Source organism: Phyllobates terribilis, unplaced genomic scaffold, assembly GCF_046119375.1.
Source record: "Phyllobates terribilis strain yellow unplaced genomic scaffold, ASM4611937v1 Scaffold_85__1_contigs__length_6476398, whole genome shotgun sequence".
Taxonomy (NCBI): Eukaryota; Metazoa; Chordata; class Amphibia; order Anura; family Dendrobatidae; genus Phyllobates; species Phyllobates terribilis.
The window spans coordinates 883,637-955,725 of NW_027362845.1; the positions used below are offsets into that span (position 1 = coordinate 883,637).

Genomic DNA, 72,089 nt, shown 5'->3' on the forward strand with positions numbered 1-72,089 from the left:
GGACATGCGGAAATGAAGCGGTCTTCACTTGCATTTCCGCATTCGGGTTGACAAGCACTTTCCAAGCGATTAGCATCACTTGGAAAGTGCTTGTCAACTTGGTCACACTATATAAATCCATGCAAACGGCATGGATTTATATACTGTGACCCCCAAAGAATGTAAAAAAAATAAAAAATTATCTATACTTACCTTCCGATGGCCCCCGCAGTCTTGATACCCTCCGTCCCGGCTGCCGGCAGCGGTAAACTGAAGGACCTGCCGACGTCAGCGTCGTGTGACCCGTCACATGACTCGGACGTCAGCGTAGGTCCTTCATTCAACCGCGAAGTGCCGGGAAGCAAGGAGGAGCGCAGCGCGGGCCGCCAGAAGGTAAGTATATATATATTTTTTATTTTATTCTTTTTTTTTTTTAATGGTACCTGGGTCTGGATGAGAGTCCTCTCATCCACAACCGGGTACCATCCGCACATTATAACGCGCCAATTACGCAAGTACAGATGCAGTCTTGCGGAATTGGCGCGTTCTAATGCAAGTCAATGGCGGCGCAAAAAGAAGCGCTTCCGCAAAATAATTGGTAGTGCTGCGATTTTTTTACACAATGATAATCCCCAGCGGTAATTTCCGCAGCATGTGCACAGCACATGCGGATTATCATAGGGGAACATTGCAGCCCTTCTACCCATGCGTTTTTAAGGCATTTTTAATGCGTTTCCGCAGCTGCAGAAACGCATTAAAAACGCATCGTGGGCACACAGCCTAACAGGTACATGTTTGTTATTTAACACTTACGGTTTTCGGTTTGCTCGGGTGATGATGAGCTGATGGACCACCCGGATCCTCTGGCATCACCGGCTAGGCAAAGACACAACACTTCATAGTACATGACAGCCCTATACTTTCCAAGTTGTATGGACCGTATTTTATGTGAAAGCATTACCGTAAGACAAAGCTACACCCATATCATGGAGTGATGCTGGCGAGCCTGTAAATGACTCTTGCTGGGGCTCTGGGTCAGCAGGTGACTCCTGCTGGGGCTCCGGGTCTGCAGGTGCTGGAGAACAAATAACATTACATACCTGAGGTACTGAACTGTAATTGTAATTGTAACCAATGTGCTGCCATATACTGTGCTAACCTATTTTAAAACCACTCACCGCGATGGGGCAGGGTCTGTGACCGGATGCTTCTTTCGGATCTGGGTAGTGGAGCTCTGAACCCCAAATCTTCGGGGTAAGCCCCGACTTATGGAGCACTGGATGTCCTGGATGCTCATGGCACTCATAGTCCCTGGCATCCAGCTCTGCTATGAGGTAGCGGACCTCTGCATCCCCCCATGGAGTTGCCCGTCTCCTGGCCGCCATGTTACCGCCTCTCCTGACAAGCTAGGCCGCAACAACATCATAAAACCCGCCCACGACGAATCAACGCCGTAAACCACGCCCATGACGCATTAACGTCGCCCATAGTCGGGGGCACGCCCTATTAGAGGACGCTACTGCGTGCGCAAAGGAAGCGGCCTGAATTCAAAGTATGTACGTCACACTGGAGACGCTGCTGCGTTCGAAAAATGACGCATTATTAATACAGCGTCTCTGGTCACACAGGAAGACTGGTGTGTTGGTGGTTTTATGTATGGATAAAGATCTATATTTTTAGATAGGTAAGCATACTTGTATGTCTGTGACTATGTATGTGTATATGTAGGTATCTGTATATATGTGTGTATATTTTTATGTATCTGAATATGTATGTGTAGCATGGGGATCGCCCCAGGAAGCATTTCTGACCCCCAGGTCACAGATGTCAACAACGTGGTCAGAGGTATTAAGCCACATTTACGGGCTCACAATAAAACGTTCAAAAATGAAACTGAAACTGCTTTCCTGTGAAATATGTTAAGGAACTTCCTTTCTAGGGTAAAGACTTGTGTATAAGGTAAAATAACTAACCCCAAAAAATACTCCTCCACACCTTGGGCTATGTTCACAAGTAGCATTTTTTATGTGTTTTTGCACTTTTATATTGCTTTCAACCGTGACAAATGCATTCACCGGGAAATGTCATTTTAACATTTTACAACCTTAGCTGGCCATGTGCTGTGACACATGCATACAGTGCTGAAAAGACAATTTTAAATATATATATTTGCGGCTGAACAGTGATCAACACACTCAAACAGTTTTTTATTTTTAGATACAAATGGCCCAAAAGTGGATAATAAAGAGGTTTGAACCGTGGAACTGCAAAACCACACTTCTGTTTCTCGGGCCTACACCAGATTATTTTCAACAGATATATTTGTGTCTGAAAAATCAGAGACACACTTTTTTTTGGGGGGGGGGGGGGCACCAAAAGGTTCATAAGACGGGTATTTGTACAGTGTGAAGGAGGAGAAAAAAAAGAGGATTTAGATGAAAAAAAAAAAAGGATTTGTCCTGGCCCCCGAGACCTGGAGCTAAGTCCAGCAATTTCAGAAACACAGGACTGTAATGCAGGGTTTGCTGGTATAACCACTGCGTCTCCTATACAGCCGGCCTGCCTGATATCTGGGATGCATATTAGTCCTGAGAAGGACTGTTTGTTTGATCTGGCAGCCTTTACAGACCCTACACTAACCATTTTGCAGTTTATATCTCTCCCTAAATCAGCAGCGCTGTCCCTACACGTCTGATCCGGAGTGACTGTGTCCAAGATGGCGGTGCACGGTATTAAATACTCGAGGTGACGCTGTGCGGCCAGGCATTCACTGCAATGCCCACAACCAACATGGCTGCGGCATTACAGTGACTGGCTGGCAATCCCTACATGTTCATTGGCTCTGTAAAGAGAACCAAACATGCAGGGCGGAGACCCGAGCTCCTGCCCGAGTAACCCGGAAATGCTCGGTGCTCGCCGAACATCACGAGTAGCGTGATGCTCGGGCAAGTACCGAGCAGTGTCGAGCATGTTTGCGCAACACTAGAGTACACGTATGTATCTGCGGGCCCTTACTACTGAAAGAATGAGAAACAAAGCTTTTGCAAAGTAAAACACATAGTTTATTAGACAAATCAGTACAAATATGAAAGTAGTGTATAAATGTCAGTAGTAGCCCACTATAAGTTCTGATGCTGCCAAGTAACAGCACCAGGACCGTTAAAATATTGGCAGTAGTTGTCTCGGCACGTCTTTGCATCGTGGGTGTTTCTGCCGGGTCCCAATGGTTGAAGGCCTGCAATTGCGGGATCGTTTGCACGCCATTGACCGAGCTGTACTTCCCCATTTGTTAGGCCCACAGAGTCCATGAAGCCAGGTGGACAGTACGCCAAGGCATCGCGCCGGTGAAGGAAGTTGTGAAGCGTGCAACAAGCCAAAACAACTGAGTCTATTGATTCAAGCTTCATGTTTATAGGCATGTGGAAAACTCTGAAGCGATTGGCCATGATACCGAAGGCATTTTCTACAACCCGACGTGCCCTTGACAAGCGGTAATTGAAAATTCTTCTTTCCTCTGTCAGACTTTTTTGTGGGAACGGTTTGATAAGATTGGGATGAAGCGGGAAGGCCTCATCACCGACAAAAACAAAATTAAGGTTGCCTCTAGTGTCAGAGTTGGGAGGCAAGTGAAGGTCACGGTTGTTCAAACGCTCTCCAAAGAGTGTGTGCTCTAAAACACCACCATCGGAAACCCTTCCGTTCATGCCAACATCTACATTTATAAATTCGTAATTGGTGTTCACAAGGATGATGATGAAATAGCCCTTATAATTAAAGAAATATGATCCGCTGTTTGGTGGTTGAGTGATCCGGACATGTTTCCCGTCCAAAGCCCCACCACAGTTAGGAAACTGCCAAAGCTGCTCAAAATCGGAGGCAATCTTTTTCCATTCCTCCTCCGTGTTGGGAAACTGCATGTAGCTACGTAGACTGTGGAAAATGGCATTACATGTCTCCGGAATTAGAATGCTGAGCAGGGACCTTGAAATGGCTGAAGAAAAATGCAAGTCTTGCAGTGAGCGTCCGGTGGCCAGGAATCGCAGCGTGACTGCCAATCTTTCATCTACTGGGATGGCAGCACGCATCGCTGTATCCTTCCGTTGAATCAGTGGAGTAATTCTTTCCAGTAAATGTATGAAGGATTCTTCTGACATCCGCAGATCGTTGCGGAAATCATGAGGATTCTTCTCCTGAAGCTCTCTTACAAGTTGCATGTGGGACAAATCGGACCTCTTCTGCAGCCACTCTCTGGTCCACATGTGACGCTTTCGTTTGGAACGCCTCTCAAGCATCCGTGCCTCATCTAGACACTTTGCTTCCTCAACCAGCAATGCAGCAAACACAACAGCATGCTGCGCATTGTTCATGATGCTGCAAACTGAAAAATATAAAATGAAAACATGAGAAAAGGTTTTAAAAAAATAAAGCAATAAATGCATTCCATTCCATTAGCGCGCATGCCAGAAAACATGCTGTACGGGTGTGCGAACACGAGACCCCCTAAAATGGCTGCCCATGCAAAAGCATATGTACACAGATAGAAGCCAAGCCCTCCCTCCCTTCCTCCAGAGCAATGATAGCTGATAATTAGTAGGTGTCCTATAAATTAAGGAGGCAATGGGAATGCATTTGAGACCCCAAACGATACGTACCGTGCACAGAGATAGGTCAAAAGAACCGTTGAAGAATCGAAGAAGAGTCGCAGTCTAGAAAACTGTACTATGATCTGTAACAAGCACGCGGTCACGAACAATGGACGGAAGCGCTACTATGTCGCCTCATAAGGCTAGGCCGCCACCCAATCAGAACGCAGTAGCGACCACCAATCGGAGCTGAGGGGTGCGGAAAAGGCAACGCAAATGCATGCCTATGTGTCTCAATTCTGAGTCGCTTACTGGGTCGTTGGTAAGGTGTCAAACGCTCCGATGCATGCTACCCAGCGGGATTTCAACGATACAAAAAAGGTCCAGACATTTCCGACACGACCAGCGATTTCACAGCAGGGGCCTGGTCGCTGCTACGTGTCACACTTAACGAGATCGCTACTGAGATCGTTGTTGCGTCACAGAACTTGTGACTCAGCAGCGATCTCGCTAGCAATCTCGTTTAGTGTGACGGTGCCTTTAGTCATAAACTTTATCAGTGACCCGAGACATCTCTTCCCTGAGTGCCTCATTTTCATCTACCAAGGCATTGATCATTCTGGCATATTCTTCCATCTTGTTTTCAATGTGGGAAGTGCGATCCCCAATGGAAGTAATCTCCCCTTTCATCTCCTGCAACATTGCCTGCATATACTCCCTCATGGAGGAGCGAATTGCAGCCAGAAAATCTTGCATATCTGCCCTTGTCATTGGAGCTGTGGGCTTATTATCCCTGCTGCTGTGTCTCAGTCTCTGCTTCCCTTCCCCCCGAGCTTCTAGAGGAGTGTGAATAGGCTGAAGGGGAAGCCGGCGCCATCTTACTCACTGTTCTTGTTGTTTGTCCCCTCTGGAAGAAAGCCTCCAATCTCGCCGGGGATCCTCTTTTCTGGGACCTTGTCATCATGGGCCCTGGGTGTTCCGCCGCCACCGGGTGTTAGGTAAGAGGCTGTAGGACAATGCTGTGTGCTGCTTTGTGCTGGTTTAATCCTGGCTGGCTGGAGCTATGCAATTAAGCTGCTGCCACCTTGTCTTGCAGGCCACACCCACTTGACAAACAATTCTATAAGTATTTACAGTTTCGGCATTAATTTAATGCACAATCAAGATGGACTCCCTTTTGGGTAGAAAATAATACTTTTGTTAAGTTGGTATTAGAGAAGGGAAATCCTAAGGGTCGTATTTCTGATATTCACTGAGTCCTTCTTGATAATTATTTAAAAATATTTCCTTCTCCAGCTAGACAAAAATGGATGGAGATATAGGTCCAATTTCTGAGGATCAATGGGGAGAGGTATTAGAACTGGTACCCCAATTATCTTTACATGAGGCTCAGAGATTTCCCCAGATCATATTAATACATAGGAAATATAAGATGCCTAGATTTCTATGTAACATAGGATACCGGACTGAATGTCCAAGATGTAACATGGATGCTGCGGGCCTATTACATCCGCTATGGGAATGCCGGAAGTTAGGTAACTACTGGAAAGGAGTTCTGTCTATTATAAAGAGGGTATATAAAATAGATATTCAACCAGACCCAAAAAATGCCTATTAGGTATATTAGAGGATGATATGGAATTTGACCCAATTTCAATAGGGATTTCACATATTTTATTTCAAGCTAGGAAACATATTGCATCCAAATGGATTAACCCCTCACCTCCAGAAATTAGTGAACTCAAAAATAGGATAAATAATATTATCAGATTAGAAAAAGGGTATGTAAAAAACAAAACTCAATGAATAAATTTGAGAAAATATGGGGCTTATGGTTGGATAAACCTGGAATGCCATCAAGGGGGTTATTGTAGGAAAGACAATGACTTATGGGGGGTAATAGGGTTATTGGCGAGGTCTAATGTTTCATTGTAATGTGTATTGGAATTCCTTAACATGTGGTATGGGTAATATAGCACACCTATATGTGTATAGGATTATAATGTTTATTACAATATTATGGTTATATAAGATTTCAAGAATGTGAAATGTTAATTGTAAGATATATTAACTGCAAGTTATCAGACGGTAATGGGGAAGCTGAAAGGATATATAGGAGAGATGCATATGTTATCCCTATGGTATGTTATTTTATTTTACTATTGTATGAACTGTTTTTTTGTTTTGTAAAAACAAAAAAAAACACTAATGAAAAAAATTTCAAATGTATTGGATTAAAAAGAAAAAGTTTAGGAAAAAGGCTCCTCCCCTGTGTGGATTCTCTGGTGATTAACCAAAGCTGATTTCTGGTTAAAACATTTCCCACATTCTAAACATGAAAAAGGCTTCTCCCCTGTGTGAGTTCTCTGGTGATTAACCAAAGTTGATTTATGATTAAAACATTTCCCACATTCTAAACATGAAAAAGGCTTCTCCCCTGTGTGAGTTCTCTGATGTGTAACAAGAGATGATTTACCTGTAAAACTCTTTCTACATTCTGAACATGAAAAAGGCTTCTCCCCTGTGTGAGTTCTTTGGTGATTAACAAGATTTGATTTCTGGTTAAAACATTTCCCACATTCTGAACAGGAAAAGGGCTTCTCCCCTGTGTGAATTATCTGGTGCTTAACCAAAGCTGATTTAAGGTTAAAACATTTCCCACATTCTGAACATGAAAAAGGCTTCTCCCCTGTGTGAGTTCTCTGATGCCTAGTCAAAACTGATTTTTGGTTAAAACATTTCCCACATTGTGAACATGAAAAAGGCTTCTCGCCTGTGTGAGTTCTCTGGTGACGAAGAAGATCTGATTTCTGGTTACAACATTTCCCACATAATGAACATGAAAAAGGTTTCTCCCCTGTGTGGTTTCTCTGGTGATTAACAAAAACTGATTTCTGGTTAAAATATTTTCCACTTTTGGAATAAAAAAATCTATTCTCCATTGTGTGTATTTTTTGATGTTTAAGAATAGACTTTTTGATGGTAAAACTGTTTCCATTTTCTGAATGTGAAAATGGCTTCTTTTCTTTAGGAGCAGTTTGTTTTTTAATGCTTATTTTGTGACTTTGATTTTCCTGAGTAGTCGGTAATGAATCAGAAGACAGGACCTGTTTCAAATGATCAGATGACAGATCTTTGCTGTGAAGGGATGATGGTATGTCTGGAGTAATGGTATTCACTTCAATTGTATCCTGTGGAATCTCAAGATCATTTGATTTAAAAATCTCCTGTCCATCTGATCTCCTGGTACAGTCATCTGCCAGGAAAAAAAACAATTATTAATTTTGAATAAAATATCCTTGAAATTTATATTTTTTAACATTTCTACTTAAAATGTCTAAACAAACATCCCTGGGCTACATGCTAATCCAGGAAAATGAAGGGATATATGCTCAAGTTTAAAAATCAATTTTATTAGACACAAATCGAAACAATAGAGGATTTTAAATATTCCTCTATTTTTTAGATTTGTGTCTAATAAAATTGATTTTTAAACTTGAGTATATATCCCTTCATTTCCCTGGATTAGCATGTCCCCCTGGGATGTGTGTGTTTAGATTGATTTAGAAGTGGTATGCAATCTTAATATATTTTTCAGTGGGATTCTTGTGTTAATTGTACTTAAAATCTCTGTAGAAATGGGAAGTTATTGACAGAATGACAGTTCACAGTCTAATAGAAAACTTCATAGGATGAACCAGTAGAGCGTGGTGTCCAACTGTTTGTTCATTCTGCCTCAAAAAAAAGGAATAAGAAGCCATCAAAAAATGTTATGTAGGCAAAAATTATACCAATGAAAACTTCTACTCATCTCACAAAAAACAAGGCCCCACTCAAGTCAAACAGAAGTTTCCACATTATTAGATTCTCAAAGGCTCTTTAGAATCAACATGGCTTCCATAAACCAATCCAGCAAAATCCGCTCTTTCGAAGTCAAATCCCCCCCTCGCTTCTGCACCTAAACAACATTTGGCATCCATGTTTTTGGCAATACTATAGTGAGAAGATCCGACTTAATTTACAGTGTGTGTCTCCTGGAGCACAATCTGGGCACTATGTGTTTGGTAAAAAAATAGCCAATGTGCAATTTTTAATCTCCAACATCCACTGCGTGCTAATTTTCAGAAAGTGCCTATGGAGTCAAAATAATCAAAACTCCTATAGATTAATTCACTGAGGGTGATAATTTCCAAAATGGAGTCACTTTATGGGGATTTCTACTGCTCTGGTTTTCTGACATTTTGTTATATTAGGGCTTCTGCAAATGGTGTGTCCCATCTCCTCTGGGATCTGCTCCTGCGATGTCTGCTTCTGTCACCAGGAGCCGCCTTATTCATCCTGTAGGTGGCACTGGTGATGGAGGAGACGTCAGAACCAGAAGCTCTGGGCGACGCTCTGTCCAGCCACTAAGATTAGGGTGCCTGTGACCTCTAGTACCATTCTGTCTGGCAGTATGGGTCTGTGTGCTGTCCAGCTGGAGTAATCTGCTCCCTACTTCAACCAATTGGAAAGCTCCACACCCTACTAAAGCTGGAAGCATATTGCTGGAAGCTGCCAGATACAGCCTTGTTCTCCTCTGGTTCAGTCCTCTGTGCTCGGCTCCCGGCTTGTGTATTTGTTTTCTGCTGTGATCCCGGCCCGTTTACCGACTACTCTTGTGTCTTTTGATTTTGTATTTTCTCTGCCCTCCTGGTTCTGACCCGGCTACCTGACTATTCTTCCTGCAATCTCACTCCACAGAACAGCAGGTAACACCGTGGCCCAAGCCTAGGGGTCTCTGTGTAAGTCCAGATCCATGTAGTGGGGTTAAATAAGTGATGAGCAAGACAATCCCTGGGATCTAGAAAACAGAGTAGATAGCGCCAAGCCTGTTCGTGGTAGCCATCTTTTGAGCTTCCAGGTGATCATGAATAGTGCCCCCAATACATTGTGTCTGCAAACTATTCCAGCAAGATCTGCATTCAAATAGTTAAATGTCGCTCCTTCCCTTCTTAACCTGCCATGTGCCCAGACAGTAGGATACAACCGTATATAGGGTATTGTCGGATTCAAGAGAAGTTGGAAAATAATTTGTAAGGTACATTTGTTTCCCATTATCATTTGTGAAGAATTCCAAAGTTATCACCAAATAAAGTGACACGTTAGATTAGAAAAATGGGACCTGATTAACAACACAAAACTGGCTGCGGGAAGGGCTTAAATCAGAATATTTTGGGCACCAACTACTGTAGTCAAAAACTGACTATAGACAATAACACATCTACTGAAATGATCAAACTCAGCAGTCTTCATCAGTAATAAATGAGTAACTAGTGGTGAAACCTCTCTGGGGTAATTGGAGTATGGGGCTCGGTGGCTCTTGGCAATCTAAACTATCATGAGGGACAATATTTTCTGTCAGATGAGTGCCAAGAAGAAATATTAGACGTTCAAATGGAACTTTTTATAATAGTGCAGAGATGAGGGGTCTTAAATTTAGATCTCAGACATTTTGAAAAAGCAATGGAGATCTTTTTTCAAAGACTACCAGGGTGTTAGAGTCTCACATAAGTGAGACAGGCCGATCCCACCACAACCTGTAAAAAAAAAATATTTTTTTTTATTCTATGTTAGATCCCCAACAACAACATATGTTTGGGGAGAGACCTCCAACACTAAACTGGAGTTTAGAGAAAGTATTAGCGCCCCCATTTCAGGAGAGATTGTGCAGTAATCTGAATTCCTTAGGATTGAAAACATAATGGAATTTATGACGTGGAGTGAATCCATGAAACCAAGGCTGGAGCCAACACATCTCCTGCAGGCGTGAATAAATGTATATTACAGCCATCAGCCCCGCACAGCTTAGAGATATATCATGGCACAGGAGTAATGTTTTCTGTGTAGTTTATCACAATCCTGTTTGAAGTTAGATTTAAAATAAAGTTGAGATAAAAGGAAACTCTGTTGTTATTGCATCATTACCCTCCGCTTTCTCTTACAGGTCCATCATAATATTTTTCTTCAAGTGATTTTCTCACTTGTCAGCACTTTCTACGTACGCTGTCATTTGGCTTTATAGTTTACAGATCTGGGCAGGTAACGGTCAGCGTCTCCTAATCCCAGGGGGTGGGTGGATCCTCCAGGTTGTAAGTTCTACAGAAAAGGGCTTTCACAATTCACAAAGTCATTTGAACATTTTCAGATGGTGGCGAATGTTATGCTCTAGCGGCAAAATGCTGATCACACGATTGTGATACGGCCGGACTACACCACCGATAAAGCAGCCACAGCCGGTGACTGAGAAGAATCTGTGACTTCTCTGCATTTAGTGGTCACTACTCACCTGGGTAGTCATATGTAGGAATCTCCTCTTTACACCGCTCATCACCCCTCACATATGTCTCTGTAGTATTAATATGGGTCAGATCTTCACCCTGAAACAAATATTGTAAAAGTCACAGACAGATGGAGAAGTCACATCTATGATCAGCTCTAATCTTGCCATCTCCACCGTTCTCATTACACAAGTATAAAACACATAATACTGGTGGATAAAACAAGACTGAACACAAGACCTTCACAGCCGTCTACACATCATAGGGGAGATCTCATGACACCTTCCCTCCATCTACCTGATGATCCTGAGGAACATTGGGATCTTCTTGTTTACAGTCATGTGGAAGAAGAGGACGGGGACATCTCTCTGGTGTTGTCCTCTTACTGGATAGATCTGGAGGAAACACATACAAGGACTGAATTCATTCTTTACATACAGATAATTATAGGCCGTGTGTATTTAGTCCTGTCTATTACCTGATGATGTGTGGGGCTGGGGAACCTCCATCATGACGTCCTTGTACAGATCTTTGTGTCCTTCTAAATACTCCCACTCCTCCATGGAGAAATAGACAGCGACATCCTGACACCTTATAGGAACCTGACACATACAATGATACCGTCATCCCCAAATCCCTTAATAGTGTACTGTATAATGTCCCAGCATTCCCAGCAGTGTCACCTCTCCAGTCAGCAGCTCAAACATCTTGTAGGTGAGTTCTAGGATCTTCTGGTTATTGATGTCCTCATGTATGAAGGGGTGAGGTGGAGGCCCCGTGATTGGGCTCAGGGGTCTTCTCCATTCCTCAGACATAGGGTCCTGACAGCGCTCACTAGAGGTCTTCTTCACTACTGTGTAATCCTGATAATGGAGAAACACCTTAATAAATCTCAGTACAGACATTTCCAGAGTCCTCACCTCTCCAGTTCTGTCCACCTGTTATTCCCATAGATAAGAATGATGTAATGTGACGTCATCAGAATCTCTCACCTCTCCAGTAAGCCGGAAGAGGATCTCTAGGGTGAGGTGTAATATCCTCTCCGCCATCTTGTGTCTGTCCATATCCATCCTTGATGGGTAAAATCAGGAAAATTCTCTTCTATAAAAGATCTGAGAGGATCCGAAATTGTAGAGAATGAGAAGATGAGCCTATGTAACATCATAAATACCCTGTGTAATAATACAATTACTGGAGATAATAAGGGGAAACATATGAGATTTATTATTTTACAGTATTTAGTTTTCTTCTTTACATCTAGTAATAAAACATATATATTTTAGGCTACAGACAACAAGCAGTTTCTTCCTTGGAGTCTGTAGCTGAATACGTTTCTCATAGACTCATCTTCCATAACGTTAATTCTCGTCTCATTTACCGACACTGGAATCGGCATTAGCAATACTGCAGGAGATATTCATTACACGACATGAGAAATAACTACTTCATGATGAGGACGACATCTTCATCTTCTACTACGGCTCTACAAACATATTTGGCCAGAGTCCGTCACTGACTACATCACCACCGGTCGTCTATATGAATGTTTCCCATCTTTCCTAGTCTGTAATCTTCTATCTCGTTAGATCTCATGTCTCATTCACACATAGAAGTTTGAGGCATTTAGAAAACCTTTTTTGTTTTCACAAACACCTCGGACAGAAATGATTTGATACTAAAGTCTCCATGTATAGTGTTTTATGGAGTTTATTTCTGGCCTTAGGCTTTCCTATATTGCAAGAAAAACACCAGAAAAAAAACAGATATTAAAATGTTTCAAAAGAAAATTGGTATCAACAATTCTTGTAAAAAGAAAAAATCATGCAAAAAGACATTTTCTTATTTTTTAATACGTTAAACATTTAAGAAAAACAAAAAACCTCTTTTGGGCACCAGAACATAGATGTACACTGCAGGGATGGCACAAGTGCGGCGGAAACACAAACCCTGGCAGTTTAACCACTTGCTGCTGACAAAAACAAACATGGCATCTAAGAAGGTTTGGTAGAGTTTTGCTGAAAGTCTCTTCTCCCCCAAGGTCTTGATAATATGGGGCCGCCTAGTTACAACGATACCATGGTAGTTTAACCACTTGCTACTGTCAAAAGCAAACATGGCATCTAATAAGGTTTGACAGAGTTGGGCTAAATGCCCCTCCTTCCCCAAGTACTCGATTGTTTGGGGCTACTTAGTTACTATAATACTTAAATGCCTAATAATGGTGTCTGGGCCTGCAATGTACAAAAGTCTATTAGGTCGGGCCTTTTACAAGGTCAAACCTGGCCTAAACAAGTTAGATAACAGTGTCTGACAAAATGTTCTCTTGAGAAAAAGTTAGTGTGAGAGAAGTTCCATGGGAAGAGAAAGAAAGAATGTATGTTATGCAAGGAGTGATAATAACATGATTTTAAAGGAAGCAGACAAAATGGAGTTGCTCTAGCATGAGTATGAATATGTCCTTTACACTTTTAACGCTCCCATACACATTAGACTAAAGTTGCATGAAAGCACTGATTTCGGGGGTTTGGTCGACTATATAATGTATTTGGGGGCCTCCCGATAGATGATGCCAGGGCAGAGAAGGATCTGGCATCCTGAATTTTAGAGGCTAATCCGTTTGTTCTTCCTGTAGATAATCTTCCACTAGAGGAGTCTGGAGGTGACTCTCTCATACAGATCACAGGAAAGCTGGAATATTTGTATGTATGTGGGAGTCGGGAGAGATAGCTGTCTGCCAAATGACCGTTCAGCCAACACTTATCTCATGTGTACGGGGCCGTTAGTATTACACTCACAGGCAGTGATAATACACGGCACTACAGTATTACAGTGCATTATCTGAGCAATCAGAGGCTTGTATGTTGTATGATCGCACTAATGGGAGTTGTTTAAAAAAAGTTTTAAAAAAAAGTTTAACATGAAAAAAAATAGATCAGTTTTAGCAACAAGAAAAATCGGTCACTATACAGACTCACTGCACAATATTGGTTGAGTCACGTCCATAACAACTTTACTATACTCTGTTATCCTATAGACATCCTATACACAGTGGAGTAGACTGAAATCACAGATCCCAATATAAAACATAAATATAACCATATATACATAACCCGGACCAGATGGTATGGAGATGAATGAGGGAGGCCAAAGTCCAAAAATAACTTTACTTTACAAGAACTTGATATACATCAGATAGCAGGCACAACACTTCATGGATGCTTCTTCTGTATTATGCAGAGTCAAGAAGCCGTTACACGTGTCGGTACTTAACTTTTGTTACAAGCTACAAGAGTCCAGCAAATCATTATAAGTAGGCCAAACATCCCCTGTGGGGACTATACGGGTAACCTCAGCTCCCAGTTGATTTGGGAGTACCGTTCATAAGGCTGTGTGCCCACGTAGCGTTTTTCAAGCGTTTTTGATGCGGAAATTCCGCAGCGGAAACGCTTGTAAAACGCTTGGTAACCCGCACCCCATGATCCCCAATGGGATTCCGCAAGTTCTATGCACATGCTGCGGATTTTTCCGCAGCGTTTATGCTGCGTTCAAAAATCCGCAGCATGTCATTTAATTTTGCGTTTCCGCAAGCAGAATTGCCTTTGTCCAATGCATAAAAAACGCAAGGCAATTCCGCATGTGGAAAACGCATGATAAACGCGCGAAAAATGCGCGATAAACGAGTGCGGAATTCCGCATGCGTTTTTCCGGGAGAGGACTTGCAGAAATGAAGCAGAAATTTTCTGCTTCATAAATGCAACGTGGGCACATAGCCTCAGAGATATACAGTACAGACCAAAAGTTTGGACACACCTTCTCATTTAAAGATTTTTCTGTATTTTCATGACTATGAAAATTGTACGTTCACACTGAAGGCATCAAAACTATGAATTAACACATGTGGAATTATATACTTAACACAAAAGTGTGAAACAACTAAAAATATGTCTTATATTCTCGGTTCTTCAAAGTAGCCACCTTTTGCTTTGATGACTGCTTTGCACACTCTTGGCATTCTCTTCATGAGCTTCAAGAGGTAGTCAGCGGAAATGGTCTTCCAATAATCTTGAAGGAGTTTCCAGAGATGCTTAGCACTTGTTGGCCCTTTTGCCTTCACTCTGCAGTCCAGCCCACCCCAAACCATCTCAATTGGGTTTAGGTCTGGTGACTGTGGAGGCCAGGTCATCTGGCGTAGCACCCCATCACTCTCCTTCTTGGTTAAATAGCCCTTACACAGCCTGGAGGTGTGTTTGGGGTCATTGTCCTGTTGAAAAATAAATGATGGTCCAACTAAACGCAAATCGAATGGAATAGCATCCCGCTGCAAGATGCTGTGGTAGCCATGCTGGTTCAGTATGCCTTCAATTTTGAATAAATCCCCAACAGTGTCACCAGCAAAGCACCCCCACACCATCACACCTCCTCCTCCATGCTTCACGGTGGAAACCAGGCATGTAGAGTCCATCCGTTCACCTTTTCTGCGTCGCACAAAGACATGGTGGTTGGAACCAAAGATCTCAAATTTGGACTCATCAGACCAAAGCACAGATTTCCACTGGTCTAATGTCCATTCCTTGTGTTCTTTAGCCCAAACAAGTCTCTTCTGCTTGTTGGCTGTCCTTAGCAGTGGTTTCCTAGCAGCTATTTTAGCATGAAGGCCTGCTGCACAAAGTCTCCTCTTAACAGTTGTTGTAGAGATGTGTCTGCTGCTAGAACTCTGTGTGGCATTGACCTGGTTTCTAATCTAAGCTGCTGTTAACCTGCGATTTCTGAGGCTGGTCACTCGGATAAACTTATCCTCAGAAGCAGAGGTGATTCTTGGTCTTCCTTTCCTGGGGCGGCCCTCATGTGAGCCAGTTTCTTTGTAGCACTTGATGTTTTTTGCAACTGCACTTGGGGACACTTTCAAAGTTTTCCAAATTTTTCGGAGTGACTGACCTTCATTTCTTAAAGTAATGATGGCCACTCGTTTTTCTTTACTTAGTTGCTTTTTTCTTGCCATAATACAAATTCTAACAGTCTATTCAGTAGGACTATCAGCTGTGTATCCACCAGACTTCTGCACAACACAACTGATGGTCCCAACCCCATTTATAAGGCAAGAAATCCCACTTACTAAACCTGACAGGGCACACCTGTGAAGTGAAAACCATTTCCGTTGACTACCTCTTGAAGCTCATGAAGAGAATGCCAAGAGTGTGCAAAGCAGTCATCAAAGCAAAAGGTGACTACTTTGAAGAACCTAGAATATAAGACATATTTTCAGTTGTTTCACACCTTTTTGTTAAGGATATAATTCCACATGTGTTAATTCATAGTTTTGATTCCTTCAGTGTGAATGTACAATTTTCATAGTCATGAAAATACAGAAAAATCTTTAAATGAGAAGGTGTGTCCAAACTTTTGGTCTGTACTGCATATACAACACTGCGGCAAGGACAGTGCACGCACACTCAGCTCTGCTACATATGCACATTTATATGTTATATAATAATATATAATAATAATAATTTTTATTTATATAGCGCCAACATATTCCGCAGCAAACTTTTGGTCTGTACTGTATATATATATATATACATACATACATACATACACATATACATACACACATACACACACACACTGTGGCTGGTGGGGGGAGCGGCAGCGTAGCGGGGCACAGGAGGCAGGAGCCACCTACTGTAGATTACACTGTGCTCGCTGCTAAAGAAAATGAATATTCGCTGCTTCCCACACCCATGGATGAGGGGAGCAGTGAATATTCATTCTCCTTAATTGCTCTCACAATGTTGCCGCAGCACGGCTACTGCTGCGGCTCGGCGGTCACGTGTTCTTCGTAGGAGAACTCATGTCCCAGTTTGGCGACACTGTAGCTTCCTCTCCAGAAATTGTTAGCTTAAATTCTGTTAGTCTAAGATAAGGAATCGTCCATATCATTTCCCTTCCGCTGACATCCCCACTATCATCATGGGTCACTTCAACATCCCCATTGACACTTCCCTCTCATCTGCCTCTAAGCTTCTATCTCTCACTTCCTCTTTCGGCCTCGCTCAATGGTCCTCCACAGACACACACAAAGATGTCCACACTCTGGACCTCATCTTCACCCGCCTCTGTTCCCTATCTAACCTCTCTAACTCACCTCTCCTTCTTTCTGACCACAACCTACTTACATTCTCTTCCCTCTCCTCTCGAGGTGCTCAATCCCCACTCCACAAACCTGCACACCCTCAATCTTAAACACCTTGATCTACATTCACTTTCCGAGTCTCTTCTCCCTCTTGCAAACATAAGTTCCTTACACAATGCAGATGCTGCCGCTTTATATAACACCACTATATCTGCATCTCCCAAATCGGCTTCCCCTCTCAGACATAGCAAAGCTCACAAAATTAACAGGCAACCCTGGCACAGCAGCCTGACTAAAGAACTGAGGAGGGCTTCCAGAGTTGCTGCGCAGAGATGGAAAAGATCCCACTCCAAAGAGCACTTAATTGCACTACTTTCAAGTCCACACTCACTGCAGCAAAGCAAACATACTGCTCATCTCTCATAGCTTCCCTGTCTCACAACCCTACAAAGCTATTCAACACTTTCAATTCTCTCCTCCATCCCCCAGCACATTCTTCCTCTCCAATCATCTCAGCTGAAGACTTTGCCTCATTCTTCAAGCAGAAGATTGATAACATTGAGAACATTGATAACTGCTCATATCTACTCAGTCCTCCTCCTCCAAAACCAGCTTCTCTGCCATCACGGAAGATCAGCTTTCCGCTCTACTCTCAAGATCACATCTCACCACAATGACTACTCATTCTCCCTAGTCCCGCAAGCTTGCTGCCCCAGGGTAACCTTGGACTCTGATCTCTCCTTCAAACCACATATCCAAACCCTTTCCACTTCCTGCCGACTCCAACTCAAAAATATTTCCCGGATCAGTACATTCCTTACTTAATAATCTGCAAAAACCATAGTCCATGCCCTCATCATCTCCCGCCTCGACTACTGCAACCTCCTGCTCTGTGTGGCCTCTGTTCTAACACTCTCGCACCTCTCCAATTTATACTAAACTCTGCTGCCTGACTAATCCACCTGTTACCTCGCTATTCGCTAGCCTCTCCCCTCTGTCAATCCCTTCACTGGCTCCCCATTACCCAGAGACTGCAGTACAAAGCCCTACCCATGACATACAAAGCCATCCACAACCAGTCTCCTCCATACATCTGTGACCTAGTCTCCCGGTACTTACCTACACACAACCTCCGATCCTCACAAGATCTCCTTCTCTACTCCACTCTATGCTCTTTGTCTCTGTTTTGCTCTCGCCTTGGAATCCGGATTCCCACTGCTATTATATCTTTGTTTTCCTTCAGAACGTACCATCTGATGTCTACCTTTGGGCACACAACACCATATCAATTCAAGTCACCAGGTAGACCAAAAATTGGTATTTCTCACTTAATTTTCCCTATCTGACTCATCACCAGGAAATTGTTCTCCTGTATGCCCATGTAGCTCAGAATGAGGCTCCTACAAAGTATAATGGCTCCCACACAGTATGATGGCCCCCACAGCCCCTCAGAGTATTATGGCCACGTTATATAGATGATGTTTTGTTTATTTGGCAGGGCTCCACGTCGCAACTTGACAAATTCCTCCACCATCTTAATGATAATAAATTCAACATCAAATTAACCTATAAATAGAGTCAGTCTCACATTGACTTCCTCGACCTATCCATTATCAGAACAGAGAGTGGCAGAATAGGTACAGATATTTTCCGTAAAGAGACCTCTACAAATTCTCTACTGCTGCATTTTACGTCATCTCACCCCCCAAAACTTAAAAGTTCTATTCCCATCGGACAATATCTAAGAGTTTGTCGTATCTGCTCGAGCGAAGATTGTTTTGATCTTCAGGCACGAGATCTCTCTAAAAGATTCCTCAACAGAGGCTATAAAACTAACGACATTAATAAGGCATACATGAGAGCAAAAAATTCAAACAGACAGACAGAGTCTTTTGACCGGAAATCCCAACAAGGCAAGAAAATCATTAGTAAATATGATTCCCAGATTTATTAGTACGTTTAATAACAACTGGATTGACATTAAGAACATACTTACCAAACATTGGCCAATATTATTGACCGATAAAGACCTAAAAAGTCAGCTTCCTACCCGTCCAGCTGTGACGTGGCGGAAATCCAACACGCTAGGTGACTTACTTATTAATAGTCACTACATACCACCAAAGAATACCCTTTTGACTGGACAAAAAGGTCCTCCATGGGGTAGCTCTTCATGTGGCAGATGCTCGATATGTAAATTTGTTCCCAAAGCATCACATTTTCTTGACTCTAGCGGAGATAAGTCATTTCGTATCGTCCACCATATTACATGTAATACTGAAGTGGTTGTCTATCACCTTACCTGCCCTTGCGGCTTGATTTATATAGGTATGACTACAAGAGCCCTTAAAACACGGATTCAGGAACATATCTGAGACATTAATAATGCTCTGGTATGCACTGATCCAACATCCCTTAAAACAATACCTAGACATTTCTTGGAAAAACATAAAGGCAAACCTCAAGGCCTAACTGTTCGAGGTATTGATCATATACATATGGGAATCAGGGGAGGTAATGTCAAAAAGAAACTACTTCAGAGAGAGACTCGGTGGATCGTTACATTAGATACTACCTCCCCCAAAGTATTGCATGATATGGTCAGTTTCAAGTCTTTTTTGTAAAATGCTGCGCTGTTTTTAATGGGACATCCTTCTTTCTCTTTTCAATATCCCCCTCGTTCGGTTCATTCTTTAGTCTTTTAGCATTATCTTACTTTTTCTTTTTGACTGTTTATGCTATCCAGATCTGTTTTGTTGCTATTGCATGGAGATATGCTGGCCTGTCTATCCTACGGGATCCATGATCTGGGGAGAATTTACCATGAACAAATATTACAACCTATCCACTCCTTATGAATAAACACAGAACACGTTGAGTCTTAGGGTATGTGCACACGATGCAGAAATGAAGCAGAAAATTTCTGCATCATTTCTGCATCTCCCTGGCAGAAAAAACGCATGCAGATTGTGCATGCGTTTTTCCTGCAGAATACATGCGGATCCACATGCAGATTCACATGCGTTTCCGCATGCAGATTGACAAGCGCTTTCCAGGCGATTTTAGCATCACCTGGAAAGTGCTTGACAATTAGGTCACACTGTATAAATCCATGCAAACAGCATGGATTTATATAGTGTGACCCGAGAGAGTGTATATACTTACCTCCGATGGCCCGCGCTGTCCTGCTCACTCCGTTCTCCCGGCAACTTTGAATTGAAAGACCTGCCGACGTCAGCGTCACGTGACCCGTCACATGACTCTGACGTCAGCGCAGGTCCTACAACTCACTGCAAGTGCCGGGAACAAAGCACGAGCGTTGCGCGGGCCGACAGATGGTAAGTATATATATATTTTTTATTTTATTCTTGTTTTTACAGCTTTTTTAATGGTACCTGGGTGTGGATGAGACTCTCCTCCACACTCGGGTACCATCCGCACATTAGAACGCACCAATTACGCAAGTACAGATGCAGTCTTGCGGAATTGGCGCGTTCTAATGCAAGTCAATGGCGGCGAAAACGCCGCGTTTCCGCAAAATTAAATGACATGCTGCGGATTTTTGAGCGCAGCGTTTACGCTGCGGAAAAATCCGCATCATGGGCACAGCACATGCGGATTTCAATTGGGGAACATTGCTTCCCTTCTACCATGCGTTTTTCATGCGTTTCCGCGGCGTTTACGCAACTGCAAAAACGCCGCGGAAACGCATGAAATACGCATCGTGTGAACTCAGCCTTATGGATGACGTTCCACATCCCGGGATACCTCATTGAACCCTTGGACTTGAAGGAGAATTTACTTTGATGTACTTTAATCTGCCTCCTCTTGATTTATTGCAAGTGTCCTAATGTAAAAATATTAATATTGATTTTGTTTCTGTACACTTGCTTTATTTATTATACAAGACTACTATTCTTCACTTCTTTTTCCCAGTCCATATTTTTCTTTCATTCCCTCCTCATTTCCCCTCCTTCTTCTATCTTTTCCTCCTCTTTCTCAGGTCTCCCCCGCCTCCTCTTTTCTCTCTCCCTCCCCTTCTTTTCTTTCTCTCTCCTCCTTCTCTTTTATTATTGGCCACCTATTCTGTGGCCTTTTTTGTTTTTGTATATGCACTGATGGATGTATTATCTAAGTAATTTTGTTTATTATAGATACCTGTGTATATATAAGGCTGGACGTATTCATGGGTGTTCTTGATGTATGACACTTATAATCTATACAAGTATTATCCATGTAAAATGCATACCTCTACACCTCGTGTAATATATATCCATTTATTTTCCCCCTCTCACTTACTTAATGACTTCTATTCTCTATTATTCATCCCCCTTTTTTCATGTCTCCCTGCTTTTGTATCTGCAGTGCTTCATGGCACAGTGAGGTGGCCACTCCGTGTGTCCATGCAGCGCTGCATCATGCATAATAGCTTGGATCTGTATATAGTCTATCTCTTAGCATACTCCCTTGTATTACTACTCACCGCTCTGACATGAACTTCCGCCCCAGTGACGTTCAAGGCAGGACGCGTCGCCGCAGCAACAGAGAGGATTCCTCTCATCAGCTGTGTACAGCGTGCGTGCCTGGCCGCGTCATCACTGGGGGCGGGGCTTCTATGACGCGAGCGACTCTGATTGGCCAGTTCTCCTATAAAGGATGTCCCCTCACCTCACGACAGCCACGCCTCCTGACGAAGCCACTCCCAGGGCGAAACGCGCGTCGAGGCTGTTCCACATCCCCCTCAGCTCTCCAGGACACGCTGCTTTATCACTTTTCATATGGCACAAGGTAATTGATTTTTCATAGAGCCGCGGCTCCAGACTAGACAGCAATACTATATCAATAACGCTATCGATTCATTAACACTTATGTATCACCGGTGTACATTTTTTATGCTACCTATCTAATGCTATTCGTTTAATGCTCTTACCCATATATTACTGCTATATGATCTGATGTATGCTGCCATATGTCCACATATCAATATTATTATCTTGTATACCATGCTTTATACCTTACTGCTATTACTAGTGTGGACATAGATTGATATGATCCTTCCATTATCCTTTAAATAGCAGCTAGTACGCATACCTGGCTTACCTTCCATGCTGGTTTAGGGATGTTAGTCTCCTGGCAGGATTTTATTCTTTAAAACCTGCCCCTATAGTTTACCTACCATCTCTTCTTCTTCCCTTCTCTTATATTGTGAATTATGATGTAATTTTTACAATTTCTAATAAAATTGATATTTTTGGAATAAAATCCCTCTTTTGTCCTTTTGGGGTCCACTAACACGTGGATTGGGATATAGACTACTAGGGCGATCATTCCCTCCCACATAAATAGCCTATTTTGGGGAAAGGGGTGGTTATCAGTTTTTCTATTATGGCCACAATAGCCTGCTAAACAAAATGAGGACACGCACTCAATATGGAGGCCATTAAAGTCCATCAAAGCACTTAACACAGTTTAATGGCCCCCAGCAGCCGCCCACTCTGTATGAGAGCCCCAACAGCCCTTCACTTAATATGATGCCACCATAATTCCTGATATTAAGAAAAAAAAACACACACACACTACTCAACCAACCCCGTTCCCGGGTGCACTGTCCGGTCTGTGCAGTGTGAGTACTGAGGCTCCATACTACAGGTGTAATGTAGTGACATCATTCTGCCTGCAGTGCACAGAGACTCAGATTCACAGGCGAAGGCTGAATGATGGATCAGTGAGCTTTCGACTTCCTGATTCATTATCCTATTCAATGGTATTACTGTCACAGGAATGTGGATGTAGCTGAAATTTTGATGATTGGGAAGGAGAGGGTGCCCATTGCTGACCCGCACCGAGCCCTCTCAATTCACAGGCATTATAGTGGCCACATGGGCTGCCACTATGGATGATATGCCCCTGCCTATCCAACTATTGTGTGGTAAATATCTTATAGGTTCTGGGTTCATTAGTATCTGCGCCAAGAATGGTGCTGAGTTTTTATTAATTGCCATGGGGTAGTCGGTGAGATGGGTGGTACAAAATTGTGTGTCTAATGGGTAGTACTGTGGGAAACCCTCCGCCCCCAAATTAAAATATATGCACTAAAAACTGGACTAACATATATATACTTAAAACTACAAGCTGAATGGCTTACCCTATCCTGTACCTAAACAAAGCTGTTACAGCCTAAGTGCGGAGTTTGGCACCCTAAGAGACGACAATGGCATCCCCACACACCGGTGGCTGTCCCTCAGAAGCCCTAGATAACCCTGATACATAACCCGAATACATATATATATCTAAAAAAATACACCGATACATTAAATAGGACCACGTATGTCTCAAGGTATATGTAAAGGAAAGGGTATGGTACTCTTCAGAGAATGTTTCAATAATCCGCCTCAACGCGTTTCCCCAACAGGTTCATCAGGAGACTTGATTCAGGGATGTTAATTCATGATGTTCAGCATAGTGTGCCTAATAGCCAGGTGTCCAGACTAGGAGAACCATTCCCTTTCCTAGAAGTGAATTGTCATAGGATATACAGAATGGAGTCTGTCTACAATAATGTACTGCGCTTGAGCTTCTTCTCATGCGCGAGAGGTCCAATAATGTCCATCTCCTACTGTGCATGTCCGGAAGTGACATGCTATAAAGTTTAATGGCGGATAAACTGATTGCTGCCACGCTACTCGTACCCTTCACTGCGCATGACCGTAGTTATGCATTCCACGCCGGAGAGCATCTAGGGTAATTTTTGGCGATTGTGCATGTCCGGACGTGTGTTCCATGCCGGAGCGCATATTGAATCTGGATTGCATTCCTCCCATATAGAAAAGTCCTTTCTCTGAGATCAGCGTCATGGGAGACTAAAAACAAGTATTGCACATCCTCCCATCAGGCAATAGGCATGTAGATCTACTTTATCACTACATAAAATATGGGATGGTGGCCCACAGTATATTCCTAAATGGTCAAATTTGACCCCTATTACATAATTTGATATATACAATGATCACCGCACTTGTTAATTACTAAATAGTATATGTGGGATATAACTGATAAGAAATAATTCTGATATAGGAGCTCAGATATCTTGATGAAGTACAACAATATGTGAACCCGATTCACAGGGAACTGAGTAGAAATGGGTAGAGTATAAAATCCAAAAATGTAATTCAGAATATGGATGTATTCACACAAAACAGGCATAGGAAATTTGCTCATCGAGTCCCTTAGGGGCTTGTGGATCCAATCTGGAAATCCACTCACTTTCCTTTTTGAGGATACATGTATTGTGATCACCTCCTCTCACATTGGGTTTAACCACCTCAATGATGCAAAAGGAGATGTTTCCGGTTTCACCTCGATGTACACTGTTCATGAGTCTCACTAATTGGGGTATCCTGACCATGGCATAAAATTACCCAAATGCCCCCTCCCCCACCCTCCTCCTAGACTGCCTCTTGGTCGTTCATACATAATCTAGGGGACAGGTGCATGTGGCCACATATAAAAGTCCTGAGGTTTTACAGCTGGAATAATCCCTCTGGAAAAAGATTTTACCTGTAGAGGAACTTGAGAAAGATTTACATGGTCTCATCCAATTACATGTACAACTTTCTCCACATCTAAAGAATCCGCAGACTCTTCAATCCAGCTAAGTCCACTTGGGTGCAGGTTTTTATAGAAACTATGCACTAAACGGACCCTAATTGACCGACCCTTTCTGAAAGTTATTGTGGGAGTAGATCCCACAGCACCCTCAGGTCCAGGGTTTTCTCAGGATATTAAAGATATGGTCACTCTGATTCTCGTAAGTTCCTATTACTCGTGTTATCCCATCTTTTTCTTGCTCTCTTGGTTAGGTATGGAGGAGTGTCTGTCTCTCCTGATTTTCTGCAAATAATCGTGTGAAATCCAAAATCTACTGTAGGTACCTTTTTCCATGAATCTGGTGTTCATGTCTATTGCCTGTATGTTAAAATTTGTGACATTAGAGCAGTCTCATCTCAACCGTAAAAATTGGCCCTTGGATATTGCTTTTTTTAAGGAGGATGGGGTGGTGACTATCCCACTACAATAGTTTATTAGTGCTTCTAGGTTTATGGTAGATGAGTGTCCCTAGGGTCCCATCCCCTTCATTCTTGATTAGTACATCCAGGAAAGGCAACTGGTAATATTTAACCCCTTTCTGACGTATGACCTAATAGGCCCAGGTCACCAAGACGTACTATTAGACCAATGACGTACTATTAGGTCATACGGCAATCGCGCCCGCACACAAGCGGTGCGGGGCGATCGCCGACGGGTGTCAGCTGATAGTACCAGGTGTCAGCTGTGACAATGTGCAGGGAGTGGTCCCGCACCGTTTCCGGCACATTAACCCCCTCAATGTTGCGATCAAAGTCGATCGCAGCATTGCGGTGGCAAGGGGAGGTGATCGGGATACTCACCTCCTCTTCCGGCCTCCAGCGCTGTCTGCCGTGGCTTCCCGGATGTTGCCATGACGACCCGATGTCGTCATGACAACATCCGGGTCACCAGACAGCAGGAAGATTCTTTGGTCATGCGCAGTGCATGACAAAAGAATCTTCTCCCTGTGCAGCACTGACAGCCTGTATAACACAGGAATGGTGCTGCATTCCTGTGCTATACAGGCAATCAGAATAAAAAAAGTGAAAGTCCCAGAGTGGGACACAGAATAAAAGTCCACAAAGTGTTAAAAAATTTAAAAAAAAATAAATAAAATTTTTGTAAAAATATTATAAAAACAATAATCCACCAAAATAAAAATATAATGTACCCATTAATAAATATTATGGAAAAAAAACAAAACAATAAAAGTACACATATTTAGTATCGCCGCGTCCGGAACAACCTGACGTATAAAACTGTCCAACTACTTAACCCCTTCAGTGAGCACGGTAAAAAAAAATAATAAAAAAAAAGAAGCAAAAAACAATGCTTTATCATCATACCGCCAAACAAAAAATGAAATAACACGCGATCAAAAAGACGAATATAAATAAAAATTGTACCACTGAAAACATCATCTTTTCCCGCAAAAAAACAAGCTGCCATACAGCTCCATCAGCCGAAAAATAAAAAAGTTATAGCTCACAGAATAAAGCGATGCAAAAAAATATTTTTTTCTATAAAATAGCTTTTATTGTGTAAAAGCGCCAAAACATAGAAAAACAATATAAATGTGGTACCGCTGTAAACGTACTGACCCGAAGAATAAAGCTGCCTTATCAATTTTACCACACGCGGAACAGCATAAAAAAAAAACCCATAAAAAAAATTCTGGAATTGCTGTGTTTTGTTTATTCTGCCTCCCAAAAATCGGAATAGAAAGCGATCAAAAATTGTCAAGTGCCTGAAAATGGTACCAATAAAACATCAAACCATCCCCCAAAAAAACAAGCTGTCACATGACTGTTGGCCAAAATATGGAAAAGAGTAGTTACTTACCGGTAACGAAATTTCTCGGAAACCATGACGGCACCACGGAGAGAGGGGATCCGCCCTTCAAGGACAGGAAACCTACAGATAAAAAGGGCGGCACCTCTCTCCCGCATCAGTTGGTTTACAGAGCACCGAGAGGACCGCCAGGTTAGTAACACCAGATATGGCATTTTTATTTATATATTATATATATGTATTTTTTTTTTTTTTAGACACACCCTGTGACTAAACAAGCAGGTAGTAATGATTGTGCACACCCATGTGTAAGAAAAAAGGGGAGGGAATGTACGGGTGCAGTCATGGGTTCCGAGAAATTTCGTTACCCGTAAGTAACTACTCTTTCTCTTTCCCCATGACGGCACCACGGAGAGATTGCAGAGCAGTGAAGATTAGGGAGGGACCACCTCTTCCAGAACCCTTCTGCCAAAGGTAAGATCTGAAGACGATGTTAGATCCAGCCGGTAGTGTTTAAAGAACGTGGAGGGAGAAGACCAGGTCGCCGCTCTACATATCTGTTCGATTGTAGCTCCGGCCTTCTCCGCCCAGGAGGTTGCCACTGCCCTCGTCGAGTGAGCCCTTAGGCCTGCTGGCGCTGTTTCCCCGCTTGAGGAATAAGCCAGGGAAATGGCTTCCCTTATCCACCTTGCCAGGGTTCCTTTGGAAGCTTTCTGTCCCTTCCGAGATCCCTGGAAGCACACAAACAGAGCCCTGTCCTTCCTACACTCCCGTGTGGCCTCTAAATATTGCATAATGCACCTCCTGACGTCCAAAGTGTGAAGGACCTCTTCCCCCTTGTTTTTTGGGGCTGCGCAGAAGGAAGGGAGGGTAACTTCCTGTGACCTGTGAAAAAGGGATCCCACCTTAGGCAGGTACGCAGGGTCGGTCCTAAGCGTCACTCTGTCGTCTAGAATCTGCGTAAAGGGGGGTCCAGCGGATAGTGCTTGGATGTCACTAATGCGGCGAGCCGAGGTGAGAGCTACCAGAAGGGACGTTTTAAGGGACAAGATTTTAAGGGACGCTTCCCCTAGTGGTTCAAAGGGACCTCTGGTCAGGGCTGAAAGAACAAGATTTAAATCCCACGGAGGAGCCTTCCGGGAGGGGATGGGCCTGGATCTATGAGATGCCCTGATGAACCTGTAGACCCATCTACCCCTTGCCAGGTTGCAGTTATACAGGACTCCCAGAGCTGCCACCTGAACCTTCAGCGTGCTCGTGGCCAACCCCAGCTCCAACCCCCTCTGAAGGAACTCCAGGATGGTAACCACGGGGGCCTCCCCCACTATATCCGTACCTGCAAAGGAAAGGAATTTCTTCCAAGTCTTCCCGTAGAGCCTAGTAGTTACAGGTTTCTCCGTAAGTCCCTGACAAGGACAGGAAACCAACTGATGCGGGAGAGAGGTGCCGCCCTTTTTATCTGTAGGTTTCCTGTCCCTCTCTCCGTGGTGCCGTCATGGGGAAAGAGAAAATTATAGCTCTCAAAATATGGTGATGCAAAAACTAGATTTTACCAAAAGATGCGTCTTTTAGTGTGTGACAGCTGTCCATCATAAAAACCCGATATGATTCTGGTATCTCTGTAATCGCACCGACCCGAAGAATAAAGTAGTCTAATCACTTATACTGCACGAGGAACGGCGTAAAAAATAAACTCTAGGGTTGGGCTAGGGATTTTTTTCAAAAGTTAAAAAAAAAAGATGACGATATGGCGACTAGTGTTAAGCACAAGTGCTCGCTACTTGAGTTTGCATCGGGAGCTCGGGTATGCACTGAGTATCGCAAGTGCTCAAGTGACATGCTCGAGTCTCTGCCTCATATGCTTCATGGCCAAAAAACCTTGCGGGGATTGCCTGCTATGCACGAGCGATCCCCGCATGTTTTTTTTTTGGGGTGTCTAATAACCATGAAACATGCGAGCGGGGACTCGAGCATGTCACTCGAGCACGCACGATACATGGTGCATACCCGTGTACCTGATGTAGACTCAAGTAGCGAGCACTTGCGCTCAAGACTAATGACAACTTATGCAATATGATGACCTAATGTTGTCAAATTCTGTGTCGTACCTCTGGGTTCAAAATGTTCACTATACCCCTTGATAAAATCCTTGAGGGGCGTAGTTTCCAAAATGGGGTCACGTGTGGGGGGGTTTCCACTGTTTAGGCACATCAGGGGCTCTCCAAATGTGACAAGGCGTCCGCTCTCCATTCCAGCCATTTTGCGTTCAAAAAGTCACACAATGCTCCTTCCCTTCTGAACTCTGCCGTGCGCCCAAACACTGTATTTTCCCCACCTATGGGGTATTGGCGTACTCAGGAGAAAGTGCACAACAGTTTTTGGGGTCCATTTTCTCCTCTTACCTTTGTGAAAATAAAAAAATTGGGGCTAAAACATTTTTGTGGAAAAAGTTAGATTTTTTTTATTTTCACAGCTCCATGTTATAAACTTCTCCAAAGCACTTGGGGGTTCAGGGTGCTCACCACACATCTAGATGAGTTCCCTGAGGGGTCTAGTTTCCAAAATGGTGTCACTTGTGGGTTTTTTCCACTGTTTAGGCACATCAGGGGCACATCCGCTAAGTATTCAAGTAAATTTTACATTCAAAAAGTCAGATGGCGGTATCTGCGTGCTCAGGAGGAATTGTAGAACAAATTGCATGGTGCAATTTCTCCTGTTACCCTTATGAAAATGCAAAATTGGGGGCTGAAAAACATTTTTGTGGGAAAAATGTGAAAATTTTATTTTTACGGCTCAATGTTCTAAATTTCTGTGAAGCACCTGGGGGTTTAAGGTGCTCACCACACATCTAAATAAGTTCCCTGAGGGGTCTAGTTTCCAAAATGGTGTCACTTGTGGGGGGTTTCCACTGTTTAGGCACATCAGGGGCTCTCCAAACGCAACATGGCGTCTGCTAATTATTCAAGCAAATTTTACATTCAAAAAGTCAAATGGCGCTCCTTCCCTTCTGAGCTCTGCTGTGTGTCCAAACAGTGTTTTTTCCCCACATATGGGGTATTTGCGTGCTCAGGGCAAATTGCACAACAAATTTTGGGGTCCATTTTTTCCTGTTACCTCTGCGAAAATAAAAAAATGGGTCTAAAGTAACATTTTTGTGAAAAAAGTTAAATGTTCATTTTTTTCTTCCACATTCCAAAAATTCCTGTGAAGCACCTGAAAGGTTAATAAGGTTCTTGAATGTGGTTTTGAGCACCTTGAGGGGTGTAGTTTTTAGAATGGTGTCACTTTTGGGTATTTTCTGTCATAAAGACCCCTCAAAGTGAATTCAAATGTGATGTGGTCCCTAAAAAAATGATTTTGTAAATTTTGTTGGAAAAATGAGAAATCAATGGTCATCTTTTAACCCTTATAGCTCCCTAATAAAAAAAAATGTTGGTTCCAAAACTGTGCTGATGTAAAGTAGACATGTGGGAAATGAAATGTTATTTATTAACTATTTTGTGTGACATATATCTCTGATGTAAGGGCATAAAATTTTAAATTTTGAAAATTGCAAAATTTTCCAAATTTTCGCCAAATTTCCGTTTTTTTTTTACAAATAAATGCAAGTGATATCGAAGAAATTTTACCACTATCATGAAGTACAATATGTCACGAAAAAACAATCTCAGAATCAGGGGGATCCATTGAAGCGTTCCAAAGTAATTACCTCATAAAGTGACAGTGGTCAGAATTGTAAAAATTGGCCAGGTCATTAACGTGCAAACCACCCTCGGGGGTAAAGAGGTTAAACTCTGATATAAATCTCAGGCCCACTCTACGGATATTGAGTTCCCTGACAAATTCAAGAAACTTTACCAGATGATAAAAATGTCGTCAATATATCTATACTAAGCCCCAAGATATGGTTGCCACCACTTATGATCATCTATGAATATTGTGTTTTCCTCCCACCAGCCCAGAAATAGGTTAGTATACGAGGGGGCACAGTGGCTCCCCATCGCAGTACCCCTGAGCTGGTGGAAGTACTTCCTGTCAAAAAGAAAGAAGTTATTATGAGCAAGAGTGAATTTTAGAAGATCCTCCATAAAGTCATTATGTCTGCTATACTCTACTGATCTCGATTTCAAGAAACATCTTACTCCTCTGATACCATCCTCATGCGGTATAATACTGTACAAAGACTAGACATCTAGTAAGGCCTGCTCCCCTACATGCATGTATACATTATTATTATTATTTATTATTATAGCGCCATTTATTCCATGGCGCTTTACATGTGAAAAGGGGTATACATAGCAAAAACAAGTACAATAATCTTGAACACAATGTGACAGCGACTGGTACAGGAGGAGCGAGGACCCTGCCCGCGAGGGCTCACAATCTACAAGGGATGGGTGAGGATATATTAGGTGAGGGTAGAGCTGGTCATGCAGCGGTGGTTACTGCAGGTTGTAGGCTTGTCGGAAGAGGTGGGTCTTCAGGCTCCTTTTGAAGGTTTCCACGGTCGACGAGAGTCTGATGTGTTGGGGTAGAGAGTTCCAGAGTAGGGGGGAAGCACGGGAGAAATCTTGTATGCGATTGTGGGAGGAGAAGATAAGAGGGGAGTAGAGAAGGAGATCTTGTGAGGATCGGAGGTTGCATGCGGGTATGTACCGGGAGACTAGGTCAGAGATATATGGAGGAGACAGGTTGTGAATGGCTTTGTATGCCATAGTTAGGGTTTTGAACTGGATTCTCTGAGCAATGGGGAGCCAGTGAAGAGATTGACAGAGAGGAGAGGCCGGGGAATAGCGGGGGGACAGGTGGATTAGTCGTGCAGCAGAGTTTAGGATAGATTGGAGGGGTGCAAGAGTGGTAGAAGGGAGGCCACAGAGCAGGACGTTGCAGTAGTCAAGGCGGGAGATGATGAGGGCGTGCACTAGTGTTTTTGCAGATTCATGGTTGAGGAATGTGCGGATCCGGGAGATATTTTGGAGTTGGAGTCGGCAGGAAGTGGAAAGGGCTTGGATATGTGGTTTGAAGGAGAGTTCAGAGTCCAGGGTTACTCCAAGGCAGCGAGCTTGAGGGACTGGGGAGAGTGGACAGCCATTGACATTGATAGATAGGTCAGATGGGGGGGGTGAATGGGATGGCGGAAAGATGATGAATTCTGTTTTGTCCAAGTTAAGTTTTAGAAATCTAGCAGAGAAGAAGGATGAAATAGCGGACAGACATTGTGGGATTTTGGTTAGTAGGGAGGAGATATCGGGTCCAGAGAGGTATATCTGTGTGTCATCAGCATAGAGGTGATAATGAAAGCCATGAGACTCTATGAGCTGTCCCAGGCCTAAGGTGTAGATGGAGAAGAGCAGAGGTCCTAGTACTGAACCTTGGGGGACAGCGACAGATAGGGGGCGAGATGAGGAGGTGGTGCGTGAGTGGGAGAAACTGAATGTCCTGTCGGTTAGGTATGAGGAGATCCAGGATAGGGCTAAGTCTGTGATGCCAGGAGATGAGAGAGTTTGTAGTAAGAGGGAATGGTCCACTGTGTCGAAGGCAGGTGACAGGTCGAGGAGGAGGAGGACGGAGTAGTGTCGCTTAGATTTGGCGGTTAGTAGGTTGTTGGTGACTTTAGTCAGTGCAGTTTCAGTAGAATGGTGCGGTCGGAAACCAGATTGTAGGCGGTCGAAGAGAGAGCAGGAGGAGAGGTGGGAGGACAGTTCAGAATGGATGTGTTGTTCCAGTAGTTTTGAGGCATAGGGGAGAAGTGATATGGGGCGATAGCTAGTCAGAGAGGATGGGTCAAGGGAGAGCTTTTTGAGGATGGGTGTGATTGAGGCATGTTTGAAGCATGAGGGGAAGATACCAGTTGTTAGTGACAGGTTAAAGAGGTGGGCTAGGGTTGGGATGAAGATAGGTAAGGTTTGGGATGAGGTGGGACGGGATTGGGTCAAGTTCACAGGTGGTGAGGTGTGATTTGGTGAGTAAAGAGGATAGTTGATCATCCGTAATGGCGGAGAAGGTGGTTTTGGAGGAGGAGGGCTTAGTAGGTGTGGGGAGGGGCTGTGGGGGCTTTAGGCAAAAGCTTTGTCTGATGGTGTCAATTTTCTTGAAGAATGAGGCAAAGTCTTTGGCTGAAATAAGAGGAGAGGGAGGAGGCACTGGGGGACGGAGGAGAGAATTGAAGGTGTTGAATAGTTGTTTGGGGTTGTGAGACAGAGAGGATATGAGGGATGCGAAGTATGTTTGTTTTGCTGCAGTGAGTGTGGACTTGAAGGTAGTGAGGGATTGTTTGAATGCAATGAAGTTATCATTGGAGTGGGACTTTTTCCATCTGCCCTCGGCAACCCTGGAGGCCCGTCGCAGTTCTTTAGTTAGGCTGGTGTGCCAGGGTTTTCTATTGATTGTGCAAGCTTTGGTATGTGTGAGGGGGGCGACCGAATAGAGAGCTGCAGCTGTTGTGGTGTTGTATAAAGTGAGAGCAACATCTGCATCATGTAAGGAACTAATGACTGTAAGAGGGAGGAGGGATTCAGAGAGTGAGTGTAGGTCAAGGTGTCTGAGATTTCTGCGAGGGTGTGCAAGTTTGTGGAGTGGGGATTGTTGACCTGGAGAGGGGAGGGTAGAGAATGTAAGTAGGTTGTGGTCAGAGAGAGGGAGAGGTGAGTTAGAGAGGTTAGATAGGGAACAGAGATGGGTGAAGATGAGGTCCAGCATGTGGCCGTCTTTGTGGGTGGGTGTGGAAGACCACTGAGTTAGACCGAAGGAGGAAGTGAGGGATAGAAGCTTAGAGGCCGCTGAGAGGGAAGTGTCAATGGGGATGTTAAAGTCACCCATGAGGATAGTGGGGATGTCAACGGAGAGGAAATTAAGTAGCCAAGTGGTGAAGTGGTCAAAGAAAGTGGTGGTTGATCCTGGGGGGCGGTAGATGACAGCCAGTTGGAGGGGGAGTAGATGCGCACGCAGTGCACTTCAAAAGATGGGAGAGTAATTGAGGGCGGCAGTGGGATATGGGTGAAGGAGCAGTTATCTGAGAGGAGGAAACCTATTCCTCCACCGTGCTTGCCGGTGGGGCGCGGGGTGTGGGAGAGGTGGAATCCGCCATACGAAAGTGCAGCAGGAGAGGCCGTGTCAGAGGGGTTGAGCCAGGTTTCAGTGATGTCGAGGAAGGAAAGCTTGTTAGTGATGAAGAGGTCGTGAATGTAGGAAAGTTTGTTGCAGACGGAGAGAGCGTTCCATAGAGCTCCTGTTAGGGGGACTGGGGAAGCAGGGGCTGGGAGGATGGGTATAAGGTTAGAAGGGTTACGAGAGTTTGGGATAGATTGTGGGTAGGAGGTGGAAGTGATTGTAGGGATGTGGTGAGGAGGGCCGGGATGTGGAGAGATGTCGCCAGCAGTGAGAAGGAGCAGAGAAAGCATTAGTAGGTGGGAGCAGGAGAGGGCATGAGGTGGCTGTCTGTGTTTGGAGACAAAGGATTGTACAGTACAGACCAAAGGTTTGGACACACCTTCTCATTTAAAGATTTTTCTGTATTTTCTTGACTATGAAAATTGTACATTCACACTGAAGGCAAAAAAACTATGAATTAACAAATGTGTAATTATATACTTAACAAAAAAGTGTGAAACAACTGAAAATATGACTTATATTCGAGGTTCTTCAAAGTAGCCACCTTTTGCTTTGATGACTGCTTTGCACACTCTTGGCATTCTCTTGATGAGCTTCAAGAGGTAGTCACCGGAAATGGTGTTCACTTCACAGGTGTGCCCTGTCTGGTTTAATAAGTGGGATTTCTTGCCTTATAAATGGGGTTGGGACGATCAGTTGTGTTGTGCAGAAGTCTGATGGATACACAGCTGATACTCCTACTGAATAGACTGTTAGAATTTGTATTATGGCAAGAAAAAAGCAGCTAAGTAAAGAAAAACGAGTGGCCATCATTACTTTAAGAAATGAAGGTCAGTCAGTCCGAAAAATTGGGAAAACTTTGAAAGTGTCCCCCAGTGCAGTTGCAAAAACCATCAAGCGCTACAAAGAAACTGGCTCACATGAGGACCGCCCCAGGAAAGGAAGACCAAGAGTCACTTCTGCTTCTGAGGATAAGTTTATCCGAGTCACCAGCCTCAGAAGTCGCAGGTTAACAGCAGCTCAGATTAGAGACCAGGTCAATGCCACACAGAGTTCTAGCAGCAGACACATCTCTTCAACAACTGTTAAGAGGAGACTTTGTGCAGCAGGCCTTCATGGTAAAATTGCTGCTAGGAAACCACTGCTAAGGACAGGCAACAAGCAGAAGAGACTTGTTTGGGCTACAGAACACAATGAATGGACATTAGACCAGTGGAAATCTGTGCTTTGGTCTGATGAGTCCAAATTTGAGATCTTTGGTTCCAACCACCGTGTCTTTGTGCGACGCAGAAAAGGTGAACGGATGGACTCTACATGCCTGGTTCACACAGTGAAGCATGGAGGAGGAGGTGTGATGGTGTGGGGGTCCTTTGCTGGTGACACTGTTGGGGATTTATTCAAAATTGAAGGCATAATGAACCAGCATGGCTACCACAGTATCTTGCAGCGGCATGCTATTCCATCCGGTTTGCGTTTAGTTGTACCATCATTTATTTTTCAACAGGACAATGACCCCAAACACACCTTCAGGCTGTGTAAGGGCTATTTGACCAAAAAGGAGAGTGATGGGGCGCTACGCCAGATGACCTGGCCTCCACAGTCACCAGACCTGAACCCAATCTAGATGGTTTGGGGTGAGCTGGACCGCAGAGTGAAGGCAAAAGGGCCAACAAGTGCTAAGCATTTCTGGGAACTCCTTCAAGATTGTTGGAAGACCATTTCCGGTGACTACCTCTTGAAGCTCATCAAGAGAATGCCAAGAGTGTGCAAAGCAGTCATCAAAGCAAAAGGTGGCTACTTTGAAGAACCTAGAATATAAGACATATTTTCAGTTGTTTCACACTTTTTTGTTAAGTATAAAATTCCACATGTGTTAATTCATAGTTTTGATGCCTTCAGTGTGAATGTACAATTTTCAAAGTCAAGAAAATAAAGAAAAATCTTTAAATGATAAGCTGTGTCCAAACTTTTGGTCTGTACTGTATGTTGAGGAATAGCTCTGAGGAGGAGGTGAGATGGATGGGGAGAATGGAGGGAGAGATGAAGAGTTCCTTACTAGGTGTAGGGATGAGGGGTGGTTGTAAGAAGTGAAGGATTAAGGGGGCGAGAGTGAAAACAAAGACAAACATTGTTTACTGGGACTTAGTATCCAGTTACCTTCAGGATTAATTCTTATTTCTCATACTTCAACTAATGGCCATACTTAAGGTAATGGCCACAGACTAAAGTCTGACATAGACTCCTGGCCCACAATATATTTGTTACAGATTGCATTCAGCTGTGAACCAGAGGGGAGTGGTCTGTGCTCATCTTGATCAGATGATTAGGGCTGAAACAGATGCTGGCTAGTCAAAGACTAAGTAAACAAGGTCATAAATGAAAGTGGGGAGTAGCTGGTATAACTTGGAGGACATACTATTAGTAAATAGGAGTAGAGAAGTATAGAGAAATCTGCATGGGAGTCAAGACGGAAAAGCTGGGTCACATACCATTAGTAAATAGGAGTATACATAGAGGGGAGAAGGCAAAACCATTTTCCAGAGGGATTATTCCAACTATAAAACCTCAGGACTTATTCTAACTGCAGAACATCAGGCGGTACTATGAGAACATTATACTGTGTGGGGGGGCATCATACATACTGCATAAGGGGCATTACGCTGTGTGGGGACATTCATACTGCATAAGGGGCACAATGGTGGCATCATACATCCTCCATACTTTCGTATGGCGGATTCCACCTTTCCCACACTCCCCGCCCCAATGGCAAACATGGTGGAGGCATAGGTTTTCTCCTGTCAGATACCTGCGCTTTCACCCAAATCCCACTGCCACCCTCCGTTACACTCCCCTCTCTTGAGGCGCACTGTGTGCGCATCTATTCCCCCTCTGACCTCCAACTGGCCGTCATTTACCAACCTCCAGGGCTAGCCACCACTTTCTTAGACCACTTCACCACCTGGCTGCTTCGCTTCCTTTCCGCTGACATCCCCACTATTATAATGGGTGACTTCAACATCCTCATTGACACTTCCCACTAGTCTGTCTCTAAGTTCCTATCCCTCACTTCCTCCTTCGGCCTTGCTCAATGGTCTTCTGCAGCTACTCATAAAGATGGCCACACACTGGACCTCATCTTCACTCGCCTCTGTTCCCGATCTAACCTCTCTAACTCACCTCTCCCTCTCTCTGACCATAACCTCCTCACATTCTCTACCCTCTCCTCTCCAGGTGCACAATCCCCACTCCACGAACTTACACACCCTCGCAGAAACCTCAAACACCTTGACCTACATTCACTCTCTGAATCCCTCCTCCCTCTTACAGACATAAATTCCTTACACAATGCAGATGTTGCTGCCGCTTTATATAACACCAAAATAGCTGCAGCTCTCGACTCGATCGCCCCTCTCACACATACCAAAGCTCGCAGAATCAACAGGCAACCCTGGCACACCAAACTTACTAAAGAACTGCGACGGGCCTCCAGGGTTGCGGAGCGGAGATGGAAAAGGTCTCACTTCATCGCATTCAAATAATCCCTCACCATTTTCAAGTCCACACTCACTGCAGAAAAACAAACACACTTCTCATCTTTCATATCTTCCCCGTTCCACAACCCTAAACAGCTATTTAACACTTTCAATTCTCTCCTTCGTCCCCCAGCGCCTCCTCCCTCTTCTCTCATCTCAGCCAAAGACTTTGGTTCATTCTTCAAGCAGAAGATTGACACCATCAGACAAAGCTTTTGCCTAAGTCAGTACAACCCCTCCTCATATCTACTCAACCTCCCTCCTCCAAACCCCACTTCTCCACCATTAGAGAAGGTCAAGTCTCCTCTTTACTCTCCAAATCACACCTCACCACCTGCGAACTTGACCCAATCCCATCCCACCCCACATCTCTAACCTTACCACAGTCTTCATCCCAACCCTAACCCACCTCTTCATCCTGTCACTAACAACCGGTGTCTTCCCCTCATGTCTCAAACACGCCTTAATCACACCCATCCTCAAAAAGCCCTCCCTTGACCCATCCTCTCTGACTAGCTACCGCCCCATATCACTTCTCCCCTATGCCTCAAAACTACTAGAACAACAAGTCCACCTTGAACTGTCCTCTCAGCTCTCCTCCTGCTCACTCTTCGACAGTCTACAATCTGGCTTCCGACCGCACCACTCGACTGAAACTGCCCTGACCAAAGTCACCAACAACCTACTAACCGCCAAATCCAAGCGACACTACTCCATCCTCCTCCTTCTGGACCTGTCATCTGCCTTCGACACAGTCGACCATTCCCTCTTACTACAGATTCTCTCATCTCTTGGCATCACGGACTTGGCCCAATCTTGGATCTCCTCATACCTAACATACAGGACATTCAGCTACTCCCACTCACGCACCACCTCCTCATCTCGCCCCCTATCTGTCGGTGTCCCCCAAGGTTCAGTTCTAGGACCTCTGCTTTTCTCCATCTACACCCTCGGCCTGGGACAGCTCATAGAGTCTCACGGCTTTCAGTATCACCTCTATGATAATGACACACAGATATACCTCTCTGGACCAGATATCTCCTCCCTACTAACCAAAATCCCTCAATGTCTGTCTGCTATTTCATCCTTCTTCTCTGCCAGATTTCTAAGACTTAACATGGATACAACAGAGTTCATCATCTTTCCACCCTCTCATTCATATCCCCCATCTGACCTATCCATCAACGTCAATGGCTGTTCACTCTCCCCAGTCCCACAAGCTCGCTGCCTTGGGGTAACCCTGGACCCTGATCTCTCCTTCAAACCACATATCCAAGCCCTTTCCACTTCCTGCCGACTCCAACTCAAAAATATCTCCCGGATCCGTGCATTCCTAAGCAAAGACTCTGCAAAAACACTAGTGCATGCCCTCATCATCTCCTGCCTTGACTACTGCAACCTCCAGCTCTGTGGCCTCCCTTCCAACACTCTTGCACCCCTCCAATCTATCCTAAAATCTACTGCTCAACTAATCCACATGTCCCCCCACTATTCCTCGGCCTCTCCCCTCAGTCAATCCCTTCACTGGCTCCCCATTGCCCAGGGACTCAAGTTCAAAACCCTAACCATGGCATACAAAGCCATCCACAACCAGTCTCCTCCATACATCTGTGATTTAGTTTCCCGGTACTTACCTGCACGCAACCTCCAATCCTCACAAGATCTCCTTCTCTACTCCCCTTTTATCTCCTCTTCCCACAATCGCATACAAGATTTCTCCCGTGCATCCCCCCTACTCTGGAACTCTCTAACCCAACATATCAGACTCTCGCCTACCATGGAAGCCTTCAAAAGAAACCTGAAGACCTACCTCTTCCGACAAGTCTACAACCTGCAGTAACCACTACCCCACCACATTACTGCATGACCTCCTCTACCTCCACCCATCCCTTGTAGACTGTGAGCCCTCGCAGGCAGGGTCCTCTCTCCTCCTGTACCAGTTGCTGACTCGTTTTGTTAAGATTATGTAAATGTTTTTGCTATGTATAGCCCTATCACATGTAAAAGCGCCATGGAATAAATGGTGCTATAATAATAAATACTACTAATAATAATAAGGGGCACAATGGGGGCATTACACTGTGTGGGGGTATCATACATCCTGCATAAGGGGCATAATGGGGGCATTACACTGTGTGGGGGCATCATACATCCTGCATAAGGGGCATAATGGGGGCATTACACTATGTGGGGGCATCATACATCCTGAATAAGGGGCATAATGGGGGCATTACACTCTGTGGGGAGCATCATACATACTGCATAAGGGGCATAATGGGGGCATTACACTGTGTGGGGGCATCATACATCCTGCATAAGGGACATAATGGGGGCATTACACTGTGTGGGGGCATCATACATCCTGCATAAGGGGCATAATGGAGGCATTACACTGTGTGGGGCATCATACATCCTGCATAAGGGGCATAATGGGGGCATCATACATCCTGCATAAGGGGCATAATGGGGGCATTACACTGTGTGGGGGCATCACACATACTGCATAAGGGGCATAATGGGGGCATTACACTGTGTGGGGGCATCATACATACTGCATAATGGGCATAATGGGGGCATTACACATCCTGCATAAGGGGCATAATGGGGGCATTACACTGTGTCAGGGCATCATACATACTGCATAAGGGGAAAAAAAAAACCAAGCAATGTGAACTGAGGTCTAAGATGGTAGACATGCAAGAAATAGGAGCATGTTCACACTAGCAAAAAGAAGCAAAACCTACAAAAGACAAAAAATATATCTCATACCCTACCATCATTATATATAAATGTAAAGCAAAGTTGCATAATAAATATAGGGTACTTAGTGAACTATTTTTGATCAAAAAAAGTATACAAGCCGTCCCACCAGCGGCAAGGTGACCCTAAATTGGGACGGTACCTATACTGTCTATATTAAAAACCTTACTGTATATCAAAGTTGAAGTAATGCATATAAAAGGGTAGACAAATAGGACCGGGTCCCAACTCCAGACCACCTAGGCCCGTGGTAAGCTACATATATACTAATCAGCTCAACAAAGGGGATGCCACACCCTTAAATTGCACAGAATGCAAACAAGACAAAAAACCAAGCAATGTGAACTGAGGTCTAAGATGGTAGACATGCAAGAAATAGGAGCATGTTCACACTAGCAAAAAGAAGCAAAACCTACAAAAGACAAAAAATATATCTCATACCCTACCATCATTATATATAAATGTAAAGCAAAGTTGCATAATAAATATAGGGTACTTAGTGAACTATTTTTGATCAAAAAAAGTATACAAGCCGTCCCACCAGCGGCAAGGGGCATCATATATACTTCATAAGGGGCATAATGGGGGCATTACACTGTGTGGGGCATCATACATCCTGCATAAGGGGCATAATGGGGGCATTACACTGTGTGGGGGCATCATACATCCTGCATAAGGGGCATAATGGGGGCATTACACTGTGGGGGGCATCATACATCCTGCATAAGGGGCATAATGGAGGCATTACACTGTGTCGGGGCATCATACATACTGCATAAGGGGCATAATGGGGGCATTACACTGTGTGGGGCATCATACATCCTGCATAAGGGGCATAATGGGGGCATGACACTGTGTGGGGGCATCATACATCCTGCATAAGGGGTATAATGGGGGCATTACACTGTGTGGGGGCATCATACATCCTGCATAAGGGGTATAATGGGGGCATTACACTGTGTGGGGGCATCATACATCCTGTATAAGGGGCATAATGGGGGCATTACACTGTGTGGGGGCATCATACATCCTGTATAAGGGGCATAATGGGGGCATTACACTGTGTGGGGGCATCATACATCCTGCATAAGGGGCATAATGGGGGCATTACACTGTGTGGGGGCATCATACATACTGCATAAGGGGCATAATGGGGGCATTACACTGTGTCGGGGCATCATACATACTGCATAAGGGGCATAACACTGTGTGGGGGCATCATACATCCTGCATAAGGGGCATAATGGAGGCATTACACTGTGTGGGGGCATCATACATCCTGCATAAGGGGCATAATGGGGGCATTACACTGTGGGGGCATCATACATCCTGCATAAGGGGCATAATGGGGGCATTACACTGTGTGGGGGCATCATACTTCCTGCATAAGGGGCATAATGGGGGCATTACACTGTGTGGGGGCATCATACTTCCTGCATAAGGGGCATAATGGGGGCATTACACTGTGGGGGCATCATACATCCTGCATAAGGGGCATAATGGGGGCATTACACTGTGTGGGGGTATCATACATCCTGCATAAGGGGCATAATGGGGGCATTACACTGTGTGGGGGCATCATACATCCTGCATAAGGGGCATAATGGGGGCATTACACTGTGGGGCAGTAAAGGGGTCCTGTACTATGAGAACAATACGTTTCCTCCCTTCCTGTCTCCATAGTTGGGTCGTATGTATCTATTACAGGAAACAGAACAAAAACCTTATGATTCTTATAAAGGGGCAACACAAGACCCCAAAAGAGTCTCGGTGCTGAAGGGGTTAATGCCCCCTGCGCCCAGTAATGGGGTCTCCACATACCTCCACCTGCAGAGCCGCCACCACATATATGGCTGCTCTGTGCGCACAGGAGCTGTGATGAGGTCACAGGAGGGGAGGAGTCAGGGGTCACATGATCAGGGGCCTCAGTGGATGCAGGACTCTGCTGTGCTGGTTGTCATGGTGCTGGAGGAGCTGAAGTTTATGTGTGGGGTCAGGAGGGGTTTACAGTGTGGATGTAGCAGAGCCGCGTGTGTACGAGGTGTACGGAGCAGAGCCGCGTGTGTACGAGGTGCACGGAGCGGAGCCGCGTGTGTACGAGGTGTACGGAGCAGAGCCGCGTATGTACGAGGTGTACGGAGCGGAGCCGCGTGTGTACGAGGTGTACGGAGCGGAGCCGCGTGTGTACGAGGTGTACGGAGCGGAGCCGCGTGTGTACGAGGTGTACGGAGCAGAGCCGTGTGTGTACGAGGTGTACGGAGCGGAGCCGCGTGTGCACGAGGTGTACGGAGCGGAGCCGCATGTGTACGAGGTGTACGGAGAGGAGGCGCGTGTGTACGAGGTGTACGGAGCAGAGCCGTGTGTGTACGAGGTGTACGGAGCAGAGCCGTGTGTGTACGAGGTGTACGGAGCGGAGCCGCGTGTGCACGAGGTGTACGGAGCGGAGCCGCATGTGTACGAGGTGTACGGAGAGGAGGCGCGTGTGTACGAGGTGTACGGAGCGGAGCCGTGTGTGTACGAGGTGTACGGAGCGGAGCCGCGTGTGCACGAGGTGTACGGAGCACAGCCGCGTGTGTACGAGGTGTACGGAGCGGAGCCGCGTGTGTACGAGGTGTACGGAGCGGAGCCGCGTGTGTACGAGGTGTACGGAGCGGAGCCGCGTGTGTACGAGGTGTACGGAGCGGAGCCGCGTGTGTACGAGGTGTACGGAGCGGAGCCGCGTGTGTACGAGGTGTACGGAGCGGAGCCGTGTGTGTACGAGGTGTACGGAGCGGAGCCGCGTGTGTACGAGGTGTACGGAGCGGAGCCGCGTGTGTACGAGGTGTACGGAGCGGAGCCATGTGTACTAGGTGTACGGAGCGGAGCCGCGCGTGTGCGATGCGTACGGAGCGGAGCAGTGTGTGTACGAGGTGTACGGAGCGGAGCCGCGCGTGTACGAGGTGTACGGAGCGGAGCCGCGCGTGTACGAGGTGTACGGAGCGGAGCCGCGCGTGTACGAGGTGTAGGGAGCAGAGCCGCGTGTGTACGAGGTGTAGGGAGCAGAGCCGCGCGTGTACGAGGTGTAGGGAGCAGAGCCGCGTGTGTACGAGGTGTACGGAGCGGAGCCGTGTGTGTACGAGGCGTGCGGAGCGGAGCCGCGTGTGTACGAGGTGTACGGAGCGGAGCCGCGTGTGTACGAGGTGTACGGAGCAGAGCCGCGTGTACGAGGTGTACGGAGCAGAGCCGCGTGTGTACGAGGTGTACGGAGCGGAGCCGCGTGTGTACGAGATGTACTAAGCGGAGCCGCGTGTGTACGAGGTGTACGGAGCACAGCCGTGTGTGTACGAGGTGTACGGAGCGGAGCCGCGCGTGTACGAGGCGTACGGAGCGGAGCCGCATGTGTACGAGGTGTACGGAGCAGAGCCGCATGTGTACGGAGCGGAGCCGCGTGTGTACGAGGTGTACTCAGCGGAGCCGCGTGTGTACGAGGTGTACGGAGCACAGCCGTGTGTGTACGAGGTGTACGGAGCGGAGCCGCCTGTGTACGAGGTGTACGGAGCGGAGCCGCGTGTGTACGAGGTGTACGAAGCGGAGCCGCGTGTGTACGAGGTGTACGGAGCACAGCCGTGTGTGTACGAGGTGTACGGAGCGGAGCCGCGCGTGTACGAGGCGTACGGAGCGGAGCCGCGTGTGTACGAGGTGTACGGAGCTGAGCCGCGTGTGTACGAGGTGTACTCAGCGGAGCCGCGTGTGTACGAGGTGTACGGAGCACAGCCGTGTGTGTACGAGGTGTACGGAGCGGAGCCGCGTGTGTACGAGGTGTACGGAGCGGAGCCGCGTGTGTATGAGGTGTACGGAGCGGAGCCGCGTGTGTACGAGGTGTACGGAGCGGAGCCACGTGTGTACGAGGTGTACGGAGCGGAGCCGCGCGTGTACGAGGTGTAGGGAGCGGAGCCGCGCGTGTACGAGGTGTAGGGAGCGGAGCCGGGCATGTACGAGGTGTACGGAGCGGAGCCGCGTGTGTACGAGGTGTACGGAGCGGAGCCGTGTGTGTACAAGGTGTACGGAGCGGAGCCACGTGTGTACGAGGTGTATGGAGCGGAGCCGCGTGTGTACGAGGTGTTCGGAGCGGAGAAATCCTATCCACTATGCTGTAACACCTTGCCAAACCTGCAGCTGCTCTGACCATGTGCACATACCCTAACAGTTCCCATAGAACAGCAGATCACATACATAGCAGCAGCTTTTGTTTTGGCCAAAAGATTTTGTAAGCCGCCGCCACGACAAGGTAGACTCTTCTGGCCGGGCCCTACTCTATTCTAACCTATTAAACATTTCTTAAAATATCCAGTACTCTATCTAGGTATATTTTTATTTATTTTTCTATAAGGGAATGTGTCACATACATTTTTTCAAATAATATCACATACAAAGGGACAAAAACCGTCACACCATGGCCGGACCAAATATTATCACCACATAGTGACCAAATAATACTATATACAAGGAACATAGAATTAAACCTCATACTTGTTCATGCATATTTGTATCCCACCCTGTATATAAACTGTTTATTGCAGGAAATTTGTGTGAAAACCACCGATGTTAGGAAATCCACCCGCATCTGATCTGGTGCAAAGCATAATATCCTGGCAAAGGATCATAGAGCCGCAGATATACCGAGCATTATCTATCATATCAACGGGAGGCAAATAGATGCATCATTGTAAAACAGATGAAAACAAGTATGTACAAAACACTGGTGAGATTACTGTGGAACATTGCAATGGTGAATCAGATTAGATGGAATGTACAAATCCATGCTATCCAGGAGTTGGATGTATAACAAATCAATTGCAATGGGATACGTCTGCATAGAGTCTGATGCAAAACCTGATCGTGAGGCTATAGGTATAGCAAGGATTTCTATCTGTATCAATGAAAAACAGATTGTCATGGAAATATTGAAAATCTTTTCTTCTCCCCTGTCATAGATATTAAGAAGTCTCTCTCCCAGACCCCTCTTCCCTCCTCCCCTATAGTAATTGTCCACGGGAGAAGAGCTGACACTTTGGCCAGTGGCCTCTATGCAAGTTAACACACACATGAGAAGAGCCTTGTAAGCTAATGCTGGCCCAAAAGCTGCTACCAAACCCAATTAACACAGGCTTGTGATAGATTTACAGCTAACTGAGAAGGTTGTATTTCCAGTGCTTCAAAGGGAATGTAACAAAGGCATGCAGACAGCCCGAAGCCGATACTGAATAGGGAATAACTAAAGTTCCATACGTCCGATAATAATGAAGCCTATATTTTGGGTGGCAGGGTCAGCTAAGGAACAATATGGATATTTTTCCGTCGCTGTAAGCCCCTCTGGGGAGCTGTGGCGCAAAAGTAGCAAAATAGCAGATGGCAGCTATACTGTATGTGGTCTCTGGAGAAAGGTAAAATCATAACGGAAAATATGGTATCACTTTCGGGCCTCTACGATCAACCCACGATAAGTTATTGCCAAAAACAGATATCTAATAAAAATATGAAGGCTGGAGACCAGCCCCCGTGATGTCATCACAGGGGGTGTGGGGGCAGGTCTCCCCTTAGGCATAAAAGAATCCATGGAGGATGGATCAGCACTTATGTTGGAAGTTACAAATTTTGTGTAGTACGGGTCACATTCTCTGAACGGGCATCGGAGTGCTTCCCTCCACCTATACTGAGTCGTCCCTGCGAACTGTATAGAGTAAGTTGAGAATTGGAAGACTACAGTAATGTGTTGCCTGACAAAGGTTTTCTATAGAGTGTGGTGTCCACTTTATGAGATGTTACTATCCCGGTCAGGAAAATATCCAGAAATGGAGTGGAAATCAAAGGTTCACCGACAGTGAATTTTAAATTTAAGGAATAGGAATTCAAATACAAAACAAATTGTGACACTAAATTGGGGTCACCTCTCCATACTAAAAGTACATCATCAACATATCTACCAAACCAAAAAATGTGCTAAAAAATGGATTATCATCAGAAAAAATGTGAATTTCTTCCCACGACGACATGTACAGAATAGCCAAAGATGGTGAGAATTTGGAGCCCATGGGGACTCCAAGTACTTGTAAATAATATTTAGAATCAAACATAAAATTATTGTGGGACAACAAATATTTTATGTTATAATGAACCTTTGTAAATTCACAGAATATCCACTATATTTATTTAAATGGTGTTGAACGGCAATGATGGCCAATGCGTGAGGAATGGAGGAATACAGGTTGACAACATTGCTGGTGACAAACCTATATTCTTCCTGCCACACGAACCTGTCAAAACCCCTCAGGACAGACGTAGTATCTTTCACATAGCTGGTGTTTGAATAACCAGAGGATACAAATATTCACCAGCCATTGGCTTAAATTCTCATTCAATGAACGCATACCCGAGATAATAGGGCGAAGGGTGGGGGAGGGGAGATACCCTTTAGTGTTTTGGGGAGCCCATGAAAAATGGGTAAAATGGGATAATCAGGTAACAGCCAAATAAATGCCTTCCTCCAGAATAGTGGACAACATTGTTTTATACAAATTGATAGGATTCATAGAGCACACCGGAGCAGATTTCATATATCAACAGTTCTAATAGCACATACTCATTTTTCTTTCCTTGGTCTTGAAAAAGTTCATCATCCGGTAAGGGGTGGAAACAGACAGAAACACCTTAATATGCGTGAAGCCTTCTGGATCTGACGTGTAAATACTAAATACCCTTCGGGTAATGAATTTCCGCAATGACCTGTTTTACATCTATTGATGAAATCCATACTGGTTTATTCCCAGCAGACCATCTATATGGTGACATTCCAGGTTTTCTGAATTTATTTAGTGTTTTTCCGGTTATTATTTGCCGGTGTACTTATTTGCCTTTCTGTATATTGCGCTATCATCGCTGATTCATCTTCGCAGAACGCACATAAATGATGCAAATATCTTAAAGATTTTTCAGCAATGACTGAGTATTTCCATTGCAATGTTCTGCAGCTTATTTATCTTCCATTTCTCATATATTTATTTTTGTCCATTTTTTCGCAATATAATTTAATTATTTGTTTTTCGTTGATACAGATAGAAATTCCCACTACATCCACAGCTTCACGATTCAGTTCTGCGTCAGATATTTGTTTTTGTCAGTTTTATTATAATGTAATTACCTGTTTTTCGTTGATACAGATAGAAATGCTTGCTCCATCTATAGCCTCACGATCAGGTTCTCCATCAGACTCTATGCAGACGTCTCCCATTGCCATTGATCTGTTATACATTCAGCTCTTGGATATCATGGATTTGTACGCTCCATCTAATCTGATTCGCCATTACAATGCTCCACAGTAATCTGATTCGCCATTACAATGCTCCACAGTAATCTGATTCGCCATTACAATGCTCCACAGTAATCTGATTCCCAATTACAATGCTCCACAGTAATCTGATTCACCATTACAATGCTCCACAGTAATCTGATTCGCCATTACAATGCTCCACAGTAATCTGATTCACCATTACAATGCTCCACAGTAATCTGATTCGCCATTACAATGCTCCACAGTAATCTGATTCGCCATTACAATGCTCCACAGTAATCTGATTCGCCATTACAATGCTCCACAGTAATCTGATTCGCCATTACAATGCTCCACAGTAATCTCACCAGTGTTCTGTACTTGTTCTCGTATGTTTTACAATGATGCATCTATTTGCCTCCCGGTGATATGACAGATAATGCTCGGTATATCTGCGGCTCTATGATCCTTTACCAGGATATTATACTTTGCACCAGATCAGATGCGGGTGGATTTCCTTGTAAATTTTCTACTATGTAATCAATTTTGATTTGCATATTTTTTTTCCGCTTTATATGTTCATTGTTATAGGTTTATAGTTTCTCCATATTGGTTATTGTGCATATTATTTTATATTATATTTTTACGTGTGTCAGATCGATAAGAACAATATTTCTATTCACAATTTAGACATTGATGCGTTTTATCTGTTTATTGGACATTGTTATTGTGATGCTCTATACTGAATCTATCATCCATCTCATGCATACATGTTCCTGTCCCTCTATAATCAGTATATCCTCCCACCTTCCGTTGCTATAGTTGATGGCATTTGTGATGTTCTGACCCTGTGATCTCACACCTGTACACTTAATCCCGGTGTTGTGTTCCTATATGGGATAATCCCCTGGCAGCTAACACCGGTGGTCTTCACACAAATGTCCTGCAATAAACAGTTTATATACAGAGGGGGATACGGATATGCATGAATAAGAGTATGAGGTGTAATTCTATCTTATTTTTCACCATCATGGTGTTTTGCATTTCTGGCTTGTTGTGTGACGCTTGTAATGATCACCTTGTATGGATTTGATCTCGTTGTCTTCAATGTGAACTGTGGCCGGGATTTTCTTCACACCTTTTGCATGTCTAATTGATTTCTCATTTCGTGTCATGTGACTCCATTGTGCTTGTGTATATATAATGACTTCATTGTCCTTTTCTCATCTGCTATAACTAAGGGCACAACCCTAGCGCCAAAAACACATAAGAATTTAACTTTTTTTTTTTTTTTAAATGATCCAATACATTTTTTTCATATTTTACCTGTTGGAGTGCTGATTTTCTCCTTTTTGTTTCCTTCATATGTCTGTGCTCACCAGCGGGACCGGCACCCTTCAGTGGACTATCTTCACCCTGTTTGGATTCAGCGTTGCAGCTCCCTAACCCTCCCTCCTGTTTCTTCACAATATTTTAACACGTATCCTAGGCCTCGATGTTCCCCATACAAACTTGATGTTAGAATTGTTGAGACGGGAGAAAAAGGTCTGAGGAACGCAGACCGGAACGCTCTGAAATATATAAAGAAGATCTGGTAAAATGTCCATTTTGATCGGACTAATACGACCAAACCAGGACAAGGGTTTCAAGTTATAATTCATTCGATTTTTCACCATTTGTTCAAGGATGGGGGATATAATTTAAAAGATACAGATCATCCAAGTTCCCCAGAATTTGTATATCCAGGTACTTAATTGTGTCTTTCTGACACTTAAAGGGGAAGTTAGAAATGAGTTATTGTGTCAGTTCAGCGTTAAAAGTTATGTTCATGGCTTCTGTTTTAGAGTAGTTGAATTAAAATTGCTTACATGGCTGAGTTATTCAAATTCCTTTATTATAGAGGGAAATGAGATCATTGGGTTTGAAACATAGAGCAACAGGTCATCTGCGTATAGAGCTAGTTTATAGTGATGTGAGTCTATAGTAACTCCACTAATATCTGGATTTGTATGTAATGCTACCGCTAAATGTTCCATCACCAATGTGTATAGGAGAGGTGATAAGGGACACCCTGGTCTCGTCCCCTTTTTAATAGAAAATGTGTCATATAGAAGGCCGTTTACCCTATCGCTTTAGGGTCAGTGTAGAAGGATAGAAGTTTAGGTAACAAGAAAGAGTCCAACCTAATTTGTGGTAGGGTGCTCTTCAAGAAAGTCCAATGCACTGTGTCGAACGCTTTTTTAGCGTAGGCAGAAACAAGGCACATTGGGATCCCCTGTTTTTTGCATGTGAAATTAACAACATTTTATTTTTATTATCACAAGCTTCTCTGCCCTTAATGAAGTCAACCTGATCGTTGCTGACAATTGAGGGTAGGTAGTGGGAGAGCCGTGTTGTAATCATTTTAGAGAATATTTTGACGTCTACATTATTTAATGATATTGGATGAATATTAGGGCAGGTATTTGGTTCTTTTCCAGGCTTTGATGAAACCGTTATATGAGCCTTAAGTGATTGGGGGGCAAAAGGGGGAGTCTTCTGAGATATTATTGAACACTTAGGCTAAAAATGGTAATAACAGAGGTGCAAACATGTTATAAAATCTATTATTGAATCCATCTGGCCCCGGGCTCTTCCCGATAGGGAATGATTTAATGGCCTCTCCTGTCTCTTGTTCAGTGAAAGCTTTGTCTAGTATCTCCTGCTCAGGGGTCTGTAAGGAAGGAACGGCAGTGTCCTTAATATATTTGTCATTTTTAGTTTCAAGAATATTAGGTGGCATGTCGTGGTGTTGTCCATGAATATTATACAGCGAACTATAAAAGAAACTAAATGCTTCCGCTATGTCAATGGGGTTATGAGTTTCTGGCCCGGGTGCCCCTTTTATTTTGGATACGTATGTCCTTTACACGTGTGGATGTAACCTTTTTGCCAATGAGCAACCACATTTATCTGTGAATTCATACGAGAACCTTCACATATGATCTTGATATTTTGTATACGTTTGATCTAGTAAAGACCTTCCCTCCTTTCTTTTTTTCAATCAGATCATTTTTATTTAACAAAACAAAGAATTAACAACATTTCATTTTTTAAATAAACTTTGTGACAAAAAAAAAGAAAAAGAAATAAAAACCAGTAAAGAATACAAGAACCGGTTTACAATGATATAAAACCCAATATCGCTCTATAGTACAATGTTTGGAATAGTAATTTTACATTTGTACATAAATATCTGAATACTTCCTGACGGCTTTTTTTCCCCTATTGAGACATCAAAAGAAAAAGAATATATCTAAGAAGGGGCAATTGTGTGGACTGAGACAATTATTATTTGCTGACACCTTAGGTATAAGGATATAAATTCCTGGTTTACTGTAAGGAAATGGACAAACGGTCCAGGATAGTATTTCTGTGAAGGTTCATTGAGCGTTCCTTTAATATAAGATCCCCTTTCCAAGCATAGATTGTTATTTATCCTGGATTTTAGTTCTGTTATTGTTGGGGGAGAATTGTCTATCCAATGTAGTGCCAACAACTTTCTGGCTTGGAATAATATTCTTGAGCTATCTACTGCCATATGGGAGTCTGGGTCTACGTCCTCTCCCAGGAGTCCTAGGATACAGATTTTAGGTTCCAACTGAAGTTGTATCCCAAATACAGATCATACAAGAGCCATCACCCCCTTCCAGTAGTCGCCAATATTTACACATTCCCACATCATATGCATCAGGTGGGCGTCCTTTTCACCACATCTAGGACATGTGTCATCCGTTTCTATTTAAATTTTAATTGAAATACTTGGATCTATATACCCTATGAATCAGAAGAATTCGGTACAATTTTTGTGACTCTGACAATGAAAGATTCGGTGTCAAATCCAGTATTTCCCCCATTGCTCCTCAGATAACGGACCCACATCCTCCTCCCATTTTCTCTTAACTATCAACATTATCCAAATGTAGGGCCAGTAACTGCCTATAAATAAGGGTTAATAGACCTTTTGTATCCACTGCTTTAGCAATGGTATCTATTGGGTGATGTCCATCAATCAGTATGGCGTTTATTCTAGCACCCCTATCCTCCCACTCACTAATATTATTTAGCTTCTGTAACTCTGGTAAGTTATAGTTGTGCCATAAAGGAGTATAGTTTATGTACTTTTCAATCCCCAGAATATTTTTACCCCTATCCCACACCTTATATATTAACTTTAGTGTACGACATTTTAAGTAATTTTCTCGAGGAGGCCCCATATCTAGTACCGAGAATGGAAGCTTTCACTTGGTTCCTTCGATAAGTAGGTCCCTGAAATTACAAAATATTTGTGAGTACCCCATGAAACTACTTTAGCTCCATTCTAGGGTTAAGCAGGTCTGCGTATACCTGGAGGGAAGCAGATCATTTATGTTGTTTGTCAAGGAGATCAATCCGCTCAAGCAAATGGGCGACTTTAGCTGTTCTCTCCTTTTTTTAGCTTTTTCGTATGTTTTATTATTATACTTCTAAAGACGCATGTGAGTGCTTCCCATTTAAATGGTAAGGCAGTTTCATCATGCTCATATATTTGAAGGAGTCTATAGTCTCAAGAAGGTCTGAGACACAGTCAGTCTTTCAGCAGATTATCATTTAGGTTCCAACATCTGAAGCCTTGGTGGAGTCCGGCATAGTCAGATCTATAATATAACGGGAGATGCGTATCTCTGTCTGAAGCCTTTATAGACTGCGCAAGCGTGACACGCCTGCGTAGTCTGGCTCCAAACAGAAGAACGCATGGAGCATGTTACAGGTAAGAGGAGTGTGTATTGCGCCGGAGATCATGGTATGCGTAGGCACTGAACGCATACCACGATCTCCGGCGCCATACTTACATACTTACCTGACCTCTCTTCGTCAGAGACCGGGGCAGGAGTCAAGGCGTCAGAGTCAGCACATGCGCATAGCGCTATCTGGCGCCATTTACTGAAGACACATTTGCAGTGTGTCTTCAGCAAAATGGCGCTGGACAGCGTGGTATGGGCATGCGTTACTCCGGCGCTGCACTCCTCCCCCGGCCTCCGGCAGAACAGAACACCACAGCGCTAGAGCACAGGGAAGAAAGGTGAGTATAAGTGTTTATTTTTTTGTATGTGTGCAGAGTGAAAGGGATGAGGGGTGCCATACATACCAGGATTGGGGGGCGAGGGGGCCACACATCAGGATTGGGGGATGAGGGGTACCATGCATACCAGGATGAGGGATGGGGTGCCATGCATACCAGGATAGGGATGAGGGGTGCCATGCATACCAGGATGAGGGATGGGGTGCCATGCATACCAGGATAGGGATGAGGAGTACCATACATACCAGGATAGGAATTGGGGGTACCATGCATACCAGGATGAGTAGTGAGGTGCCATGCATACCAGGATAGGAATGTGGGGTACCATGCATACCAGGATAGGGATGAGGGGTACCATACATACCAGGATATGAATGCGGGGTATCATGCATACCATGATGAGGGGTACCATGCATACCAGAATAGGGATGAGGGGTACCATGCATACCAGGATTGGGATGAGGGGTACAATGCATACCAGGATTGGGGATTGGGTGCCATGCATACCAGGATGGGGATGAGGGGTGCCATGCATACCAGGATAGGATGGTGGGGACAGGATGGGGGCAGCAGAAATACTAGGAGGGGGGCAGCACATACCAGCATGGGAGACCATATACCAATAAAAATGCTCGCCACCCGGGTATAGAACGGGTTCAATAGCTAGTTACAATATACAGGAGCATGATCTGACCATACGGCAGTTCCTACCTGAGATGTAGGTTGCCATGTAGGCAAGTGACGGCTAATTAAGAAAAGGACTATATAGCTATGCATATTGAGTATGGGAGAATAATAAGTATAATCCTTTACGTCTGGATGTAGTATCCTCCATACATCGACTGGTTGAGACCAAAGCACAATTAGCAAAGCTTTTGTTTGTGGTTTAGATAGGTGACTCCGGCCCAGGAACCCGTCTAAAGAAGGATCCAAGACAAAATTAGAGTCACCTCCAATGATGATAACGTCCTCCACAAAATATTTTAGTTTGTTTAAGTATTGACGGCATGTCGTAATTTGGTCACAATTAGGGAGATAGAAGTTTGCGAAAGTCAAAATTTTGGAGTAGATGGAGATCTTAACAAACACGAACCTCCTCTCCGTGTCAGACAGTGTTTCTACAATAGTACGCGGCAGTGATCTGTGGCGGCCTATACTCAGCACCTTAGACTTCAAAACTGCATTTTTCTGGGACGCCAAGATGAATGCTATCTATTAGTAAACTGAGGTACAGTATATGATCGCCTCTAAAGTGTGACTCCTGAAGAAAGAGAAAATGTACGTGCTGTTTATGCCTATGATAAAACACTTGAGCTCCTTTCTCTGGAACATTAAGTCCTCTGACATTCAATGCGCAAGGTTTGAGTTGTGCCATACTATATGAAAAAAAGGAGGAGGGGGAAGAGAGAAAGATTAAGAGCAAAGAGGAAGTATAGACGGTAGATAGTAACCTCTACCTCTCAGTGTCTAAGAAGTATAGATTATGAATATATCAAAACAGTAGGAAATTGTGAAACAAGCAGATCCCAATGCAAGTCCCTAACTGGGGGTTGTCTTTACAGGCGTAAGTCAAACTTTCAGTTCTAGGATTCCTATTAGGTGGAACCATGGAATATAAAGCAAGTAATGTAATACAGCCTGATATTACAGTAGTATCATGTGAACTCAACTTATATCCTGGTCTAAGATCTTTTATGAACTTAGACATTCTATATAGTAGAAGAGTGGCACCTAATGCTCTATTTAGATATATCTAATTATATGCTTAAAGAAATAAGTAAGCATCTGCAAACTGTCTCTCATCAGGAAAGACAAGATTCATTTCAGGAGCTCATATGATTGGCAGGTTCCTTTCCCATCTGGCTGCATCACCATCAAGTTCCTGACCCATTGAACACCTTCTGCGACGTGCTGGAACTCTCTGTGGCAATGGTGGAGCAGGTGGCCAGTCAGATATATGGAATGTCCAGGGCATCACAGAAAGGTCTCATGTTGCTTGGATCTTTGAAAATATACAGCTGGAATGGGTACCCCCAGGAGTTCATCAGGCCATTTTCCCGGATGGCATCAAGTAGTGGTTTCAATACCCTTCTTTTAGCAAGTGTTATTCAGGATAGATATGTGAGCAATTATATGCGTTTTCCATTGAAATCACCAGGACCCAACTCCCCTGCTTTCCTCACAATGGCCTCTTTTACTTTGAAAAAAAGTATGCGACAGATAATGTCTCTTGGACGCTCAGGATCTGGGCCATGATTGCCTATTGTACGGTGCGCCCTGTCAATCTCCTTATCAATAGGATCACTAAGGATATTATTGAATAATGTCCATAGTGTTGACATTGTGGGGGTCGTGATGACATTCCACTCGTCCTCCAGTCACTCCAAATTCAAACTATGAGCATGGGTCAACCATTCAAAGAATGAGTCAGACAACAAGCTGGTTCAAGCTCAGAGCATGCTCAGAAGGCTACTACAGACAACGTCCTCAGCAATGTTCTGCCTTTATTTTTTTACATGCACAAATCTAAATACACTACATAATGGGGAGGGGATAGGGGTTGTCCGGAGCGGGGTAAGCCATGAAAGTCCAGTGTCTGGCCACTCCTGATTGGTCCACATCTCCTTATCTCAGTCTCTGGGCAGATATTGCAGCCGTCAGCTTATAATCTTGTTTCGTTTCTCTGAAATAAGTCTTGGCAACACTGGAACTGTCTTAGTTTAAGTTTCGATTTGAGTAATATATAGAAAGGAAAGCTTATTGTTATATGACACAAAATGGTGGTTAGTACATTAGCAAAAAAGCGTATAAAAGTTACAAAAGTATAAAAGTTACAAATATATATATTCTCTTTTACCCCGACATTCCCCCCTAAACACTAAGCTTTCCCTTGCTTCGGGGCCTTTGAGACTGTCCATGTGTGGGGAGAGGGGAGGTGGATTTCTTCACCCAATCATCTTAGAAGCTGCCCCCTTATGGGACGCCCCCAGACAATCGAGCCCTATCCTGGGTGACACATGGAGTTCTCCCAACTATCCCTAAACTAAATCTCTCAATTGAACTTTATCATGGGGGGGTCTGGTCAGGCTTGTTCAAAAAAATGTATTTCTCCATATCTTCTCTTGATTCAGAAAGGTCCCGGAGGTTGGGACAGCATTGGTTATATTTTCCTGTATAAGGGGACTATGCAGCACAGGACCACCAGGCCCAATACTAATAGACCTCCCATTACTAGACAAACTTGTTGGAGGAATCCCTTGAGCCCTCCCAACCAACTTGAGAAAAAGGAGGTATCTACCCCTATGTGGTAGCTGTCCACCCTGGGACAGACAGTAAGCATATGGAAAGGATATAGAAAAAGGTAGTCATCTTTTATAGACTCGTTCTGTCTCTCTTGCAGTGGGAGGCGTGAATCCAGGTGCTCTTGCCCTCAAGCTTCAGAGCCGTCGGGGTGGTGAGAAGCACAGTGTACGGTCCCTCGAACTGCGGCTGGAGGCAGTCTTTCCGGACAAACTTCTTCACATACACTAGATCGCCTGGGATGAAATCATGTACTGCATCACCTGTAGATTCTGGGAGAGAAGCAGATACTGGAGAGCGGGTGTTAGTCAATTCTCTAGACAAGGCAATCACAAATTTTACCACTCTATCATGTGTTTCAGACAACTCTTGGGGCCTAATCTCTCCTATCTTGGGTGGGGTCCCAAACAAAATTTTATAGGGAGTCAGCCCATGTTTGGCCTGAGGAGTGTGTGTGATATGATACAATACTATAGGGAGTAGGTCGGGCCAGGGGAGGGGATGATCTTAGGTCATTTTCAAGAGCTGGGTCTTGAGTGTGGAATTCATTCTCTCCACTTTGCCTGAACTGGCAGGATGGTATGGAGTGTGGAGGCCCAAATCTGTTCCCAACATGTTCCAGAGTTCTTCGTAGATATTTGCTGTGAAAGCTGGTCCTTGGTCCGATTCTATGACTTGGGGAACTCCAAATCTGCAGGCAATTTCGGTGATCAGTTTCTTGGCTGTGACTTTAGCAGTCATGTTGACAACCGGGTAGGCCTCGGGCCAGGCTGAGAACATATCCACGGCTACCAAAACGTACTCCTATTTTCCTGCTTTAGGCATTTGGATATGGTCGACTTGTATTCTCTGCCAAGGGTAGTCTGGTTTAGCCAGATGTTGGAGAGGGACCCGTGCCGTACACGTTGGGTTGCAGGTAGCGCAGACAGAGCAGGATTTTGAGTACGCAGTCACAGTGGAAGAGATTCCGGGTGCAAAGTACAGTTTCTTGATACATGCCAAGGCTTGATTCTTTCCTCTGTGTATAGGCCCGTGAGCCCATGCTGCCACAGCTGAGTACATGCGTCTAGGCAAGCAAGGCTTCCCATCCACTTGGTAAAGAGTCGAGTTGACCTTTGAATCTTTGCGACCTGCCAGCACGGCTCCTGCCGATTTCCATTGCTTGACTTCTTCAGTGGGGGGTCTTCCTTTGTTCCTCACACAATTTTTCTTCAGGCATCTTGACCCCCCTGGATTCCACTCGTGTCTCCGCTGGACTTGTATGGTCTTCCGCCGGCTGTTCTTTGGCTCTTGCTCTAGTGAGCGCCACAGCTACGGTTTGCAGGGTCTCCCCCATCTCTTCTTCCTTTTCCTGCCACTTTGATGACACATTCTCCACTGCCACAGTCTTGGCTGCTTGGTCAGCTAGGTGGTTGCCCCTGGCTTCTCTGGATTCTAGTCTTCCATGAGCCTTGACCTTCATAACAGCAACCTGAATGGGTAGTTCCAGGGCCTTCATTAGGGCCTTAATCCATGAGGCATGTTTCACTGGTGTACCTGCAGCTGTGATGAATCCTCTAGACTTTCACAAGAGTCCAGAATCATTGCAAATTCCATGTCCATACCTGGAATCGGTATATATATATATTCGCCTTTGTTCCTGCTGCCAGGTGGCAGGCCTCTGTGAGAGCCACAAGTTCAGCTTCTTGTGCAGACATGTATGGTGGTAGAGCTTCAGCCTTGAGGACTGTTAGGTCCGTTGTGACAGCATATCCCGTGTGGAACTTCCCTTGAGGGTCTGCGAGCGGATGTGCCACCATATTCTCTGGAGCAGAAGTCTCTTCCTGCAAAATTTTTATACAATCATGAGGTTCCACCAATGGACCTTCACCCTCTTCACCTTCCCCCCTAGAAGGTGGAAGCAAAGTGGCAAGGTTGATAGTCAGACATCTGGTAAATGTTATATTGGAGGGCAACAATAGGGAACACTGCAGCCGCAGGTGTCTTTGGTTGGTTAGATGTTTCGGAGATGTTTGTTGCAGAACAGCTGAGAGATCATGGCCGGCCTGTATAACTAGATCATGTCCAAGGACGATATCAGCTGACTTGTCAAGGAGGATGTGAGCAGCGTGGACCGCCTTAAGGCACGTGGGGGCAGTTCGGGCGACAGGGTCCAGGCGGGCTGAGTAGTAGCCCAAAGGCCGATACTTATGATCATAGCGTTGTGCTAGAACTCCAGAGGCATGACCTTCCGATTCCGAGACAAAAAGGTGAAATGGCTGAGTATAGTCTGGTAAGCCCAAGGCCGGGGCAGAGACAACAGCCTGTTTAAGGCGGTCAAAACATAGTCTGTGTTGATGAGAAACACGTGGATCTTCAGCATGAAACCAAACTGAGCCTTCATTTTTGAGACAGTCGTACAGAGGTTGCATGAGCTTTGAGACATCAGGGATCCATTGCCTGCAGTAAGTGATGAGACCAAGGAAAGTCTGCATAGCGGAATAGGTAATTGGGAAGGTGATATCCATGATGGCTTGTTTTCTTTCTTCAGTCAGATGTCTAGCACTTTGTGATATACAATGTCCGAGGAAAATGACCTTGGGCAGACACCATTGGACTTTGCCTTTCGAGACTTTACAGTTAGCTGAGTGAAGAAACCAGAGAAGGGATGCTGACATCTCTGGCAAATTTTCTTCAGTGCCACAGAGTAAAAGATCATCCACATACTGTAGAGAGGTGACCTGAGGGTTCTCTTGAACCCATGGCTCCAGAATAGACTTCATAGAATGAGTGAATTGGTTAGGAGAGTTCTGGGCTCTTTGCGGAGTCCTGGTCCATGTAAGCTGTGCTCCTTGAAAGGTGAAGGCAGAAAGAAACCACGAATCTTCATGTAAGGGTATACTGAAGAAGGCGTTGGCCAGATCTAACACCGTAAACAAGGTGGCCGTTGGAGGCACCTGAGACAAGAGGGTGTTTGGGTTGGGTACCACTGGAGTTTCTAAAATGGTAGCTGCATTGACCGCTCTGAGATCCTGAACCAACCGGTATCTTGGAGGCTCTCCCGGAACGGTTTTCTTTTTTACAGGAAAGAGGGGTGTATTGCATGGAGATACACATCTGACAAGGACTCCTGATTCCAGGAGGGAAGCGACTTGGGTACTCAAGCTTTGTTCTTGTGCAGCCTTGAGGGGGTATTGTGGCAACCGTGGGTACCTGTGTCCAGGCTTGAGGTGTACTCGGACCGGGGGAACCTGCAGGAGGCCGACGTCCTCTGGCCCACTGGACCACAGAGAGTGAGGGAATTGTGAGGTATTAAGAAGAGTGTGAGGTTGTATGGTCATCATCATGAGAGGGAAGGCTTTAAGAACACAGCGGTCTTCAGTCCCTTGTTCGGAATGAGGGTCCCGCAAAAGAAGCTCCATACCATGGTTTCCGAAGGTAATTGTTGCCTTCATCCGCTCTAAGAGATCGGCTCCCAACAGGTTGACAGGGCAAGTTTCAGAGACCAAGAATCTTGTGAGTACTCCGGTGAACGGTCCTGCAGACACAGGGACTGTGAGTGGAGAAGAAATATGTTGGCCTCTACCCCAACACAGGTGAGGGTATCCGGTGATAGGGATACAGAAGGAGGGAGCTGTGCAGAGGAAATGACAGATGTGGCCGCCCCAGTGTCCACCAGGAACTCCAGTGGTTGATGGTCCATGGTTGTGTGGACCGTCACGGAACGACCGGTCATGGTACTGTCTGCGGGTTGGACAGTCTCTGAGGATGTGGTCAAGGCTACCACACTCCCAACACAACATTCGTCCTTCAGAATCACGAGATGGTCTTTTGTTTCTGGATGGTCCCCTGTCATCTCTTCTGTCTTGTCTTCTATATGTGGGAGGAGTATCATCACCTGTGCCTTTAACCATTACCCACTTGATTCCATGTTGGTTGCCAGGGGGTGGGTAGCTTTCTTGAGCTTGATATACCATGGCAGGAGCGGTTTTCTTCTTTGGCTTAGTATCTTTTTCCATTTTTAGCATTGATTTTTGGAAAGCTTTAACGAAGTCCACCGCGTCGTTGAAAGAAGAAGAACGAATCTCGGGCCGTACTCTCAGGACTTCATCTCTGAGAGCGTCTTGTAGGCCATCTACTAGGGCCTGAACCAACAGGGCGGCCTGCGTCTTGACGTGAGGACTGTATCCGAGATCCTTAAAATGCATGCTGAGTCTTGCAGCATATCTTTCCACTGATTCATCAGGGTCTTGTTGAACATCTTGTACAGACCCAGCTTGATCTGACAAGCGATCCTGAGCCCAGACTTTTAACTGTTTCATGTATTCTAGGCCGGATTCATACGTACTAAGGGATCCTGCTTTTGTGGAATCCATGGCCTTTTGAAAGCTCTCCGTTTTCGGCTAAGTGAGCCTGGCATTCTGCAGCCAGAGTAGAACCAGCAGCAAGGGAAATTTTGCGAGCCAATCCTCCAACATGGCTCATACAGGTGTTTGCAGGGTTGACTATGGCCCCCACCCGATGTGTAAGGATGTCACCATAGCCTATTGACAGAGTGACAGGGCGTCCTGATGGGTCTACTAGGTTCCGGGAGCGGCAGGGGTCCCAGACTTCTGAGGGGCTGGGGGGGTGGTGCTCTTTCAGCAGTTGCTTGGAGCAAGGGCCGGAGTACGGGTAATGGATATGGGGTGGAGGATGCCATAGGAGACGTATGGGGTAAAGGAAGGGGGGGGGGCTGGAGTATCTTGAGCCCATCCCTCATCTGGCTCCGTATCGTCTTGAGTAACAGTATGTTGGCGGAGGGAGAGCAGTCTGGCCTGAAATTCTGGGGGGGTTGAGGAGGATATCCCCAGGGTTGTGGGTGACTCCCATAGGAAACAGGGGAAGCGTCTCAGCATCGTGGACTGGAGCAGAGGGTGTCACATTAGTTTCAGATGGGTGCTCTGGGACTGCGGGCTTTTCCACCTGTGCTGGTGGCTGGTAATATGCACCGGACGGATCTAGTAGTGGATATAGGCCGGATTGGGGCTTTCCGGGCCTCCCACAACAAGTAAGAGGTGTAACAAGATGGCCGTGGGAGGGAGGAGTTAGAGTGGGGGTGGGATTATTCTTGGGGGCAGGCTGGGCATCGTGCCATGGGCGGCCCGCCCAGAGTGGGTTTTGCTCTCCACACACCCGACACGTCCACCCTTCCGGTGATTTGGCGTCGGCGCCATTATAGGGTGGTGACTGAGGGCTCAGTGTAGTGACAGGCATCAAAGGTGCAACGGCCATTTTGGGGGCACATAACAAATCACATTCTGCAGCTTTCATGTATCCGAACAAAGGCTCGGCATTCTCTGTTCCCCCCTGCACCATCTACTCTAAGATGTGCTTGAGTCTGGTGCAAAAATCCTCACCCAACTTTCCCAACTTCTGTGTAATACATTCTTTCTACACTGAAAACTAAAGCCTGCCTGTACTGGATAAGCTTATCATATTATACAAATTCCTAACATTCTTCTTGCCTTCTTGCCTTCCCGTAACTCCACTAATTGGCTTAACTCCTACAGCAGCATTCCGCAACTTACGAGATCTTTCAAATTTGAATATACACAACATTTTCTTATAGAATGCAATGATCTGTCGCGACTCAGATCACTGGTGCAGTCCACAGGTCGCCACTCCTCAGTGTAGAGCACACCTCAATACACTGATGAGATAGAGAGACACCTCAATCTAACTCCTTTCCTAGCCTTGAATGGCGACTTTACAGTGCGACTCACCACGGCACCCTGACTACAGGTCACCACCCGTCAGTGTAGAGACACCTCAATACACTGATGAGATAGAGAGACACCTCAATCTAACTCCTTTCCTAGCCTTGAATGGCGACTTTACAGTGCGACTCACCACGGCACCCTGACTACAGGTCACCACCCGTCAGTGTAGAGACACCTCAATACACTGATGAGATAGAGAGACACCTCAATCTATCTCCTTTCCTACCACGGCACCACCCGACAGTGTAGAGACACCTCAATACACTGTTTCTTAACCTTGACTTTACAGCAGTCTCTGTGTTAGACGAAGAGCACTCCTCAATTCGTCACAGATTCTGACAGCACAACACCTCCTTACACTACAATTCAGGAATGCTTTGAAACCTCGACTATCAGTTACGGGAAGCAGCTATCTAAGAAAAGTACAGTGACCGGGGGAGGAGGAGGTGGTGTGCACACGAGCACGCGCAGGCATGCGACGTCACTCGTTTTAACACTTGCTGGTTCAGGACGTGGTGCGGGACGCCTGAGGTCTCACCACTCGACCGATCACCCACCCAGATCCAACCTGACAACCCAACAGGAACCGCTGCGGCTGACACACAGGCAAGTGAGACATATAAAATACATCTCAACTTACCGTGTTCGATGGAGGTTGATCAGGCCTCAAATTCAGCCACCGCGGTCACCACCAGGGAAATCAGCGATATGGGTCCGGGAGGGCGGCGTACCGCTAGCCACGCCGCACGTTGAGCGCCATTTGTGGGGGTCGTGATGACATTCCACTCGTCCTCCAGTCACTCCAAATTCAAACTATGAGCATGGGTCAACCATTCAAAGAATGAGTCAGACAACAAGCTGGTTCAAGCTCAGAGCATGCTCAGAAGGCTACTACAGACAACGTCCTCAGCAATGTTCTGCCTTTATTTTTTTACATGCACAAATCTAAATACACTACATAATGGGGAGGGGATAGGGGTTGTCCGGAGCGGGGTAAGCCATGAAAGTCCAGTGTCTGGCCACTCCTGATTGGTCCACATCTCCTTATCTCAGTCTCTGGGCAGATATTGCAGCCGTCAGCTTATAATCTTGTTTCGTTTCTCTGAAATAAGTCTTGGCAACACTGGAACTGTCTTAGTTTAAGTTTCGATTTGAGTAATATATAGCAAGGAAAGCTTATTGTTATATGACACAAAATGGTGGTTAGTACATTAGCAAAAAAGCGTATAAAAGTTACAAAAGTATAAAAGTTACAAATATATATATTCTCTTTTACCCCGACAACATGATTGCTTGTGCATTGATGCTTTCAGGTATACCCCTTATCCAGATATTATTGTGATTTTCTTGATCATCAACCATATTAAACAGGTGGTTTATTTACTGCCTGTGAAGATCCAGTGTTAGTTTCTGAGCATTATGATGGCCTCTAACTTGGACGACATTATCCTCTAATCTCTGTACCTTGTCCGTAAGCTGTGACAGGATAGAAGTGAGGGGACGTATTTCAGTATTGTATGTGGTCTCCAGCCTCTAAATATATTGCTCCCATATCTTCTTTAGTAGGGATAGACGCAATCTGATATACAAATAAGTTATGTTGTTCCCCATATCAGAATAACCTGTGGCTGGGGGGTAAATGTCCCTGTGAAGCAAGCACTGCTCAGTATGTGGGCTTTGGTGAGCGTACAGGGAGATTTGTGGAGCTGTTTTCTTGTGAGGCATACATTAAGAGAGAAGTTGGTGCAGGACTTACAGTCTGGAGCTGTCTGGCATCATGAGGGTTAAGACAGCTTCTTTTTCCATGCTGAGGTGAGGCAGTAATAGCTCTGAAGCAAGAAGATAAGACCTTCCATAAGAAATGCTGCATACCAGACATGTTGACAGAGGTGGAGGACCTCAGATTAACCTCTGATCTTGTCTTTCTTTCCCATATCGGACAGCTTGTTTGAGGCTGTAAATTGCTTATAATTCCCCCAGGAACACGGTCTGAAGAGAGTGCTTTCAGTGTGTGCGTTCTCTTGGTGCTATGTCCAGGCCATGTCCTTCCTGTTGATGTACAATACGTCTGAAGGTGGCATTGATTGGGAGCAGGATTGTGAGATGTAACAATCTTGTGTGATCCTTACGGAAACGCGATGGAAACGGCGCCAGAACAGGAAGTGCGTATGTGTGTTTTTATTTTAACAAGGCCAAACATAAGGAATGAGAAGGAGTTGTCCTAGTAGTGGACAACCCCTTTATGAAAATACAATTTTTGGTTAAAAATGAAAAAGGCTTCTCTCCTGTGAGACTTCACTGAAGCTTGTAAAGAGTTGATTTCCATGTAAAACATTTCCCACATTAAGAACATGAAAATGGCTCCTCGTCTGTGTGAGTTCTCTGGTGACTAAGAAGTGATGATTTTTTCACAAAACATTTCCCACATTCTGAACAGGAAAAAGGTTTCTCCCCTGTGTGAGTTCTCTTGTGCTTAACCAAATCTGATTTATCTTTAAAACATTTCCCACATTCTGAACAGGAAAAAGGTTTCTCCCCTGTGTGAGTTCTCTGGTGCTTAACAAAATCTGATTTATATTTAAAACATTTCCCACATTCTGAACAGGAAAAAGGTTTCTCCCCTGTGTGAGTTCTCTGGTGCTTAACCAAATCTGATTTCTGGATAAAACATTTTCCACATTCTGAACAGGAAAAAGGCTTCTCCCCTGTGTGAGTTCTGTTGTGCTTAACCAAAACTGAGTTATCTTTAAAACATTTCCCACATTCTGAACAGCAAAAAGGCTTCTCCCCTGTGTGAGTTCTCTGGTGCTTAACCAAATCTGATTTCTGGTTAAAACATTTCCCACATTCTGAACAGGAAAAAGGCTTTTCCCCTGTGTGAGTTCTCTGGTGATTAACCAAATCTGATTTCTGGTTAAAACATTTCCCATATTCTGAACAGGAAAAAGGCTTCTGCCCTGTGTGAATTCTCTCGTGCTTAACCAAATCTGATTTCCAGCTAAAACATTTTCCAAATTCTGAACAGGAAAAAGGCTTCTCATGTGTGTGAGTTCTCTGGTGATTAACCAAATCTGATTTCTGGTTAAAGCATTTCCCACATTCTGAACAGGAAAAAGGCTTCTCCCCAGTGTGAGTTCTCTTGTGCTTAACCAAACCTGATTTCCGGCTACAACATTTTCCACATTCTGAACAGGAAAAAGGCTTCTCCCCTGTGTGAGTTCTCTGGTGCATAACCAAAGCTGATTTAAGGTTAAAACATTTCTCACATTCTGGACATGAAAAAGGCTTCTCCCCTGTGTGGGTTCTCTTGTGGCTATCAAGAATCATTTTACGATTAAAACATTTCCCACATTCTGAACATTAAAAAGGCTTCTCCCCTGTGTAAGTTCTTTGGTGATTAACAAGATCCAATTTCTGGTTAAAACATTTCCCACATTCTGAACAGGAAAAAGGCTTCTCCCCTGTGTGAGTTCTCTTGTGCTTAACCAAATCTGATTTCCGGCTAAAACATTTTCCACATTTTGAACAGGAAAAAGGCTTCTCCGCTGTGTGAGTTATCTGATGTCTGATTAAACTTGATTTCTCTGTAAAACACTTTCCACTTTCTGAACAAGAAAATGGCTTCTCCTCTGTGTGACTTCTCTGGTGATTAACAAGATTTGATTTCTGGTTAAAAAATTTCCCACAGTTGAAACCAAAAAATCTATTCTCTGCTGTGTGAATGCTTTGATATTTAAGAAAAGACTTTTCGAGGGAAAAACTATTTCCATATTCTGAACATGAAAATGGCTTCTTTGCTTTAGGAGCAATTTGTTTTTTAATGCTTATTTTGTGACTTTGATTTTCCTTAGTAGTCGGTAATGAATCAGAAGACAGGACCTGGTTCAAATGAGCAGATGACCGATCTTTGCTGTGAAGAGATGATGGTATATCTGGAGTAATGGTATTCACTTCAATTGTATCCTGTGGGATCTCAAGATCATCAGAATTAAAAATTGAAGATGTCAGCTGTCCCTCTGATCTCCTGGTACAGTCATCTGCCAAGAATAAAACCAATTATTATTTATGAATAACATATCCTTAAAATTTATATTGTTGAATATTTCTACTTAAACTCTATGTAAAAATGTACATTATGTAAAAGTATCATTATTTACCAAGAAAACATCACAGAAAAAATCAGCCTTACCAACACCAAATCAGATAACAAATGCATTAGCATTTTAGTGTTGGTTGGGTGTACTGGGGTGTCTATACATGTGGGGTGCACTTATATAGTGCTGGGCAGTCTTGCTACCCAGTATGGACATCATCAGTATCCTAAGCCAGACACTGTGCATCAAACCTGCCTGTGTGACTGGCGTCCTATGCAAGCTTCATCTGTGTGCATCTTTAATACTAGGCAACCATCCTCTCCATGAATTGGTACGATTATTGGTGTTAGTAAGGCTGTATTTTTTTCTGTGATTTTTTTTTAATTTTGCCTTATGTTAGCCTTCATTATTCACCAAGACAATAACAGTTCACAGTCTAATAGAAAACCTCATGGTATGAACCAGTGGATCGTAGTGTTCAACTGTTTGTTAATTCTGCCTCCCTAATATGGAATAAAAAGCCACCAAACAATGTTATGTAGGGGAAAATAATATCAATAAAAACTTCTACTCATCTCACAAAAAACAAGTCCCCACTCAGGTCCATCATCTGTCAATGGAAAAACAGAGGTTTCCACATTATTAGTGGCTCAAAGGCTTTTGAAAAGCAACATGGCTTCCATAACCCAATCCAGCAATAACCGCTCCCCCAAAGTCAGATCTCCCCCTCGCTTCTGAGCCTTGCAGTGCGCCCAAAACACATTCAGCATCCATGTATTTAGCATTACTATAGTGAGAAGAACCCACTTAATTGATGGTGTGTGTCTCCTGGAGCACAATCTGGGCATAATGTGTTGGGTAATGAAACTATATATTTGCAATTTTCACTCTCCAACATCCACTGCGTGCTAATATCCAGAAAGTGCGTCAAAATAGTCACTACTCCTATAGATTATTTCACTGAGGGTTATAATTTCCAAAATGGAGTCACTTTATGGGGATTTCTACTGCTCTGGTTTTCTGTTATTACGTCATATTAAGGTTTCTGTAAATGGTGGGTCCCATCTCCTCTGGGATCTGCTCCTGCAACGTCTGCTTCTCTCACCAGGAGCCGCCTTATTCATCCTGCAGGCGGCACAGGTTATGGAAGAGACATAGGAACCAGAAGCTCTGGGTGGCACAGGTTCTGACCAGCCACTAAGATTAGGGTTGCTGGGACCAGTAGTACTATCCAGTCTGGCAGTATGGGTGTGTGTGCTGTCCAGCTGGAGTAATCTGCTCCCTGCTTCAGCCAACTGGAGAGCACCGCACCCTACTAAAGCTGGAAGCATATTGCTGGAAGCTGCCAGATACAGCCTTGTTCTCCTCTGGTTCAGTCCTCTGTGCTCAGCTCCCGGCTTGTGTATTTGTTTCCTGTTGTGACCTCGGCCCGTTTACTGATTACTTTTGTGTGATTTTGTATTTTCTCTGACCCCCTGGTTCTGACCCGGCTATCTCACTATTCTTCTTGCCATCTCACACCACAGAACATTAGATAACACTGTGGCCCAAGCTTAGGGGGTCTCTGTCTAAGTCCAAATCCATGTAGAGGGGTTAAAGGATGATGAGCAAGGCAAACCCTGGGATCTGGAAAATGGAGTAGATGACGGCCAAGCCTGTTTGTGGTAGCAATCTGTTGAGCTGCCAGGTGACAACGAATAGTGTCCACAATATATTGTGTCTGCCAACTATCCCAGCAAGATCTGCATTCAAATAGCTAAATGGCGCTTCTTCCCTTTTTAACCTGTCATGTGCCAGACAGTAGTGTACGATCGTATATAGGGGATTGTCAGATTCAAGAGAAGATGGAATATAATTTGTAAGGTTCATTTGTTTCCTATTATCCTTTGTGAAGAATTCCAAAGTTATCACCATATAAAGTGACACACGTCAGATTTGAAAAATGGGCCCAGATAGGAACACAAAACTGGCTGCAGGAAGGGGTTAAATCAGAGTATTTTGGGCACTAACTACTATAGTCAAAACTGTGAGTATAGACCATAACACATCTACTGAAATTATCAAACTCAACAGTCTTCATCAGTAAGTAGTGAGTAACTAGTGGTGAAACCTCTCTGTGGTAATTGGAGTATGGGGCTCGGTGGCTCTTGGCAATCTAAACTATCGTAAGGGACAATATTTTCTGTCAGATGAGTTTCAAGAAAAAATATTAGACATTGAAAGAGAACTTTTTATAATAGTGCAGAGATGAGGCGTCTTATATTTAGCTTAGAGATATATCATGGCACAGGTGTAATGTTTTTTTTTGTTTAGTTTATCACAATCCTGTTTGAAGTTAGTCGGTTTTAAAATAAATTGAAAAGTCAGGATAAAGGGAAACTCTGTTGTTATTGTACAGAAATTCACACTTGGCCTCACTGCACATTTAATGTTGTAGATCATAAATGTGAAGTTTGGCCAGAAAGACTGGACCTGGTCTTGTAGGGACCATATGAGCACATTCAGCAGCACAGAAGGGAGAGAACGTAGATTCATCCAATAAGATATCAGGGTTCTAGGAAGCCAATAGATCATTACCCTCCGCTTTCTCTTACAGGCTCATCATAATATTTTTTTCAAGTGATTTTCTGGTTTTGTGGTTTACAGATCTGGGCAGGTAACGTCTCCTAATCACAGTGAGTAGGTGGATCCTCCAGGTTGTAAGTTCTATGGAAAAGGGTTTCAATGCCCATAATTATTTGAACAGTTTTGGGTGGAAGAGAATGTTGTGGTCTAGAGGCAAAATGGTGATCACACGATTGTGATACGGCCGGACTACACCACTGATAAAGCAGCCACAGCTGATGACTGAGAAGAATCTGTGACTTCTCTGCATTTAGTGGTTACTACTCACCTGGGTAGTCATATGTAGGAATCTCCTCTTTACACCGCTCATCACCCCTCACATATGTCTCTGTAGTATTAATATGGGTCAGATCTTCACCCTGAAACAAATATTGTAAAAGTCACAAACAGATGAGAAGTCACATCTATGATCAACTCTAATCCGGCCATTTCCACCGTTCTCATTACACAAGTATAAAACATATAATACTGGAGGATAAAACAAAACTGAGCACAAGACCTTCACAGCCATCTACACATCATAGGGGAGATCACATGACACCTTCTCTCCATCTACCTGATGATCCTGAGGACCACTGGGATCTTCTTGCTTACAGTCCTGTGGAAGAAGAGGACGAGGACATCTCTCTGGTGTTGTCCTCTTACTGGATAGATCTGGAGGAAACACATACAGGGACTGAATTCATTCTTTACATACAGATAATTATAGGCCGTGTGTATTTAGTCCTGTCTATTACCTGGTGATGTGAGGGGCTGAGGATCCTCCATCATGACGTCTTTGTACTAATCTTTGTGTCCTTCTAAATACTCCCACTCCTCCATGGAGAAATAGACAGCGACATCCTGACACCTTATAGGAACCTGACACATACAATGATATCGTCATCCCCCCGATCCCTTCATAGCGTTACTGTATAATGTCCAAGGATTCCCAGCATTGTCACCTCTCCAGTCAGCAGCTCAATCATCTTGTAGGTGAGTTCTAGGATCTTCTGGTCATTGATGTCCTCATGTATGAAGGGGTGAGATGGAGGTCCTGTGATTGAACTCAGGGGTCTTTCCCATCCCTCAGACACAGGGTCCTGACAGCGCCCACTAGAGGTCTTCTTCACTACTGTGTAATCCTGGTTATGGAGAGACACATTAATAAATCTCACTCCAGACATTTCCAGAGTCCTCACCTCTCTAGTTCTGTCCATCTGTTATTCCCATAGATAAGAATGATGTAATGTGACGTCATCAGAATCTCTCACCTCTCCAGTAAGACGGAAGAGGATCTCTAGGGTGAGGTGTAATATCCTCTCTGCCATCTTGTCTCTATCCATATCCGTCTTTGATGGGTCCATAAGGAAAATTCTCTTAAATAGAAGATCTTCACTGAGAGGATCTAATATTGTGTAATAATACAATTACTGGAGATAATAAGGGGAAACATATGAGGAGATTTATTATTTTACAGTATTTAGTTTTCTTCTTTACATATACTAATAAAACCTATATATTTTATGCCACATACAGCAAGCAGTTTCTTCCTTGGAGTCTGTAGCTGAACACGTTTCTCAAAGACTCATCTTCCATAAAGCTAATTCTCGTCTCATTTACCGACACTGCAATCGGCATTAGCAATACTGCAGGAGATATTCATTACACGTAACATGAGAAATAACTACTTCATGATGAGGACGACATCTTCATCTTCTACTACGGCTCTACAAACATATTTAGCCAGATTTCTTCACTGACTACATCTCCACCAGTCGTCTATATGAATGTTTCCCGTCTTCCCCGGACTGTAATCTATCATGTTAGATCTCATGTCTGATTCACACACAGAAGTTTGAGGCTTTGATACATGGTAAGGTTTTTAATATTAAACAGAGTAGGACTATCCCGAATGGGTTCATCTTGCCATGGTGGGATAGCTTTCATGCTATTTTTGATCAAAAACAGTGTTGCTAAGAACCCTATTTTATTTAAATGCACTTTTGGTTTTTATTTATTTACAGCAGGGTTTATGATCATTTTTCTTCTTATAGGTTTTTTTCTGATTTATGGCCATAGTAAACATGCGTCTATGTGCTGCATGGATACCAACTTAAACCAAGCTCAAATTCTGTGTTTTTTCACGGGCACCATAGTGGCCCTGTGGGCTGCTGCTATGGATGATACACCCCTAACTATCCAACTATAATATGGTAAAAATCTCATAGGTCCTGGATTTATTAGTATCTGCATGAAGAATGGGGCTAAGTGAGTATTTATTAAAGGGAATCCACTCCCCACGGCCAGCAAGCATCAGAATCTTCACTGAATAAAAAGCCATTTCTCAGCAAACAGACCTCTAATATGAGGCATTCAGGTATGTATAGAGTCACATTTATATCCCCTGTATACCAATATTAGAGGTCAGATAAGTCCCAGGGGGTGACAGATTCCCTTTCATCAGCCATGGGGTAATCATAAAACCAGATATGTATCAAGGTACTGTAAGGTGGATAATGGTTGCGTAGTCAATGGGAGGCATGTGTCACAGAGATGGCTGGTGTCTGTGATGTAACCAGGAGTGTTTCTCTAGGGCACATAAGCACTAAGAGGATCGGTTGGTGCACCTGGGAGCTGGGTTACGGGTAGCTAGGAGAGAATGGGCGAGTCCAGCTGCCTACATACCTCACCTCTGGGTGTGGTTAACAGCCTATAAAATGGAGGCTGTTGTTTGGTACATGGTCTGTGTGTTTGGAGGGAGAAGGCCTCCTGTGTATGTTTGTCTTCAGACCAAGCCAGGACACTGGACGCTACCCCAGCTTGTGTGCCACACAGGCCTGGCTGAGCAGAGACCTGCTAAGGACATTTACTTTGTTTGCCTGATCTAAAGGCTATTTTCTTTTCTGTTTGGCTTCTGGGTTTATGAAGCAATAAACCCACATGAACTTTTAAAGGAACATGCCTCCTGTTTTCCTCCTGTCACACCAAAGTGAGTAAAACCTCCACAATTGGTGTTAGACTTGCGGGCAGCGTTCCCAGCAGAGACGTGTGACTGCTACAGGATGGGCTCCATGCCCTGGGTGAAGTCTGTCGCAAGCCAGCAAGCATCGCCAGACGAAATGGAGGACCTGCTGAAACACCTGGTCCAGTCGCAGCAGCATCAACAGGAGACCAACAGGCTGTAGTTACAGCAGATCCAGCAGCACTAGCAGAAACAACGTCAGCAGATGCAGCTTCTGGCAACCGCCATCCAGGACAGGATGAGCGCTCCAACCCCAGGTCCGACTGAGGACTCCCATGTCCGGAAGGCGGTATGACGGGCTTTGCAGAAAATGACCCAGGGGGATGACGTTGAGACCTTCCTGATTGTGTTTCAAATGGTGGCCGAGAGGGAGAAATTTCCACAAGAGCTGTGGGCAGAGGTACTGTCGCCATACTTGACTTGGAGAGCCCCAGAAGTACGCCTGGTAGGCGTACTATGATTTAGCTTTGCAGGATGCCAAAGAGTATGGCAAGCTAAAAAGTGAGATTCTCGCACGCTTGGGGTTGACAATGACTATCAGGGCACAGTGGGTTAAAATCACCAGAACAAACCACCTCCGTCCCAAATGTTTGACCCGCTGCACCTGGTCCAGAAGTGGCGGCAGCCAGAGTCCTCAATGCCTGCGCAGATGGTAGAGTGGGTGGTGATGGACCGGTTTGTGCACTCCCTGCCGAGGCCCATACAGCCTTGGGTTGCCCAGGGTGATCCCCGGTATGCGGATGAACTGGTTGGACTGATCGAGAGATACCAGGGGGTTGAAGGTTCCTTGGGAAGGCAGCCCACTACATGCTGGAGTTCCCAACAGGGGGTGCAGGCCCAAAAGGTGGTGGGACTTCCAAGGTCCAAATGGACGAGGGAGGTGGTGCCCAAGGTCCATACAGGTGATGTTGTTTGCTGGCGGTGCCACGGCCCAGGCCATATAGCCGCCCTTTGTCCCCTGACCCTTGAGCCGATGGACTGCAGCATAAGACAACGTTGTTCATATTATGCTTATCCGGCCAACAGTGTGAACTGTCCACCCAGCGAGGGGCCACAAGCATGTCACATGAAGGTGAACAGATGGGAAGT

The 72,089-nt window shown here is 44.5% G+C and overlaps 1 protein-coding gene and 1 long non-coding RNA gene across 2 annotated transcripts; both read right to left on the reverse strand.

Moving 5' to 3' along the window:
• Window positions 1-6,031: 6,031 nt before the first annotated feature.
• LOC141197626 (uncharacterized) lies at window positions 6,032-11,610 on the reverse strand. Its single transcript, XM_073662709.1, has 5 exons — window positions 11,563-11,610; window positions 11,358-11,481; window positions 11,177-11,274; window positions 10,888-10,978; window positions 6,032-7,818 (listed from the first exon to the last, which is right to left on the reverse strand). Exons 1-5 carry the CDS (start codon window positions 11,584-11,586, stop codon window positions 6,812-6,814), a joined length of 1,344 nt encoding a protein of 447 aa, XP_073518810.1. The 5' UTR covers window positions 11,587-11,610; the 3' UTR covers window positions 6,032-6,811.
• LOC141197645 (uncharacterized) lies at window positions 11,610-41,715 on the reverse strand. The gene is made up of 3 exons (XR_012269845.1): window positions 41,651-41,715; window positions 11,872-11,991; window positions 11,610-11,742 (listed from the first exon to the last, which is right to left on the reverse strand). It is a non-coding gene; the product is annotated as an uncharacterized lncRNA (long non-coding RNA).
• Window positions 41,716-72,089: the final 30,374 nt, after the last annotated feature.

Coding starts and splice junctions, on each gene's coding strand:
- LOC141197626 (XM_073662709.1), bottom strand. CDS start 11,586: ATGTTTGAGCTGCTGACTGGAGAG. Junction 11,275..11,357: donor CCAGCCCCACACATCATCAG/GTAATAGACAGG, acceptor TGTTTCCTCCAG/ATCTATCCAGTAAGAGGACA. Junction 10,979..11,176: donor ATGTTCCTCAGGATCATCAG/GTAGATGGAGGG, acceptor TATTTGTTTCAG/GGTGAAGATCTGACCCATAT.